Here is a 72,089-nt window from a genome sequence, read left to right on the forward strand (position 1 = left end):
TTCTGATCAGGTAATAAAGATTACTCACTGCTTACTTTAGTGCAACCCCACTGAGGTCAGTGGGAATACATTAATGCTCATGGCTAGGACGCTGGTTGCTATTCCAAGCAGATCACAGTGGGACTGAAAAAACAGACGTCTTAGGAGACTATTACATCTCAATGGCCATCAGTGGTGATAGCAAACACAAAAGAATGCAGTAATGAGGCACAGAATGTGCTCTTTACTTTAATATAGTATTATTGAGGTTTTTGAACAGAACATTATTACCAAAGATAGCTCTCTATTCCTCTTGTTCCTTTACAGAGTACCTGATTGCCAGCTTCCAGTGAACCTTCACCCCAGCTCCTGGTAATCTTTACCAGCAGAACCTTCAGGGAAAAAGAGATGCAGCACAAACAGAGGCTGGAAGTTTTCTCCACTTTTGTGGTTCAAAACATTTCCATTCTCCTTGCCATGAGACTCTTCTGCCCTGGGATAGACTTTGAGGCCAAAGAGACAAATCAACAAGGCCACTTTGGGTTCAAGTGCAGACAGCGATAACAGCTTAATTAATGGTGGTAATTCACAAAACAAGAAAGGACCTACCAATAAGATCCTCATCATTGTCTGGTCTGAACTTCATTTATTGGCCCTCATTCTATGCATTACCATACACAGGCTGTGGTTTAGCACCATCACTGCCTCACCTGAACTGGATGAAAAAGTTGGGTTTCATTTGCATTTTTTTTTTAAAAAAAGAACACTTGCCTCATGATTTATAGACCCAAGAGCCACTTGCAAAAGGTTCTCCAAATTGAAACACACTCAAATATAGTAACAGGAAGAGAAATTACCGTACATGGCATCCACACAGAACCAGGATTGTTCAAACTACATTTCCTGTCCTCATCTCTGTTCTTCTCAGCTGTTGGACTAGGCAGTAGCTCCCACCAAAGGAGCTCTGGGTCAAAGGAGTAGAACTGAGAAGCTGGATCTCAGTCCACAATGGAAGCAGTTGGCAGTTGGCGCTAAATGATATGGGGGACTTAAATTGAACCAGTAGAACTTGGTGAGAACTCATAGGACAATGGTCAGGGAGCTGAAAAACATCTCCCCACAAAGAAACAGCAACTCCTGGGGTGTCAAGAGGTTGTCTAATAGGAATGGAACCATCTTAACATGATATCTCCAGTGCCCAACCCAGAAGGAAAGTACAGTATTGGAGGCAGTGAATTTCAATTGCTGGGAATCTTAAGTGGGGAGAGTGCCGTTGTTCCAGTCCTGTTTGCAGGCTTCTCATAGGCATCGTTTGAGAACAAGATTCTGGACTAGATGGGCCATTGGCCTGATCCAGCAGGGCTTCTCTTACTCTTATGCTGATACAGATAGGTAGCCGTGTTGGTCTGCCATAGTCAAAACAAAAAAAATTCCTTCCAGTAGCACCTTAAAGACCAACTAAGTTAGTTCTTGGTATGAGCTTTCGTGTGCATGCACACTTCTTCAGATAACCATCTTATGCTGATGGCATTGAAAGCCTGAGGAATAAACATGGTCATATTCCCCCCTCTCTTTCCAGACATACATGTAGGTAATTCATCTTTATTGAGAACCATGAACAGTTCAAAGAGTTTTAAAACTGGATTAGCCAACACTCTCTTTGATGGATTCCCGGATTTAATTCGTGGAACAAGTTCCCAGCAGAGTGTTCCATTATTGCCATGTTGTAATCTTCTTCCATAACATGTGAAATTGGCCGTTGTCAGAAAAAAAAGTTAAGTGGTGCTTAAATTGTGATCTACCAGTGGACTCTGGTGCACGTTCAAGGGAACTCTCTGGAGGCTACCAGGAAAAGAAGGGAGAATGCTACCAAAATACAAGCAGCTTCTTGATATTTCCATTTCTTGCTGAATAAGCAAGCCACTTTAGATTCTGATTTATTACAACTGAAATGAAAAAAAAACAAAAAACCCCAACCTTTCTTTTCAGCAGACTGCCCACCTCACCCTGCCATTCTGATCTTTCTACTTCTATGGTCAAGTTGCACTCTTCCTGAAGGAGCAGGTTCACAATATGGCACAATATGCTGTCCCTGGAGGTTCAGGTAGCCTCTGTGTCTAGAAGTGTATTTTTCCAATTGCAATTGGTATGACAGTTATGATCTTTCCTGGGATGGGAAAGCGTGGCCATAGTTCATGCACTGCTTACTTCATGACTGGATTACTGCAATGTGCTGTATGCAGGCTTCCTTTGCACATGATCTGGAAGCTGCAGTAAGTGCACAATGCTGCAGCACATTTGCTGACAGCAGTGAGACCTTGTTAGCACATAACACCTGTGCTGAGGTTCCCAGCACATGAATGACAGTGGTCAAGCTATCGAAGCTCGAAGTTGGACAAAGGATTCCTGCATTGCAAGGGGTAGGACTAGATGACTCTTTTGGTCCATTCCAACTCTACAATTGTATAATTCTACGAAATTCAAGATGTGGATGTGAATCCTGCATCATGGTTTGGGCTTGAGGAAGACGAAATGCTACTCTAAGAAAACCTGCCGCAAGGGATACCAAAAGCATGAAGTGGTTATTCCCCTTGCACAGAATAGGATTTAAATTTAAGAAATGGCATGGTTCTTCTTCAGGAGTGGATTCAACTTAATAATATAACCACTTGGCAGCTAATAGGAATTTAATTGGATTCACGTGTATGTCTACAACATAGCCTATGGCATCAAGCCAATACAAGAGTGTGTGTATTGATTTGATTATCCTGTATGTCCACACAGATTTAATATTTTCAGTTGTTTTTCCCTGATCAAATGAAGTGTTTTCCACTGATTAATTAATTTTAATTTGTTTTCACTTCAAGCACAAGATTTGTTTTTTATTGATAGTAAAGTATCCATACTTGTGATATGCTGCAATTAACTTGCTCTCCCTTGCCGTTAAAACCTAAAGTGCTCCAGCTTCAATAAAATAATTTATGCCCATTGACCCATTGACTTGAATCTTTCTTATTAAAATGTTGGTTTGACTTGGAAAACAAAAACAAAAAATGCTGTATTAGCTTCATATCCTAAGTTATATACCATTATTTGGTTTCTAATTAAGAAACCCCTTGCCATATGCTTGCTTTTGCTCCCTGCACAAAGCATTTTCAAGAAACATCAGCTCCTATAAAGATAAAAGAAAGTGAAGCTTCCCCAAATATATCCCCCAGAGTCTTACAGCTGTGAATAATTGGTTCCCACAACTATGAATAATTGGTTCCTACTTATGGAGAACCATTTTGCTCTGTTGCACCCAAATGAAGATGTATTGCTTTGCAGCTCAGGACAATAGTCTGCAGCTAGTTTGGAAAATAGACTGTCCTTTCACTTCCCAGGAAAGCATATCAAGCTCTGACTGTATCATTAGTACAGCCACAGCTGTATTTAGTGTAACAATTGAGTGTTATCAAAAATTGATCTGAGTGAACTTGGAACCCCTGCTATACATCAAACTTAGTTGGGCCCACCAAACTTCTCACATCCAGTCTGGGTGTGTCTTATTAAATCAGGGCTGAGCCACAGTCACACTTTCCACCTCCTAGGGAATTTTATCCAAGTAGCATAGAACCAACCAGGTAAAGGTTTATGTGGATCTAAACCAACTTTACTTGCCAGAGTCAAATGGGGTGGGGTTTCCTTAAGCCATTTCCCCCCAAGAGGGACTACAAATGAACAAGCCATTTGCCCCTTTTACAGACTAGTTCACAACTGCACTATACATTTTAAACAATCCCATTCCACTTTAAGAGGTATGGCTTCCCACAAGGAATTCTGAGAACTGTAGTTTGTTAGGGGAGCGGAGAGTTGTTGGGAGACCGTCAACAAACTACAGCTTCCCAGGATTCTTTGCAGGAAGCCATAACTGAGACCTGGGAGACCAGGGTTCAATGTCCAATCAAGAGTGAAATTCACTGGGTGACCTTGGGCCAGGCGCTGTCTCTCAGCCTAACCTACCACACAGGCTTGTTATGAGGATATGATTTGGAGGGGAATAACAATGTATGCCCCTGTGGGCTTCTTGGAAGAAAGGTGGTCTATAATAAATGTAATCAACAAAAATTGCCAGGGGGATCTGCCAGAGCAAACAAGAACAGAGGCACTGTAGGGACAACAAACCATCCGTTTCTGAGGTCCAGTCATTAGGACATCAGAGGCTGGAGAAAATACAATTTCCCAGATTTGGAGGGCATTACAGTTTCATTTAGGGTTTTGGTCTTGATCCCTACCCTGAAACTAGTTAGACACATAACTCCTCAGGCCAGCTCTGAAAATATTCCTTAGCTCTTGCCAGAGTTTTTTCCTTTTTTTCTTTAATGACCTAGTTTTTTCTCTTCTTTGAGCACTAGATGTTGTATCCAAGGTGAGAAAGCACCATGTTACACACAAGAGGAAAGGCTCCCAATAATTCCAGGCACACCTTTTTAACGTGCTCATTTGAAGTTGTTTCATGAACTCCATCGCTTAGAGGTCACACTGATGCCATTTCGGAATAATCTTCAGAGAAGCGCCTCTCTCTGAACAAAGCCCCCTCAGATGGCTCTGCTTCCCACCAAGTCCTGCTTGCGGTGGAATCCAGCTATGGCCTTGCTCTGTGGTAAGCCCACATTGCCATAGCAACGCAGTGTTGCTCCACACCTTCAGAACAGACTACCGTGGCTTGCAAAGCACACTGAGATGAATGAAGCCTGTTTGAAAGAAGGGAAGAAGAGAAGGGCAGGGTAAGACACAAGTCAGATTAATGGCTGGAATACAATCAAAAACAAAAGTTAAAATGAAAATGTTAATCATTTAAAAGAGGGCCTTGGTGGAATTGCTTGCTTTATGGCTTAGAATAAAAAATAGAAGCAGGGAAAGAAGTAGAAGTCTCTATAAGAATAATTTAGTGTCTGGTGTAATGAGCTTCCTTCTTCTTTGGTAGTTCACTGTGCTGCCTTATCACTTACCAGTGATTGACTGAGTCCTCTCCTTGCTTGTTCCTGCTAAGCAGCAATTCACCATCTGGCAGTCATAATTTCTTTTTTATCCTATATTCTTTTGTAATTAGCAAATAAGTTACGTCCCACCCTGCTTGGGAAGGAAGAAACATGTCTGGCATATTATTTACAGATGACACTCTAAGAAGGTGGATCCATTTTGATAATGATGGGTGGCAGTGCTGTTTTTCTAGAAAAAGAGGTGCCAGAACTCACTCTGAACACCTCCCTTGTTCTCTTAGAATGGCAATGGTGACCACCTGAGAGGTGACAGAACCCATCTGAGAGGTACCGGAACTGAGTTTCTGCAAGTTCTAGCTGAAAAAAGCCCTGATTTGTGGGGAGTTTGAGCACTGTCCTGAGACACAATGACCTATACCCTAAAGAAACATATATTCCTATCTAGCTTCTAGGGAAAGTATTTAAATGTGATTTTTATTAACACCTAAGTTTTGATTAATTGTTACTGCTTTTTTTGAAAAGGGTGCAGTGTGGTTTTAATCTGTGCTTTTATATGGCATTATATTTTGCTGTTATTCTCTTACACACTGCCATGTGAGGGTGACATTCCATGAAGGGCAGTTTTGAAAGAGTTTAATAAATTAATTTATTTCTGCTTATTTAAAACAGTTATACGGGTCACCTTTAGGAGTGAAATTAACACAAAGGATGTCTTCTCAAGTGGCCCCCAAATTTACGAATTGCTGCTACTGCTACTTACTACAAGTATTTAACATTTAATAATAATAAAAAATGCATGCAGCTGAATAAAACATGGAAGCAGAAGAGGGCTATAACTCAGTGGCAGAGGACATCCTTTGCAGGCAACAGGCTTCAGTTTCAAATTCTGGCATCTCCAGGCATGGCAGAAGAAGAACTCTGGAGAGCCACTGCCAGTCAGTTTAGGCAGGGCCAGTCAAACGCATGTTGGCACCTGAGATGGACCCCAACATGGTGACCCCTTCCCCACGGGGTGAGGAAAGAATCACATCAGGAACAAGGGGGAAAGAATGTTTGACATTGGGATCTGCTGTCCTGGTGGATCGTGCCACCTGATGCAGCTGCCTCACCTGGCCTCATGGGTAGGCAACACTGTGTTAGATGGATCAAAGGTCTGACTCAGTCTAATACAGCTTCTTACATTCCTACTAATCATGGTCTCTGCTCCTTGTATGATTGTTATCAGAGGGTTCTTCACACATTATGGGAGATAAAAGCAATTTATTAAACATTACTTGTTTATTTATAAGATTTCTTACCTGCCCTTCACCATAATGTCCCAAGGTGGATTACAGTCATAAAATAGACAACTGGAAGAACCGATAAAGGTGTTAGCAATTATGAAACAAGTATAACGCCATTCGAAATGGAACAGAACAGTATGAATTTTACCAAAAGAAGTGGGTCCCACAAAATAAAAGACATTAACTGTCAACAGGGCTGTCTTAAGCATATGCGGCGCCGGGGTGCAAAGATCCACCCGGCGCACCCCCAAGTTGGCCAATCCCAGGCGCACAGGAGGGCGGAGCTGGCCGGCCACTTCAGCGTCTCACTGGCTTGGTCACCCCCGAACTCGCGGCGCAGAGCCGCCTGCTGTGGCACTCCAACCAATGGACAGGCATTTCCCCAGACACAACTCTCAGCCCTGGACTCTCGGCCTGGCGCCCCTGAGTGCCTGGCACCTGAGTGCCCCACACTCCAAGAGCCAGTGTGGTGTAGTGGTTAAGAGCGGTAGACTCGTAATCTGGGGAACCGGGTTCGCGTCCCTGCTCCTCCACATGCAGCTGCTGGGTGACCTTGGGCTAGTCACACTTCTCTGAAGTTTCTCAGCCACACTCACCTCACAGAATGTTTGTTGTGGGGGAGGAAGGGAAAGGAGAATGTTAGCTGCTTTGAGACTCCTTAGGGTAGTGATAAAGCGGGATATCAAATCCAAACTCTTCTTCTTCTTCTTCTATGGGTAAGATGGCCCTGACTGTCAAAGGCCAGCATGTGGTGAAAACTGTACAAGGAAGTTGCAAGGTGCAACTGTGTGGGTGGGGGGAGTTGCACAATTTAGCAGCTGCCACAGAGAAAGCCCTTTCCTGAGCCATTGTTCCCCACATTTGTGAGGGTGGCGGAATACCAAGAGAGCCCCTCTGCAGATCTTAACATCCAAGAAAGCCAGTAGGGATGGAGATGATCTTTCAGACATGTGAATGTGGCAGAACTAACTAGTGGACTCTTGAAGCACATGCAGAACTCATGTTCTACCATATATTCCTCCCCATCTAGAAATACCAATTGATGCACCTTTCTTCTGTCACCTCTTTTGCTGAAATTTGTCAGTGGCAGCACCCATGCTATGGGATTCCCTTCCCAGAGACATCTATTTGGCTCCTTCGCTTGCTATTTCACCAAGAATTAAAGATACTTTTTTCAGGTGGCCTTTTCTCCTGCCTAACAACTTTTTTTGTACATATTTTGAAATCTTGGCAGATGGTTTTTAATTGGTTTTAACTGCTGCAATGTTGCTTTTTGCACACTTTGTATCCCCCCCCCCGTGTTTTCAGCATTTCTCACTTGTTCTACCATGAGGTTTTACAGTTTTATTCTTGTTCAATCATATGTTGTCTTGAATATACTGTTGAAAAATATATCAATAGGTGAAATCAGTGTACTTGCACACATGTTTTCTTCCCTTTTATAGATGTGTAATGTGGAGGTGGAAGAAAAGATTTGAAAAAGGAACAGAGATGAATGGGTTAATTACAGCATGGTCAACTGTGCTGACAGGTACGGCTAAAGCAAAGTAAAAAAAAAAGAAGTGAGTGAAACTCAAGAAGGAAGATTTTAAAAGAGGTATCCTAAGGGATAAAGATGAGGAGGCCATTGTAGGCATAGAGAACAGTGGCAGAAGACAAAAATCAAAAGTAAAAGCAGGAAGCAAGGGAGATGGTGGCTAATTAATTCCTGGGCTTATCTTGGGCCCTAAAAGAAGCCAAACTCAGAACACCAGAAGCTCTTCTCTGGATATGTCCTGAATTATAATGCTGTGATTTGTGGCGCATATGTAATGCGGCTGAGAATCCATTTATTTGGGGTATGAGCTCAAGAGACTCACATTGAAGTTAAATTTCAGAGGCAATTCTCAACAAGTTAAGAACAAAACTATAAGTGACTTATTGGTAAATATGAGTAAATATTAGGAATGTTGGAAAATTACTATGAGAACAGAAACAGGAGTGGAAATTGCTGGTGTTCCCTTGTTCGTCCCATCTCCAAAATGGAAATCAGTCCAGTGAATACAACTGGCGTTTGTTGCTGCTGTTGCTTCTAGTGTACAAATGATACACAACTAATTATGTTTGCCTCCATTTGCCTTGCATTGGCTTTGCATGGAAATGAATGGTGCGGAATCACATAATGACCCAAGGTATGACATCAGTGTAAATTATGAAATAGATTACGTAAATTACATTATTTCGTCACGGTGGAAAGCAAGATGAATAACATAGCTTCTGAAGTAAGGCCCCTAGTAAATGTAAATGCAAAAGTCTTCACTGTTAAAAGCATACTGTGCATTAGCCTTACATAAAGGAACAGCAACAAGGTCAGGATATCTGCCTGGAGATACTCAGACTATTTTAGAATCAGAAGTGGTCCAAGGTGAAGCAGGCTAGCTCTGAGGCTTTGAAGCTGCTTTAGCACTTGGGAGGACTTTGGTACCTGTTCCCCCCAATCACCACCACTGTTTATATTTTTTGCAACATCCCCCCAATTCTCCATAAATAGAAATTTCCAGGCAGAAAGGAAAGGAGAATCCTGAAGAGGAATATGGTTCTTTGATGGACAACTCTAACAGACAGAATTACTTCATTAAGACTGCCCTTTTGTTTCAAATCACAGTGCTTTGGGGAGGATGTAGAAAGACTTTGACTTCAGTACAGACTGAGCAGAAAACAAAGTAAGTTTTTTTCAAAAGCTTCAATTACACTTTTTAAAATTTATCACTCCCTAAACTCTGCGTCTATCCTCCTGAAATTTTGCACAGAACCTACCTAAATGCAGCTCTGTATTGTATGTCCCTACTCATGCAAATTCTGAGACTCCCATGCAGAGCTACAATTCCCACAGTTCCTTGGGTAGAACAATTAATAGATAAAATACTTTGAGAAGTGTCGCTGTGTGAGGGGACTTGGAGTCTCCTAATAACTCTCAACACCCTTAACAAACTACAGTTCCAATGATTCTTTTGTCATGCATGACTGTTAGAGGTAGAATAGTGCTTTGAAGGTTTGGTGCAGTTGTAGCCTAAGAGTGCGGAATAAATTTGTGACCCACCACATTAGGATGTGAGTTTGGTGGGAACAGAGGACAGGCCTTTGTCTTTAGGAGTCCTGCCCTCCATTGCTGCCTACTTTTAGAACGGCAGTAAAAATGTTTGGCTCTGCATATCTTTCAATCGTTTCAACGATGCTTTGATTTTGCTCCTCCTGGTTCTAAGATATTTTCCGGTCTGTCCTTCATCTGGCTTATTGTTTAAAAATGGCTTTCTTCTTCAAGTATTTCAACTATTTATGTTCAACTTTTCATTGGGGGAAAAACCCACCCAAGTAGTTTACAAGCAAATCAAAAGTAAACACTGTGTAGAAAACAATAAAACTGATAGTGCATCAAAATCCATACAATGGGATTCTATTCTTCAATACCTGCACAAGTTCAACACCTACTAAGGCACCCATCCCTCAATCAGGCTACACCTGCGCACATTCATCCACTTAAACCCACCCACACCCATAAACACAATTTCCCTCACTCTTAACGGTTGCCTTTAATGTCTTCACTTTTACGCATTGCCTTGATGGGCTTTGTTAAGACCAAAAGATGGTTTATAAATATTTTTTATAAACGAATAAATGCATTTAAAAAACTAAAGCAAGGATGACAAGAAATGTAATACATTTAAGAACACACACACACCCGTTTTATGCTACCTTCTCTCAGAGAACAAAGCAACTCCCTAGAAATTCATGGCTTTTGTGACAGAAACTATAAGTAGGTGGCAGGGGAGGGGGAAAAAGAATTCTAAAGAGGGAAATAGCTTTGTCTTGTCTCTTCAGTTACTGCAGAAAGAAACATTTCAGAGTCGGATCTCTGTTACACGTAGCTCACAGAACCCAAATTCCTGGATAGCTGAAATTTCCTACGTGACCTCTACATCCTGCCATGATCAATGTTAGCCTATCTCGGCATCTGATTATCCAAATGTTTTGGCTCTCCCTAGGGCCGTTTAGTTAAATGAGGCAGCACAGTATTTAAAAATGTACAACAGTGGAAGGAAATGCCAAACTGGTTAAAAAAAGCTAATAAACACCCACTCAACCATCCCACATCATCATCTTCTGCTACACTTCACCTCCAGTCATAACAGTGTGTTTTATGCTTACGCCTACAGCTCCCAGTTGGGGACACCAGCTGTAGCTTGCTTGCGCTCCTCTAAGCCACAAAGCAGAGAGGCCCCGGCACAGCCGCACAGAGCGCATTCTCCATAGCCCCGAGAACTACGACTGCCAATCTGTGCGGCACGCTGACAGAACGGGGTTCGTGCGCCGTGAAGAATAAATGAAATAATTACGAGGCACCCACAGCATGGGAGGATTCCCAACTGTTAAGTCACTGTACAAACGAGCTGTTTGGGGCTCACTTCTTTCCAGCAATCCTTCAGTGTGTGGGGCAGGGATTATGTTCTTGTTGAAATCTCTGCAGTACAGTAGCGACCCCATGAGGTGTGTGGTGTATGGAGGCTCTAGGTAAAGGTAAAGGTAAAGGTACCCCTGCCCGTACGGGCCAGTCTTGACAGACTCTGGGGTTGTGCGCCCATCTCACTTAAGAGGCCAGGGGCCAGCGCTGTCCGGAGACACTTCCGGGTCACGTGGCCAGCGTGACAAAGCTGCATCTGGCGAGCCAGAGCCGCACACGGAAACGCCGTTTACCTTCCTGCTGGTAAGCGGTCCCTATTTATCTACTTGCACCTGGAGGTGCTTTCGAACTGCTAGGTTGGCAGGCGCTGGGACCGAGCAGCGGGAGCGCACCCCGCCGCAGGGATTCGAACCGCCGACCTTTCGATCGGCAAGTCCTAGGCGCTGAGGCTTTAACCCACAGCGCCACCTGCGTCCCTATGGAGGCTCTAGACCACCTGCCAAATCCGCAAGACCATCATATGCGATAATTTTGTCATGCATTCTGTTTTCTCTGACAGATATGTGCCATGTCTGAATTTCCCAGAGACATGCACTGACATAGTGTTATTGGTTTTGCATGTCCTATGCATCCTGACTTCCTGGAGTTTTTGAGTGCTTCTGGCTGCTTTGCCATGAAGAGCCCTCATCGCCAGTTGTAGACTTTCCTGTGCTAGCTACTGTTTGTTCTCTCTCACTCTCCCTCCCTCCCTCCGCACTTCAATTGTTTATGTTTAAGAGCAGAGTGGTAATGTGAAGGCTCTCCTACTGCTGGTGTGCACTTTTGGTTTATTACAGTTTCTCGAATGATTGCTCTCCAAAGTGGAACTTTGTGGATGTTTCCAGAAACACGGGCTTACCATATATAAATGTCACTGTTAGGAGAGCGGACCAAGGTGACAGATGGAATTGCTTTGCTTTTTGTGCGCTCCCTCTCGTCCACATCTGTTTGGGATATTCGCTGGATGTAAGATTTAAGTGGTAAGCTTACATAAGGAACTGCATCATATGGCATTATTACTAGCTTTTATTTATTTTTTATCTTGCTGCATTATGGCAGGTAATGTAAAAAAGCATGTGTGGGAGCAGGGCCACAAAGCATAAAAAGAAAGCAGAGACTGAAAGGCAAATGGCTAAACTGGGAAAGCCCCACAAAATGTATTTTGCACAAGGCCCTACAACGAAGAATGGCTGCCATTGCTGCATTGGGTGTTAACGGATCATTCAGGCACTCCTGTTGTAAGCCACATCTGAACCAGAAATTTAAAGCACTATTATACCACTTCAACAGTCATGGCTCCCTCCAATGAATCTTGGGAACTGTAGTTTGGGATGAGTGTTGAGATTTGTTAGGAGGCCCCTATTCCCCTCACAAAGCTGCAAAGCTGGGTTTCCTGTGAAAAGAGAGTTACTATTGAACCGCTGTGAGAGCTATATAGTGCGGATGTGGCCTTAGAAAGGAAGAGAAAGTATTTTCTCTCAGACAAGGCTGCTTGTTGTCCGGGGCCTTACTCTGAAGCACCTTAAACTTAGGTGATGGAGCGACGGTTGGAGCTGGTTGGAGCAGTGAGGAACAGCAGCTTGCACACAGAACTTGCACACAACGCCACCCGAGAAAGCGCACACACAGACATAGAGGTTGGGTTCTTGCATTGATAATTGTCATACTGTGTCACATAGGTGCCAACTCCCTGGGTAAGCACCCACAAAATTACCCATGAAGAGGCTGGGCACCCACAAATTTCAGAGACACGGCCCTAGGCACCCATGGTTGCGGGGACAAGTTGGCACTCCTGCTGTATTGAGGCATCTAATCATAAGCCTGAATTTTTATTAAAGCTTATATGTTTAATCAGGGCTTGTATTTTAAAAATGAGTTCAAATTCATAAATGTTTTATGCCAGGCAGAAGACCAGCTGCTTAGAAAAACCTTGGCAAGATGTTTTACTCCTAGACAAGGGCCCCCCCTGATTTATAGCAGAAAACAATTCTCAAAGTCGTAAAAAGGGAATTACAGGCTGACAGCCAAGGTTACACTGACCCTACAAATTAAGAGTGGATAAATAGTAAAATGAGCCATATCTTCTTCCTAAGGTTAAAAAGGTCAAGAGCAGTGAAAAAGCAACTGGTCTGGCTGGCAGAAACAGAACATTTTTGGGAAGTCTTTTCTAAAGCTGTTTCTTTCTTAAACTAAGATCCTTTTAAGATTTCTTTTCCTTTTAAAAGGTCATTTATGTATTAAATATATTAGCTTAAATATAATTATGCAAAGGATTTAAGAAATGCTAGATTCTTATTTCATATAGTTGTAAGAGTTGTAACTATCCTGAAATTAAGTCAGCCACCAGCCCAACCTCCTGTCAGACAGGAGACGCCATCAAGCACTCCTGATATATGGTTGTCAGGCCTTTTGTTTAGAAACCTTCAGATGAAGGAGATCTCTCAATGTTGATGTGAACTCAAAATCCTTGACATATGTTTAAGGTAAAAATTCAAGATTAATCATCTGTTTTGGAAGGCAATAGGGCAAGGAGGGCAAGAGGTGAGCTGGTAATTAAGATTCCTTGTTGAGACACATGTAAGATATATTACTACTTATTTGTCATTTATAGATAGAAGAATATATAGCTTTTTGATTCCCATAAAAGGGCAAGAAGGAAATGGGTGTATCTTTTGTGATTGGTTCTAGCAAACAGCCAATAGGAATTTTAACCAGGCTGATTGGACAGAGGCAGCCACAGGAGGAGCAAGGGGGCTGGATTAAGGAAATATAAGTGCTGGCCAGAATGGCAAGAGGCCAGGCCAGAGCTTGGTAACCATATACCACTGTGCCTCATATTTATTTGTCTGACAAATAAATTATTATTTTAATTTCTCTATTGCTGCGTTGAATATTTCATTCCAGCTAAGCGTTAACCACAAGCAGGGTGCTACAGTATCATTTTGTAATGGGTGGAGGTAAATACTTCCAGAGCTACTGTTTGGCCTAGAAGGGGAACTGCTAGTTATAGCCCTCCACAACTTCCCTCCTGAGGAAATAGCAGCTTTAGGGAGGGGAGGGGTGCTGGAAAAACAGTTTGAAGAGAAAAGTCAATCCCACTTCCCTGTGCTGTAGTCTCAAACTGGATAGGGAGCTCCTGGAATCCCCCCCCCCCCAAAAAAAAAAAATTAAATGAATCCAAATGTGATCATGCATTTCAAATGTTGCCCTTAAAGTAAATCATCTCAGATGTAGGAGTGAAGTGTGCCTCTGGGAAAGAAGTGTGCTTCACCCAACACTATCTCTGAACAAGGAAGACAGAAAGCTGTTAGCTAGAGTAACCAGAACGCCACTCTTTAATGTGGACAAATGCTCTTTTGCCTTTAATGGCTCCCTGGCCCAGGAGTATAGCCTTTTCTGTCCATTGATAAGTACAACCAGTGTGATGTCCAACCTGGACTGGCAGGAGAGAGAAGCCATGCCATGAAGCTCTGTAAGCAACCTTGGAGCAGAAACCACTTCATTTCCTAGCAGAGCATTCCCAAGTAAAGGAAGCTGGTCAAGTTTACACCAGTTTAAGTTGCAGTGATGTAAATTACCCTATTCCAAACTCCATTTGGGAGCAGTGTACTGCTTGCTGAGGAAACCTGAGCCTGGCAGGAGGAAAGCAAGGCTCTGAAACAGAATTTGACTTACACCACCCTTTTTTACTAGCATAAATTCCCCCGAGTTACCAGGTCATGTGCCTGAACTGAAATTGGTTTGGAATCGGTGTAAGTCTCCCACCTCCTGCATGCCCAGCTTTTGGACTTAAGTGAAAGTTCTTCTGGGTGAGCCAGCATAACCTAGTTGAGATAGCTACACTGGTCTAGCCCCAGCTGAACCAAGACAGCCCAAGACCTGCCTATTCCAAGCTCTCTCACCCCAGTGATTCTTTGGTTTGAATTGTGCTGTAACCTACTTCAAAAAAATACTGTTAAGATAACAGCATAATTTCCACATGTACCACCCAAGAACCTTGGATACAAATATGATAGATAAATAAAACATACACCTCTTTGTATTTATTCCATCAAATAACTAGTAGAAGAGAGTCTTTCCCACTTGGAACGATACAAAAAAAATGCCCCTGTGCAAAAATTGTGCATTTTCTTTTTCCTGCTTCTGCGTCCTGTTTCCAGATTAATCTTATGCAGAGTTAATTGAAATTAGCGGGCTTAGGTGCACCTAATTCTCCATAGGATGGCAGCCTTAATAGGGTATTTATGAGCATCAGTTCATCTGCACTTTCTGAAAGAGCAAATGAAAGAGTTATTTCTACATATAAATGTGTGCATATCATTTTTTTAATCTATGAAAGGACAAGAAGCATATCATAAGAAGCGGGGCATCTGCTTGATACAGTGACCAAATATGAATATGCAGAGACATAGAGGGAATTTATTACAGCGTTAAAATGAGAAAGTGTCAAAATAAAGAAAGGAAAGAAATCCATATTTTGAATCTGAGAACATTTGAGTTCTGACTGGGTTTGTTTTAGGTGGTGTGTGTGTTTTAACCATTGTGTGTAACACACGCACACACACCATAGCTGTCAACTTTTCCCTTTTCTTGTGAGGAATCCTATTCGGAATAAGGGAATTTCCCTTAAAAAAAGGGAAAAGTTGACAGCTATGACACACACCCCAGTCAACTTTTGAAAAATCAAATGCGTAAATTTTGAATTCTGCAATCTGATATGTTACTCTGACATGCTCTTCCTTGCCTCTTTGTACTCTAACAGGTAGCAGCCTATAGGACACCAGCCATTTTCCAGCAACTGAAGCAATGAGTAACGGATTCATAGGACTGATCAAATCATAATAACCCCATTACAGTTAAGAATCTAAGCGCCCTGCCGGATGAGACCAAAAGACTATCTAGTTCAGCATCCTATTTCCCATAGTGGCCTCTGAAAGAGCCAAGCAAGATAGGAAGGCAATAGCCCTTCTGCTGCTCTCATTTCCCAACAGATGGCATTGAGAGGTATGTGGCCCCTGATCCTGGCCATTGAGAGGTATATCCTGGGGAGAGGTGGTGTGATTGGCATATAGCCTGGGGAGAGTCTCAAAGGCCAGTCAAAGAGACCTGGAGGCCAATAGAGCCCCCCAGGTCTCTGAGGTTCCTCACCCCTGAATGATGTGGTGTATGAAGAAGTACTTCCTTCTCTCTGTCCTGAACCTCCCATCAATCATCTTTATTGGATGAGCTCAGCTTCCAGTACTATGAGAGAGGGAGAAAAACCTCTCTGGAGGAAATGAAATAGGTGCAATTGCACCATTAAGGGATATTTTCAAGCTGATGTCAAGTTGTAGACTAGCACAACTTTGGCAAAGTGTTATTTGAATTAGATTTGCATGATCTGGTATATTTATATTTTTAAATTAGTATTATATTACTTCATAGAAACAGTATATTGAACCATTTAGGTATACACAATCATTTATTTATATAAATAATAATAATAATTGATAATAATTTATTATTTATACCCCACCCATCTGGTTGAGTTTCCCATATAAATGCCTGTCCCATATCTGTTTCTACAGGCCCAGCAGGTGCTGTAACTCCCTAACGGTGAAAAACTCTGAAACTCTGTGACATCCCTAGTTGTTTTATTTCAAACGTTTATGAGCAGTTTTGTCAATAAAAATAATATACCAAGTGACATACCCAAAATAACAAATAAAGGTAGCAGGAACGAGAAATAATTACCAGCTCGTAAAATGTCATAAAATTTAAGAGCAGAAGTAAAACACATTTTAAAATAATAAAATACAATTAAATAGCGCTAAGACAATAAAATTAAAGAACTATTAAGAGCCATTTAAAGCATCAGTGAGCAAATCCATTTTATGAAAGTCTATGGAATGCTGAATGAGTTGGTGTCTCCCAGAACACTCTTCAAAGAGTGACAAGGTCTTCTCTTTGGTCACCACCTGCCTGGTTTCACCCGGCAAAGGAAACCTGAAGGATCTCTGGTGCATGAAGGATCTCTGTGCATGCACACTTCTTCAGATACACTGAAACAGAAGTCACCAGACCCTTCTATATAGTGAGAAGGTGGGGAGGGGTATTACTCAGAAGGGTGGTGGGATTGGGTGATTGGCAGATAGCTGTGATGAGCCTGTTGACGACTCTTAATGACTGCAATAGGTCTTACAGGAAAAAGCAAGGGGTGAGAAGGTGAAATCCCTTGCTTTTTCCTGTAAGACCTATTGCAGTCGTTAAGAGTCGTCAACAGGCTCATCACAGCTATCTGCCAATCACCCAATCCCACCACTTTTCTGAGTAATACCCTTCCCCACCTTCTCACTATATAGAAGGGTCTGGTGACTTCTGTTTCAGTGTATCTGAAGAAGTGTGCATGCACACGAAAGCTCATACCAAGAACTAACTTAGTTGGTCTTTAAGGTGCTACTGGAAGGAATTTTTTTATTTTGTTTTGACTATGGCAGACCAACACGGCTACCTATCTGTAACTTTGCTAATATATGCACAGCTTCAAATTTCTGATTATTGTATTTTGAAAGTGGATCTGTGTCATACAGTGGTACCTCAGGTTAAGTACTTAATTTGTTCTGGAGGTCCGTTCTTAACCTGAAACTGTTCATAACCCGAAGCACCACTTTAGTTAATGGGGCCTCCTGCTGATGCCACGCCGCTGGAACACAATTTCTGTTCTCATCCTGAAGCAAAGTTCTTAACCCGAGGTACTATTTCTGGGTTAGCGGAATCTGTAACTTGAAGCATATGTAACCTGAAGCATATGTAACCCGAGGTACCACTGTACTCTGCAAAATACCCAAGTGTGGGGCATTTGTGGAGGAGTTGGCTGGCCACCAAATCCTTTATAAACAGCTGGTCCCCCCTCTCCCTGCTTGCTTTCTGCACTATTCTGAGGAACTGATCTTTCATGAAGAAGCAAAGCACATGTCAAAGGTTGTGTAACTGTACACATAGGGCATCGTGATATTGTTTACGATTTAGCTGGCATCTTTATAGATCAGAAATATGGCTGGTCTTTCATACCCTTCATGAAGCAGAAGCCAGAAGATGTATGATGCTTTTAGAACGATGGCAATGAGAAGGCATCTGTAAGAAGATTCACAGACAGGAAAAACAGGCAACAGGCAACCAGCCCCAGCATGGAGTCTCTAGATAAGTAGTTTAATTGCCAGACTGCATTGCTTGGAAGGAGAAGGAAATCTAAGCTAAATTAAAAGATTAGAGAGAGACATTTTTTTATCAAGTGGCAACAAATAGAAGAAATGGTCGTCTGCTCAGGAGAAAATAAGAAGAAAGGAGCTGTGAATGTTGCAAAAATACATCCATTAGGCCTGTGTTATCAAAACGTGCCTGTGCCCCTGTTTCCAGCCGTACATTTCCATAGCAACAAGGCCTTGTCAACGGAGAAGAAAGTGTTTTTGTCAGGGATAGGCCCAAACGCATAAAAGCCATTTCTATCTGGGAGCAGTACAATCCTCTTAAATCAATACAGCACACGTAGTAATTGCACTCACCATTTCTCCCATAAATCTTCACTTTTACCCCTTTCATTTCCTGCAACTTGTCATCATATGAACTAGAGCTGGTTTTACCTGCTTTCTGCAGTTTTGATTGCCCCTTACCTTCTTCCATAGAAAACAGGTTCTACATTTGGAAGATAAGCCATTTCCTCCATGCCTAGATAGAAATGTTCTGCAGAATAGTTCCAAGCTGGAGTCCTCACTTTATTGTCTTCCTGGTGTTTCTTTCAAGACCAACATCACCAATTCTAGCTACTAAAAGTGCTAGTGGTGGAACTCTTCTCTAGGGAAATCAGTAACTGAAAATTCAAAAACAAGGAGAAACCTTCCCCAGTGTAGATGCAATGGATGATACTTGAAAACGTTTGCTCCTTTCATTGGACCACAAACTCAACCTGTACTGGAATGCAAGTACTGACTCGGATATGCCACAGGGGGACACCACAACGATGATTTAGAATAGAGCATGAGAGGCAGAGGGGTACTGAATTTTGGTGCCACACAGATTCCAAGGTCTGCCACAGTCCTCTGACCAAAAAGGTACAATTTAGTTTCCAATGAAGGTTTCATATGAAGGTTTCTTGAGAAACATATCCTATTGATATGAAAACCAGTAATAAGACACTTCTTACTTTGAGGGCCCTAATATATATATATAGGAAATTTTGATGTGTTGCAAATAACATAAATACCATAAGAACCAAACCTGGTTGCTTCCGCCGGGAGCTTAAAAAGTATGTTTTAAAGTATCTGATATTTAATCAGATTTCCCCTAGAATGGTGGCTGTTGTTTTGAGACTTGGATCAGTTATTATCAGCTTTTCAGCATTCAGTACCATTGGCAGCCTGTAAAGGGTAAGAATTAGAGGAGATATAATGATTATGACAGGAACACTAACAAGACAATATCTTGCATCTCAGAGAGCCCCACATTTTGACAGATGGAAATGAAAATGTTAATTTGGAAGTGAAGTAGAAAGAAATAATTCCTAACACACATACTCGGTGTGGTTCAAAGAGAATGAGATGCGGGGGAAGGACACATTGTTCTAACCGACAATGCTTCTTTGGGGGGGGGGACTGCTGACCCACAAATGTATCGTTCCCACCACTGACTTATTCCTGTGTCAGGGCAACCTCAGCATCAGATATTATGAAAATGCGGTGGAAGAGGAAGGATTAGAAGTATATACTGAGTGAAAGGCTGTAATTGATTAGTAGGACACATGCTTTGCATGTAAAAGTTCTAGTGCCTTCTACGTGTGCCCACTGTGGTAGTTAAATGCATCAGAAACACATAGCTCATTCCCTTTGGTGAGATGGCCTCAAGATTGCCTGCAGCTAATTAGCGTAGAGAAGGTACTAAAAAATGAGGGCCCTATCCTGCTGAACAAGGAGAATCCCATCCCTTGAAACATAACATGGAAATTACTGAGAGATTGAAGAATATAGCTGTATAAAATGCCACTGTAATGATAAGATCATCTCATTATTTTTCCCCATTTTGAAAGTTATATATACAGGGCTTCCCCCGCCCAGCAGGAACTCAGTTCCGGCACCTCATCTTTCCCTCGTTCCCATCCTTCAGCCACCTTTTGTTTCCTTGGGTCCTTATAGTGATATCACCCATCTGTTACTTGTCTTTTAGTTGACATGTTTGAAAGTTGTTGCATATAAAACAGAAGTTGCTCTTTATAGGTCTACAGAATTAAAGTGTACCTCTGTTCCCTTTAGGAAAACACAGAACTACTTGGAACATAACTTTCAATTATTGGCCCTAAAACGCACTGCATCTGGAGAAAGGTTACGGCAAGGTTATGATTTTCGGAGGAGAACCCAGCAGTCTTTTGTGGGAATGACAAAAACGCCCATCTGATTTGAAGCTCGCAGAAAGTTTGGTACATTGTTAATGGGTATTCTTTATTTGAATTTTATTTAGCAAAATGTGTGAACTGCATAATCAAAAGATAAAATAATTATCAATAATAATTATTATCAATTAACAACAAAAAACCCAAAACAAGTATGCATAGCTACTTGTTGTCTGGGTAGGCTTGCTGAAATGAAGCAGTTTTTCTTTTCTTTTTTAGCAGGCATCTAAAAAAATGGTGCCTGTCAAAGGGAGGGCAGGACATTCCAAAGCATAGGTGCTGCCACACTGAGAGATCAAGTCTTCACAGATGTGGAACAAACACGGCATTTGTAAAAGTGCAAATTCTATAGATCAAAGCAATTGAGTAGGTATGTATGGGGCAAAGTGATCATTCAAATAAACTGGTCTGAGGCCACAGGATACAGTGTTTGCATTAAAGTTTCACAGGGAAACTGTTGGACCCACTGATCACCAATTTAAACTATTGGAAACTTGAAAGCAAAACCAATATGCCTGTGATGAGATGATTATTTACCTGTTATTTGTTGTCCTCACTAGAAGGTTTTGCTCTGTGAATAAATAAAATAAATGAAAATATCAAAAGTTTGTTTTTTTTTTAAAAAAAAACTGGAACTCCTCTTAGAGGTTATATTAATATTTCTGTGTTTGATGGATATGTGAATTATTGATACTGTTCTGTTTTCATCAAACACCATAGCTAACCGAAACTAAACTTGCAAAACAAACCTGCAAATGGTCAATTATTAATCATTTGATTATTTGTAATTTCCCAACAAATTTTGCTATACGGTTTCGATGGGCTTTTCTTTGAGGAGCCAAATCTGGACACTATGGTATCAACATGGATTCACAAAAGCAACTGCATAGCGTAGAATTTGGGGGCATGTGGAAGGGCTGCAGGGAACTGTAGAGGAAGGAAAGGCCCTGTTGCACAAGCTGCAGTAGATAAAAACATAAGATGAGCCCTGCTGGATCAGATTAAAGGCCCATCCTGTTCTCACAGTGGCCAACCAGATACCTCTGAGAAGCCCACAAGACACTGATATTAGGTAAAACATGCCCACTGCTTTATTGATTATGGTCTTAATAAAGGTTAGTGCTACCACAGAGCATGGATTCTGCAGAGGGCAGCCTGTCTTTTGGCTGAAACTTCATGCTCAGCCTATTGGCTGGGCACTGGAAGTTGCTGGGTATTAGGGTTCCATCCCAGCATAGACCATTCCAGTGAAGCCTGCATAGAAACTGGGTCTGTGGTGACCAACTAAGCTGGAGCTGTGCCAGGGAGGCTAAATCTCCAGGGCCAAGCTGTCTTCGGCCCACTCAATATCTGTTGGGAGGGGGCCAGGCCTCTGGGCCATTACGGGTCTCCCTGTTTGACTATAGATCCTGTCCAATATTCCTGCTCTACCAACACCTAAAGTTGCAACAGAACAATAACTTGAGAACAGAACTTGACAGAACTGCTAACCAGTGACTCTGCAGTAAGGCCATTTTTAACTGAGGGTGAGTAGGTGAAGTAACCACAAACAATGATATGGTGCTGGGGAATGGTCCTTAATTTCTGCCCGTGGGATGGGATGGGCTGGAGAGAGAGAGAGAGAGAGAGAGAGAGAGAGTTAGTTCTCTCTCGGACCTACTCTGAAGTTGCACCCCTTTCACTCTGGCCAGAGCCTGGGATTGGCTCCACTTCTTGATCATGCAGTCCTCTTCCACCTGCCTTCCCTATTTCAGTGTTTAGCTTTGAGCTAATCTCAATGCAAGAGAATGATATCTTCACGTACATAAACGTGGGGATTAATTAGTGCATGCAAAGTGCTTTGGAGTTGTTGATTGAAGGGAGAGATATAAAAGCAAAGTAGTGTATCATGCTCAGTAGCCTTCACCAATTTGGGAAAAGGCACCTGGCCATTAATCAGACAGTTTTAAACCTGTACCCATAGCCGCTTATGAATAAATATATGCTTCATATTCACATCTCAGAGTGGCTAGAGACCCTGTCCCTCCCGTCCATCATTAACTCCCTATGTGCTTATCCTCCTCTGATGTATTCATGGTGTCAAGGGCACGGAGGTAACTTTATATCTTTGGTGTGCACATATAAAAGCTCAATGGTGGGTGGCATTATGAGTTTTATTGCCAAGCATGTAATGACTGCCTCTCTTTTGCATGAATGAATTCAGAGGGTGACAGGTATGTAATTCATAGCTTTGTAAAAAGCTTTGAGAGTAAGTGTAAGAAATGTACTATATAAATGTCAATATAATGCACATTTTAAAGACTATGGTTTGAATCACAGAGAGGTAAGTTTGTCGACTGGGGGGGGGACTGTGATGGTGGGTGGGAAGAGAGAGAAAAGAAACATAAATAGAAAAGGAACAGCAGGGTTTTTTTCTGGGTAATGATGACTGGGGATTTGTGCCGCAGTTCCATAAATGCATCTGCTCTGTCTAGAGCACTTCTATGGGCCTCATTACTGGGATATCTGAGTGACTCACAAACATGAAGAAATGTATATCTGCACAAAACAGTAGGGAAGTCTATTACCCTGATTTTACAGAAGAGACTCTGGGGCACAAAGAGATTAAAGAAGCTCTCTGTTGCATTCACAGACAGCAGGCCACAAAGGTGTGGTGTGAACTACATCCCCTGGTTTCGGGCCCAGCACCTTGATCAGAGCAAATGGCATGTATATGTTTGGTCCCCCAGGGAAGAGGAAAAAAGACTATGAAATTCATCCTGCTATGAGCCATTCATGGTCCAGCTCTTTCTCCCCTACCACACAAAATGACCTTTGCAGTCACTTGGCAATGGAATCTCTGTGGAGCTGTTGGCCAATTCACGTGACACCCTCCACCCCAAAATGAATTGTAATCATGGGCACCTTTAGGAAACAAGGCTTGTGAAATTCCAAATAACTGAAAATATTTTAGTGCACATCCCAATGTCCAAGATCCTCCAGTGATCCAGGGTTTGGTTTTCTTGAAATGAAGGTCAAGGGAGACTGTGGTGCCATTAGGATATATGACTTTATTTACACATACATGGAACCTGCACATAGGACTCACCATGAACGCCTCTCTTCTTCTCTTATAATGGCAATGGCACCTATCCGAGAGGTGCCAGAACAAAGTTCTGGTGAGTTCTGGCTGAAAAAAAGCCCTGTATAACAGTATCTAGGAAGGCATGTCAGCTCCAGGGAATTCTGGGCCATGCCTCCCTCCCCACCATGCTCCTGTGTCCCACACATCATTTGTGGTGTTGACTTAGATCAGGGGTAGGCAACCTAAGGCCCGGGGGCTGGATGTGGCTCAATCGCATTCTAAATCCAGCCCACAGACGGTCCTGGAATCAACATGTCTTTACATGAGTAGAATGTGTGCTTTTATTTCAGATGCATCTCTGGGTTATTTGTGGGGCATAGGAATTTGTTCATCCCCCCCCCCCAAAAAAAAGAGATATAGTTTGGCCCACTACATGGTCTGAGATACGGTGGACTGGCCCATGGCTGAAAAAGGTTCCTGACCCCTGACTTAGATAGTAGCAACTGTGTTATCATCAATTGTTCTGTGTATGTGAAGAAGCCTAATGATGCAACTCAGTGCTGTGCTGATCATTCACAGATACATATGGAACTTTCCAGAAGCATAGCTGTATAGGTCTGGGGTAGCAAACACAACTGAGCCTCAGAGACTAAGGATGAAATTCTTAGCTCGTCATGGCAGCAGTGGAGCTTAACAGAGCAGTGAAACTTAGGCCAGCTAGGGTGGAAGTGAGTGGGGAAAGAAAAATATATTTTATTTCTATTATGCCAGCTCAGTGGTCTGGGCCCTTCATCTCAACCTGCCAGCAGCAGGGCTGGCTTAGGATCAGTGGCGTAGCATGAGGGGTGCAGGGGGGGCCGGCCGCATCGGGCGCAACATCTGGGGGTTAGGGTTAGGGGGCGCAAATCCAAGGGTTAGGGGGCGCAAATTACTTGCCTTGCCCCGGGTGCTGACAACCCACACTACGCCACTGCTTAGGATCCAGACATTCCTTCACTAGCGCAGCTCTGCCCCTTTGTCACTCCAGAATGGCACATTTGGGGGATTATGCTAGCAACCACCAGCAGGGATACCATCAGTTGTAGCTTCCACCCACAGTTTTGGGCAGGGGCATGAAGGGGCAGAGACAGCCCCTCCCCTTGCCAGTGGCCACTGGGCAGAGCTGGGTGGAGGGACACCTCAGTCTCATCCAAACTCACTCTGCAATGGTAAGTCAGGGCTTGGAATTATTCTGTTAATATATTTATTATTATATAAGCTTTCATGAACCACACTTCACTTCATCAGGTGCATGAAGTGTAATCCTAGATTGGGTGAGGAATGCAGCAACGTGAGATCAGATACCCCTCTAAGCTCACTCCTCTATAACAACCAAAGAGCATCCTGAGGAAGTGGCTCCCATGTGGCCTGGTCTCTGTCAGAATTGCTGCTTCTTTTGCCCCACATTTAGTCCCCCTTCACACATACAGTTTTCATTAGCCACAGTTACACCACCTTTCCCCTGTGCTGACTGGCTTCTCTTCTGTTAAATGCCCTTTCCTTCCCAGTTTAACAGTTTTACTGCTTCTACTACTGGAAGAACAAAGTGATCAACAATACAAAGATGTCTCTATTAGATGTGTTGAAGAGCCACCTGTAATGCAAATATTTATAGCACTCAGACACCAGAGAAGGCTTCGCGGTGCTGACTGAGATCATGACATGCCAAAACCTGGGCAAATGACTGTAATTAAGTCTGGAGGAATCATGTTCTGCTTTTTATAAACAACTCAGCATGTGAGAAGGCAGTTCTTGTGTGTCTGTGGTGCGAATACAACAGAGTGGGAAGGAATGGGGGATTAGTTTGTCTAAGCAAGATAGGTTAGAGCTTCAGACTTTTCAAGGCACATGGAAACACAACCTATAAATAATGTGCAGCTCTGGGAACTAATTAAAAGGAGAGATTAAATCAGAGCCCAGCCAAGGAAAGCTTAGAGTAATTTGTGGGTGTCCTGTTGTTATTACTTAGTATAGGGATGGGAATCTAGAACTCATGAATCTCTTATCCAGTTTTTGTAATTCCATTTGTATTCTCAGCGTTTGGGTTTTATTTTTTAAAAGACACTTTGGGTTGAATCGGGTGAAGTTATCACATCATGAAAGGAACAACTTCTGCTCATGTGACTAAACTTCTCCTCCTTTTCCTCCACCCCCCCCCAAATCTGCTCTGGAGGGTTAGGAGAACCCGAAAATTTTTTTGGGGAAGGCTATTGGCCATGCAGGGAGAGGAGAGGGATGGAACGTTTAATTGTACATGAGATGTCCTTCTACCCACACATGGTTGTTTGAAACAATTTCCTGTTGGATACAGGTCCATAGTTTGGAAAATGATAAATCTCCCCTGCCAACACACATTTCTGATTGTGTGTGTGTGTGAACATGGTTGGTTTCTAAGAACACTGGAGGGCAGGGGTGCCAACCTCTCCTCAGGATTGTGGGTGCCTGTTGCTGCAAGATGGACGTCTCTGCAGCCAGGAAGGCACCCTTTTCCACAGGGAGGGGCTCAGACTCAAGGGCAGAGAGACTCTGCTTCTGTGTCTGAGCCCCACCCCCCAAAAAGGGGAAACCTAAAAATAATCTGGGCCCATCTTGCCTCACCTAGGTTTTTAGTTAATCAAGAGAAGTGCAGGCTTCAATACATTGCAGAGGCCTTGAATTAGCTTCAACCACTTAGGAAAGAGATGATACAGTGTGAAAAGGGTTGTGATTTTTTTTTTTTTACTGATTTCTTACAGATAATATTTATTTTTTTATTTTTGTAAACCACTTTGAGATTTTATTGCAATCAAGTGGCATATAAATGTTGTGAAACAAACAAATAAGTACAAATGGCATCTAAAAATAACCGATAACAACAAACTTAAATTGTTAGGGCAGGGTTGGAACAGCTTCCTGATGAAGACTGGCAGACATTTCCATTATTATCATTTATTATTATTATTATTATTATTATTATTATTATTATTATTGAAATGAGAGAAATGGTTCACATTTTACTGCAATCCTACCTAACCTATGCTTCCTGAAGCAATACCAACGTGATATGCAGGAAATATTTGCACTTCTCTGAATTTTGCGATGCAGTTCTACAACCCAAAAATATGTACAAAAATATGTATATGTCAGGGACTAGACAGAAGAGGAATGGTAGAGATTGCCTCCCCACCCTGACCCTTCCAGGGAGGAGGAAGAGGAAGACAGCATAGACTTACAACAGTGGTTTGCGGGAGATCACAGCTCAGAGGCAGATGAAGGGCAAAGTTGGGAAATAATAGGAGAGGAGGAGGAGGAAGCAAGGTGATAGCTGACGGACACAGTGTCATTGGAAAGCCTTCCAGACCTTCCCCCGAACCCGGCGAGCCTTGAAAGTAGGAGAGCAAAGAGCTAGAAGACAGAGGGCATATAACAGCACCCGTAGAAGTGATGAATGAGGAAGTGGGAGAGACGGGGGTGGAGATTCACTTGGGACAACACCATTATCCATGAGGCTGGGTTCTATAGCCTCTCTCTGTAATGATTGGATAAAAAGGGACAATAAGAAACCTTCCCTTATGTTTATACTTTCCTGGGAGCCGCTGACAGCATCCTGACAGTGTATTAGGTGGGAAGGTAAAAATAAATAAATGAACATATTAGTGAAAATAACATCTTGACTTTTGTGTGTGCCTACCTGTTGAACTCAGTGGCCATGAGATGCCAATCTCATCCAGAAGACAGTTTTGTATGTATGCATGCCATATATCTAAATAAGTTGTCCATGCCACCACCACAAATTCATTATACAGTAGCTGTTTCTTACAGAGCAGATTGCTAGTTTTTCACCAAAGAAGTAACATGCTCGGGGAGGGGATGCATTCTCTTGTTTTTGATGGGTTGAACACAGTTTCCATCTTTCAGCAGAAGGGATTTCTGCTAATGCAATGAGACTTCCCCCTTCCCCCTTCCCCCTCCCCCTGTATAAACCTAAATCTGCTCCAGAGGATTGAGGGGACCCTCCAGAGCAAAGCTGTGATCCTTAAGAGAGGAGAAGGGGAGAGGGAAGTCCCATTGCATGAGTAGAAGTTCACTCCCACAACGTTGGAGATTCCCTAGCAGCTTCTATCACCCCCCCCCATCATGGCCTGCACCTACTCTCTCTCTCAAATACCTAAAATGTTAGCAGACAAGACACATATAAATGGGACTTTTGTTGTTGTTTTTAAAGTTGAATGTGCTTTTCTTAACACTGTTTTTTCACCCTTCATTGAATTTAAACACTGGCAATTCCAGTAAAGCCATTGGAAGGGGAATTGTCGGTATCCATTAAGATGCTGAGATTTCTGCCCTTTCATATTGGCCCTATTTCTTAATTTCCAAAGTAAGAGGCGGTGGGGTTCAAGAGTTCTGGGTCATTTCCTGACAGTAGATGCATAGAGGGTGCTTTGTGATGACTCAGTCGTGAAGGAAAGCTACTTTTCAGATGCTCTGCAACACCCTCCTACGTTAGCTCTAGGAAGACTTGTCTCAAATGAAGTTCTGCCTCTGGGTAGAGGACTACACACTTTAGCTGGCAGCAGCAGACTTTAGTAATTACTATAAAATATTTTTGTTCTCTGCTCAGCTATATCTCTTTGAGGGGGAACAAATACTCGAGAAGCTTCGGTTTACCTGTGATGCAAAACCCTTCCACTTTATTTTCCTCCCTGCCTTCCTTTCTGAAATTCAGTTTTGTTTCCCCTTCTTTCCTCTCTCTCTCTCTCTCTCTCTCTCTCTCTCTCTGGCCACTGGATTTATGTCTTTTCTCTCTTGTTGCCCTCCCAGCGCTTCATTACTGTCATCTTTTTTCCCAGCCACTGAACCCTTGATGTTGTTCTAATTGACAGACGGGGTTTAAAAGCACATTTGAAAGCGCCTGTCTTTTTAAATAGACTCCTGTCTCATCAAAAGATGTACAGCAACATTCCATTAGAGCAAATCATTTGAAAATAGATTGGGCTTTTAGTAACTGTGGTTGTGTTTTTATAGTTGGGCTATTCAGCAAGGTTCTTCCGTTGCCCTCTATTCCTCATTCTCTTCCATTCTAGGGGGGGGGAAAGGAAGCAAGAAGAAGAGATACATTAAAGAAAGATTAGGGACTATTTCTGTTGTTTGGATTCTCCCCCACCCCACTCCCCTTTTCAACTTCTCAAGCAGCTTATTTCTACTATTCATTCTTCATTGCCGAGGCATGAAAGTTTTTGAAATGAAAGTGGTGATGAAAAATGCAAACATGCACACGTTGGAACAGAACAGGGAATAGAAGGGGAAAATAGCATTACTCTGCCCACCGTTCTGCCTGGCAAGACCAATTTCCATTGCCTTCACAATTTATCTATTGACAGCTAACCTTTGGCTTTGCTACAAGCGCCGTGTGTGGAGTGGTGCTTTGATGCACTGTCCCAGGAAGGCACTGAGCAACAGGCTGGTGCCCAAAAGAACCACAATAAAATCTTCTGGTTTGTTGATTTTATTTATTGAAAGGGTTTATTTCATCAAATAAATAAATGTTGAGGGAGCCTTACAGCAGGGGTCAGCAAACTTTTTCAGGAGGGGGCCAGTCCACTGTCCCTCAGACCTTGCGAGGGGGGGGGGCTGGACTATATTTTGAAGGGGGAAAAATGAACAAATTCCTATGCCCCACAAATAACCCAGAGGTGCATTTTAAATAAAAGGACACATTCTACTCATGTAAAAACACGCGATTCCCAGACTGTCCATGGGCCGGATTTAGAAGACGATTGGACCGGATCCGGCCCCCGGGCCTTAGTTTGCCTACCCATGCCTTACAGCTTCTAAGGAACAAGCCCAGAAGCAATCCTGTCACTACCTTGAGGCTGTTTTTAGGAAGGTCCTCAGGAAGCCATGGAGGTTACTGCTCCACTGGTGGGGAGGGAGGACTACTAGCAGGGCAACTCATATGCAACCAGTTTCCTCAGCACGTGGACAGAGAGCTTGGCTGCTGTGCATGTTCCATCAGTGCATGTTCCATCCATTTTCCAGCGATTGGAATGTTAAGTATGACTGTTTAATTGAAACTGAAATGAAAAATTGCTAAAGGTTTATTGCAGAAAGTTTAACATGCTGCTTTGCCATGGGGCTGTATTAAAGCCAAGTAGAGCACACTGAGCTCTTTCTAAGTTGATGATTAACTAACTGTTGTTCTCTGGTAGTTAACATGTGAGTGTTGTAACTTTAGATCACGTGATGAAGGTATTGAGTTGCAAATCTCCATTTTGAAAGGGACTTGCCTTTAGTCTTTGTCTCCCAAACTCAATCAAGTGAAACTCTCCTGAAGGGAGAGTAAGCAGCCTAAGGCCAATAAAGGCAGGAATGCAGGCTGTGGATAGAGAGACAGAGACCTTTCATACTTTCTAAGATGCTGAGCCTGTGCTGGACAGCACAAGTCACTGTACAGGTATTTTTATGTACATTTGATGTTTTCATTCTGTTATGAAGAAAGTTTTCTAGTAAAATTTAAATAATATCTTTATGGACCTGGAAAATGCTTTATTTCCAAAAGGAGTCCGGTCCTATGCTTCCAGTTGCTCCAAATTGCACAATATTAATATCTGCAACAGGTGACAGGTAAAACTGAGTGTGTTGAAGGAGTGTTATGGGTAGCCCTCCATGTTTCCATGACACATCCTCTGGAATGGCACAGAGATATATGCCAGCCTTGGGATGGTGCAGAGGCAGGAGGGAAGAAGGAATGGCTGCCCGCTCACCTCCCACCCTGGCTGCAGCAAACTGGTGGGGCAATGGATGTGGCTGTGGCTCTACCAGCAGCTCTTCCTTCACCACAGTGACTCTTAGGCACACTCTGCCCACCTAATAACCCATCTTTAAAATGCAGAGAAGAAACATGTCACAGAAGATAAAAGAGACTCAAATCAAGGGATTGGTAAAACATCTATGCTCAGCAGGTTGAAAGCCTAGCTGAAAAATAATGTCCTTGAGGAGGCTTTTAATCACATAAGCAAAGAGGGGGCACTTCTATATTCCCTGCCTATTGATGGCAGGCAGGCAGGCAGGCAGGCAGGCAGGCAGGCAGGCAGGCACCTAACTCTTTTCGGTGCCAACTCAAAACATCTTTGTTTAGGCAAGCCTATTCAGACATATAGAAGCTGCCAAATGCTTTCATCAGGTTTTGGCTTATTGCCGATTTTAATTATTGTTGATTATTTTAAATATTTGTTTTTGTATGTTTTTACTGATAATTTTATTTATTCATAATTCTATTTATTTACTGCATCTATATACCACTTCTCTCTCTCTCCAAAGGGGCTCAAGATGGCCTACATGGTCCTCCACCTCCTCATTTAATCCCCACAATAACCTTGTGAGGTAGGTTAGGCTGAGAAGCAATGACTGGTCCAAAGTCACCCAGTGAGCCTCAGGGCCAAGTGGGGATTTGAAGCCTGGTCTCCCAGGTCCTAGTCTGACACTGCGCCACACTTTCTGTAAGCTGCTCTGATGTTTTATGACCATCCAGGTTAGGGCTGGGAGGTGCCATATTGTGTGGAGACAGGGCCTTCATGTCATCTTTACCTTTTCTTGATTCACATTTAAGGGAAACATAGTAGCCCTTAGATAGTTTTCCCACTTCCTCTTGTTCCTGTACATATTGTAAGCATACAAGCAGAGGTCCCAATGAATTCTGTTATTTTTCCATGCGGATGTAAGATTGCTAGGATGATATGGGAAGGGGGTGCTATTCTATCTTTAATAATTACCTTAAAGGAACATTAAAATAGGTGTGGCTCTTTCACCCCTGCACTGTGATGGGAAAGCCATGCCTAATGTATTTCTCAATTCTATGCAACTCTGAAAAATACAGGATATCTAAAAGTTACAACATTGCAATTTGTCTCCATTTAAATCAAAATCAGGAGAGAAATTTATTTTTCCCCTTATAGTTGGCAGCAAAGCCTCCCAGGTGCATGCCAGATGTCCCTAATTTAATTGCTCCCCCCCCCAAAGAGTCTATCTCCACAGGAGGCTACTACAGCTTCCTATAAACTCTAGGACAATATACTATAGCTCTACAGTGTTTCTAACATTTGAATTCTTTTTCTAGAAAGCTGAGAGAAACCTGTCATATGTTTCTGAGAGCTGTCAGTGAAGATTTCGAGTCAAGTGACGCTACCACTAGTTTCCCGTTGAGGAGTTGATTGATCAAGTGGGAATCAGGGTTCACATTTGGAGAAGTGGGTACCTTGTGCTGAGAGTTAAGGTGAATCATTGGCACATGACAGCATAGGTATACTTAATTGGATGTCTTTCAGAAAGTGTGAAGAGATGAAGAAACTTTCAGTAGATGTTCTTCCTCAAGGTGGCTTAATGAGGATTTCTGTTGGCAGGCAGCAGGTTAGGGTATCTTATTAGTGTGAGGAAACGTGAGATGATTTCAATCTCAGAAGGAAAGGGTCAGCCATTTTCAGTTTTGTTCAGTCCACCCACTCAATGCCCCAGCACCCTTCCAAGGAGAGAGATAGCTGTCAGTTGGTCAAGTAGACAATCAAGTAGACATGTTCTGTCAAGTGATGTCAGAATTGGGAGTGCTCTCTCTGTCTTTTTTTTGTTGCAGCTTCCCTAGTTTTCTAGCTGTGGAAATGAGAACTGGTCCCAGAAACCTCATCACAAAATGACGCTGACATTGGTGTGGTAGATCCATGATGGTTTTCTTTCCTGGGGGTAGGGGGTAACAGAATGTTCATTTGAATGAATTATAAACAAGTAGCGGGCATCAAAAACGGGGCAAGACTCAACAGTATAGAATCACAGAATCATAGAAGTAGGATCATCTCATCTAACCCTATGCAGTTCAGGAATCACAGCTAAAGAATCACTGACAGATTTAGGGCAAGTCACATAACGCATAGATATTTTCTCCAACACCTTACCATTGATCCTCAGTGGCCCCACCCCCTGCAACTGCCACCTTATTCTGCTTTGCTTTGGTAGTGGCAAACATCAGGTGGAAGTACCTTCCAAGAGTAGAGACCTCCATGCATGGAGGGCCATTGCCTGTTTTGGAGCATTTATTGCAGCCTCTGTGCCCTATCCCATGCTGCTCTGGAGAAGCTTTGGGGTCATGGAAGGGACTGTCAGTGGTGGGGCTTGCAAGGAGAGGAGAGCATGGGGATGCTCCGCTTTGCCAAGTTTATTTCTGGTCACGGTTCCTTGTATCCAACTTGTCAACACTGTGGTGGTTATGCTTTTTGTAAAATGTTTTAATGGTGCCAGAGGACCCCACTATTTTTAAAAGAATGTAGGCTATACACAACAACCCTTTAAGATCTTTTTTTTAATTATCTGAATCCTCTTCACCCAAGATATGCAACCATTGTGTATGCTTATGTTCCTGTCATATAGCAGAACCAACTACATATATTTAACTCCCACAGATCACACATTTCAGAGCACAATGGTGACACAATAAGCAAGAGGGAAGCAACAGCAGATAACACAAGACATTGAGCCAACCTGAAGAGCACAAGTCGAATCACAGACATATAACATATCAGTGATGAATCAATACATTCCTGTACCCATTTCAACAAAGAAACAAACTCCTCAAAGAACCACATGCCAACAATCTGAAAACAGAAACTGAAACGGTATCTCTCGAATATGGCACAAAGGAGACAATTGAAGCAAGAGACAAATACACAGCATTTAAATGCTATTTAAATATTTAAAGATGGTTTTAAAAAATATTTACAGATTAATGTGAAAGTGGAGCCGAACAGAATGTGAAAAAACTTGCAAAAGTACTGTAAAAAATAGGCAGATCTGCTGATCCGAGTTTCATTTAGCTACTAAAGCTAAGACCCTTTGATAGAGCTGTGCTTCAAGAATGTGTTTCGCCCTTTTGTGAAACTATCTAGCTTGCTAGCTATCACTATCAGATCTTGGGGAAGTGGATTCCATAAACTGATTATGCATCGTGTGTCCTGAACTTGCTGCCACTCAATTTTATTTGGTGACCCTATATTCTAGCATTATGAGAGAAGGAGAACAAATGTAGAGGGGGCAGGAAGGTTGTTTTGACAGCTCTAGTGTCAATATGCATTTCATATCTTAGTATTTTATGGATGAAAGCAATGTCTTTCAACTTTGAGCAAGGAAATATCAAAGAAACAGAAGATTTGAGAGTTCCCAAGTGTGGAAGAAGCACAATTAGGAGCAGCATTAGAGTCTCTTACCTGCTAACAACTCTGGAAACTCTTACTTTTCCTCTTTCATTTGCCGATATTTTCTTCAGAAATACCATATCAATGTAATTATGACACTTCTAAAACCACCGAAGCTCAACTGCGACGTACCTAGTAATCATGTCATGAGAAGCTTTGCCTCTTCATTCTCCATAGCGTTACACAACAAAAGGTTTAGTCCAGCCAATTACCACTGAGAAAATCGGGTGAGACTTCTCCTAGATTTAAATGAAACCTTTATTCATACACTTGTGGTCAAATTTATTGTCCAAATGTTGATGGACTACAACTCCCATGACCCCCACTCACCTGGGGGGGGGGTTTGCCACATTTTAATGTGAAGCTACATAACCTTCACTTTCCATAAAAACACGTAAACCGAAAAGCAGCCATTCATTAATGTTCACACTGCTGTGAATTTTGCAACGCAGTTTCCCAACCAAAGAATGTGTGCAAAGGAGTATAAATGCATATTTTGGTGAAAACAACATGGAAAAATACATTCTATTAAGGAAAATTGCTTCTAAAATGAGTATATTAAGCAACACTGCATACAAAAAAAAAGGTGTGTATTAGGAGAAACATACACTAAAAGGGTTAGCAATATTGCAAAGCAATATAGAAATGTGGAGGACTGAACTTGGATAAATGACAAATTCATCCATTCCTAACCCCAATCAACATGGCCAGTGATCAGGGATGATGGGAGTTGGAGCCCAGCAACATATGGATGACACCAGGCTGGATGACACTAGTCTGGCATAATGTTATGATATTGCTATAATTTACTTTGATCTTCAGTCACAAATCAGGACCTTGTAAGTGGTGTGTGGATGTGTGTGTAGGTTACCAAGCTGTTGTGTTGTAACTTTCCCATTACTGTGACAGAAAGAAATGCTTTCCTTTCTGAAATCTTTAGCCATCAGGAATTGGGGAGAAATTATGCCCTCCCCAAAATCTTTATTTCCACTCCCTCGGTGTTGCAATTAAGTCTGAGAAAGAGGCCAAGGCAGCACACTCAGACCTTCCCAAGAGAACCTCTCTGTGCTCTTTTCTTGCTTTCCGTGTCCTGGCTCCTTGTGTCGTAGTGATAATCTCTGTCGTTTTGTTGAATCTTCACAATAAATGGCCTTTGAGATTGATTAAAAACCCTCTGCTCAGTTCTGGCTCAGCATCGATTTCAACCGTTGCTGCTTCTAGCTTTATGTGCTGTACATCATAGAAATCAGAGATGGAAAAGACCTATTAGGTCCCATCTGGTTCGCCTCCCCTCCCTCCTCCTCTCTGCATGGGCCAGCAGTTTCTCCTTGCCCTGCCTGATAAATTCAACCCATCTCTCTCTAGTCTATCCTGAGCTGCCGTTTGTGGACATTATTCCAAACCCGTAAGGAAATGTCTGCATTGGTGGGCAGATTTGCTTTTGTGCTGCTATTTCTGGTGTCTTTGTTTATTTATATTTTGTTCCTCACAGGAAAGTTGAGCGCTTCCTTGTTGCCAAGCTGACTCCAGCTACAGATATGAAAGGTGCCTTCCCCCACTTCTTGCAAAGTGTTGAAGGATGCAAGGGAGGGGCATTTCTGTTCATGAGTGCGAATAAATCCTTGACCTACTACCACATCTGCTAAAACAGATTTTTGCAGGTTCATGCTGTGATTCAAAAACCTGCCAACACTGTTGGGTCAGAGATGACAGTGTTACCCAGAAGCATAAAAGGAAAGTATCCAAACTGGGGATCGGAAGATGGCTGAAGGTCCCGGTCCAAAGTTGCTTGTGCTGGTAGTAGGGCTTTCACTTCAACAGCATCCAGCCATCATGTTGGCTTCCCCAAAATGGGGTCCATGGGGTGGCTACTTGCACATCCTGAGAAGCAATTAAGCAGTAAATAACAAGTTAAAATTTAATTAAAAAGAGGACACAGATTTGTGTATCCTGATTTTTATGCATGAATCCAAATTCAGATAAATATAGGTTACGCTTCACTTTTTTCCATTCTGACGTCTTAAATAGCCCTACACAAGATTATCCAAAATATAGGAAATTCTTCTAAAAGTTAGGGACTAGCATCACCCTGGGCAGCAGATCCTTACCTTAATGAATTTACTTAAATTCACTCTTACATGGACATCTGCTTGGCTGACTTCAGTCATTTTAATAGCTTGTTCACAGATGCCAGAGCCAGAGGTTACTCATCTCTTGGGGAGCAAATTTGACCCCCCCAATCCTATGCCTCTTTACTTGGATGTAAGTACTACTTGGTCCAGTGGGGCTTACTCCCTGGTAAGCATGCATAAGATTTCAGTGTTAATGTGTGAGTATAGAATATAGTTAGTTCTCATTCTGGGACAAATTTGGTTTTGCGTGCATCAGCTGTGTGGATTTCAAAATAACTAATGCTGATTTATACGAATCTTGTCAAGATGGGCATCCATTCTGTAGCACGGGAAATTAGCAGGAGCAAATATAAAATGCTGCATGGGGTAAGTTTTATAACTGAGCTCAGAGGAAAGGATGCAAAAACTCAGCACCGGGTGGCAAGAATTCAGCATTCAATAACCCAAATTGGAAACAGACTGATATCTTCCAACATTTGATAGAAGGAAATTGGTGCACTTGGTTGTTAAATGAGCAAACCGTTTGTACATTAGTGAGAGAGCAAAGCGAACAAACAGGTTTTCCCCCAGGTGTTGAAGGCAAGGGAAAGAAACATCCGCAAGACAGAGGATTATTAAAATGTCAGCCTAAAAGTACAAATAGGATCCCTCTGACACATGATCTTTAAGATCAACCAAGTGCGGCTTAATAATGTACGTACTGTCAACTCACCATGCTTCTTGGAGGTGTAAGATGTAATCTTTACATGCAGGATGGTGATCAAATTGTTTAATTGAGAACAAACTCTAACACAGAAAAGCCCAAGCGAAAACTGCAGCTGCTCCCCACCCACACACCTAGGCTCCTGAGCTCCCAAGTTTGTGTAAATCCTGGCCTGGAACTACTCTGTTTAAAATATGGAGCAGAATCCCTAATGTTATAATATCTACAGGAAATATGTACGCCCTTTCTGTTAGTTCTGATATTTGTTGGATGACTATGGGTATATAAAATGGTCACTTTAAGCTTAGCACATTTTATAGCATAGATGCATTATGTTAAATCTCTGTTTCCCCATCCTGCAATAGTTTGGAGCATACATCTAAAATAATTAAATAGATGTTGTTACATCCAAGATGCAAGCAGGTTGTTTTATGCAAACTGCTTAAAGATGTTAACAATTAAGCAGTATACAAATCATGTGAAGTGAAAACAAAAATAAAGTAAATGAATTCCTTAAAGAGAAGGAACATGGGATTGGCGGAAATGACCGGCAGAATCCAAGACCAGGGGAAAGAGTCGGCGGAAGAAGATTGGAGGAAATTTAAAGATTATCTACAGAAATATTGCAAAATTAATGAAAGTTAGAATGATGTTGGACAGAAATTAAATGGTTACCAGCTGTAATGTAAAGGTGGAATAATAAGTTAAAATAAGTTACATCAATGTGGCAAGAAGGATTTTGCTGAATTAAGAATTTGAACTGGAATACAAAAGGGGGAGGTGAGAGGAGGTCCGGGATATAAGGTAATGGAAATAAGAATTGGGAATTATATTTGTTTTGTTTTCTCTTAAAATGTGTATTTTTGCTTTTTGTTTTGTTAATTGTGTTTCTTTGTGTATAAAATTGGAAAATCTTAATAAATATTAAAAAAAAATAAAGAGAAGGAACAGATTTAGGATCAGAACTTCAGCATTTAATTATTGGCTGGGTCTTTTGAGCTGTTTTGAATTTGAGGCTGGTAGGCGAAGGACTGTGGTTCAGTGGCAGAGCTCTGCTTTGCATGCAAAAGGTCACAGGTTCAATCCCTGGCAACTCCCTGTAGAGCAGGGAGAGATTCCTGTCTGAAATGCCGTAGGGCTGCTGCCAGTCAGTGCAGAGACCATACTGAGGCAGATCGATCAGTGGTCTGGCTCAGTCTAATACAACTTCCTGTGTTCTAGGGACTAAGTGAGGACTTCCAATCAATACAACAACAAAAGTGATTCTTTTTGTTAATGCTTAGTATTGTCTACACTGACTGGCAGGGGTCTTTTCAAGCCCTTCCTAGTGATGCTGGAGATTTAACCTGGAACCTTAATAATAATAATAATAATGATAATAATAATAATAATAATAATAATAATAATAATAATAATTTATTTATACCCCGCCCATCTGTGTTTCCCCAGCCACTCAGCTCCCAACAGAATATTAAAAACATGATAAAACATAATGATATTGGGAATAAACAACAGAGAAAAATGCATGAACAAGAATAAAATATTTCCTCCCTCTGGCCAGAACATGGGAAGTCCTCTTTAAATTATTTAATTTGAAATGTATAATTGGCTTTATTATTGGTGTTATGCTGTGGTATGATTTGGTATGTTATTAACTGGAATATTATTAATGAAAAATTAATAAAAATAATTAAAAAAACATGATAAAACATCAGATATTAAAAACTTCCCTAAACAGGGCTGCCTTCAGATGTCTTTTAAAAGTCAGTTGTTTGTTTCCTTGACATCTGATGGGAGGGCGTTCCACAGAGCGGGTGGCACTACCAAGAAGGCCCTCTGCCTGGTTCCCTGTAGCTTTGCTTCTAGCAGTGAGGGTGTTGAAATTGCAGTAGCCCGTGCACAGCGGAATGATGAGGAGTACGTGCCACATACTCTATATTACTTTATTTACACTTCAAAGCTGGTAGATTACAGAAAAACATCTTGCCTCTGCCGGAGCAGAGAAAGCATCCTCTCTCCTCTAAAGCACGGAGAGAACTCTGTGAGAACAGTGAAAAACAGGAAACCAGTGGACGTCACATCCAGTCTCCTTTCCCGTGAGAAACTCCAACAGCACAGACTGTGGAATGTAAACACCTGTCTCGTGACAAGCACTTCGCTGCACAGTGAAGAGAGCAGAAACCAACAGAGGGAACCATCAGAAGGCCCTCGGTGCTGGACCTCAGTGTCTGGGCAGAATGATGGGGGTGGAGATGCTCCTTCAGGTACACTGGGCCAAGGCCGTTTAGGGCTTTAAAGGTCAGCACCAACACTTTGAATTGTGCTCGGAAATGTACTGGGAGCCAATGTAGGTCTTTCAGGGCCAGTGTTATGTGGTCTCAGCGGCCACTCCCAGTCACCAGTCTAGCTGCCGCATTCTGGATTAGTTGTAGTTTCTGGGGCATCTTCAAAGGTAGCCCCATGTATAGCGCATTGCAGAAGTCCAAGCAGGAGATAACCAGAGCATGCACCACTCTGGCGAGACAGTCTGCAAGCTGGTAGGGTCTCAGCTGGCAGAAAGCAGATGCTCTGCCATTGGGCACAAGAATATCTTAGATCCATAATATGCATTATCAAGTTGGCTTGTTTTGCAGTGTTTCATTCATGTGTCCATGCACATCCAGAAACAAAGGGGGGTGGGGGGTGGGAATGATCTGAAGGAATGGACAGCTGCAGCATGCTATTCTACTGGTATAATTAAATCAAGGAAGTTGTTGCTGTTGTTAAATTTCTACCCTGCCCATCTGACCGGGTTGCCCCAGCCACTCTGGGTGTCTTCCAACAAATATAGTTAAAACTGGAATGCAGGAGGAATGGCTGGAGGAACAGAATGGGAAAAATCTGCTCATCCCTGATTATTGGCTTTCATTTTCACATGGAGTTATGAGGAGAACCTTGTTTCAGGCTAACATATTGGCTGAAGATCCAATGCTGTTTTTATTAGCAGCCTGTGAAATGCTTTCCAGAATTACCAAGTCTGGATGTGACATTTTTCTTCTTCTTCATTTACATGGCATTATAACAGATTCAACTTAATAAATTAAATTTGACAGATGATTAGTCCATAATGTGGTGCAATCACTTCTGGTATTTGAAAGAAAAATGGAAAATGGACAGGGTATTTAACTCTGACAGATCTGCTGTGTTTATGATGGGCAATGCCTTTAGCCTCAAAGACATTAGGACATCAGGAAGGATGCACAGAATAATTATATCTCCATTCCCAGATAAGGGTCTAGTGAACAAAGCTGGTGGCTGGAACGATAAAAAAGAGACCTGGAGCAGAATGAAAGAAGATTCTTCTGAAAGAATATTCTTATGAGGGTGTGGTTGTGGGTTGATCCTGATGTTCCTAATCAAGTCCTGATTCCCAACATCTTGTGAATAATATTAATTTTCAAAGGACTTTTTACTTTACAGGAATGTACATTTGTTCTAAGATTTATATATGCATTTTTTAAAAAAGCTACCCAAGCAGCATATATCATTCTACTTTGGGATGAGAACCAGACTATTATACTAATAACTAGTCTTAAGCTAAAACACCGCAATGTTGTCTGGAACACACTAGAAACAGAAATGGAAGAATCAAAAATTTACATGGGTTTAACCATTGTGGTGTAGTGGTTAGAATGTAGGGTTAGGACCTTGGAGACCAGAGTTCAAATACCTGCTCAGCCATGAAGCTACCTGGATGACCTTGGGCCTGTCACCATATCTCGAGTTCCTTGGAGGAAAAGGTGGCATAGAAATGTAACAATAAATAAATAAAATTGCGGTAAATTACTGTGTAGCAGGTGCAGTACTGTCACTGTGGCTATGGGAGAAGTACTACTTAATGATGTGAAGCCCTCCATCACAGGCTCAGGTGTGTGTGTGTATGTAAATAAACCATATATCCTAAAGACACCACAGTCTCCACTCTGCCTCATTCCAAAAGGAACCGTGAACCCTGGGCAAGCGCCTGGAACCCCTGGAATCTTGCGCAGCTTGGAGATTGGGGCAGTGCGCAAAATTATTTTATTGGTTTTTTTATGACATTGGTTGCAAATCATTTTATGAACCGAAAGAACATAAGAAGAGTCCTGTTGGATCAGGTCACTGGCCCATCTAGTCCAGTAGTGGCCCATGGGAAGTCTGCCAGCAGAACCTGAGTGCAACAGCACTCGGTCCACCTGCAGTCCCCAGCAGCTGGTTTTCAGAGGTATACTGGCTCCAGCCATGGGTGCAGAATACAACCGTCATGGCTGGTAGCTATTGAAAGCCTTATCCTCTATGAATTTGTCTAATCCTCTTTTAAAGCCATCCAAGTTGGTGACCATCACTAGCTCTTGTGGGGGCAAATTCCATAGTTTAACTATGAGCCCATTGGGTGTCTCTTGATCCAATTTCCCCATGCCATTCTGAATGTTATGCTTGTCTATCGTGTCCCCTCTTACTTGATTTTTTTTTCTCAACTAAAAAGTCCCAAATGTTCTAACCTTTCTTCATAGGGCAATGGCCCCATCCCCTTGATCATTTCGGGTTCCGTGCCCTTTTCCAAACCTTTCAAAAACAATCCATCTCTATTTGGATGTAATATGTGGGGTATGAGTACTTCTTATAAACTATAAATAAACACTCTGTCTCTCAGCTACCCACCTCCCTAAGCAATTGCCTAGTCACTTCCATGGAAACATTCCTTCTCCATATATCCATGCATGCATGGTGGCATGCATTCAAAATCTGGATGAATACAAACTGTAAACTCGCAAATAGCTCCTAATAATAATAATAAAATACTTATTCGATTCCTCTCCCCTTTAGATGAGTCTAGTTTTAGAAGAAACAATACAGACCATTTCTTTCCCAAATCAACCGAGTAAGGTTATTGTGTTAAGGCACGACCGGACACATCACCCATTGGTGCACCATGGTTATTTATGAACCCATCGATCAGTATGTTGAAAGCACAGTCTTGGAATAGTAGGAACTTTGAGCTTATGACTCCCAAGGAACATCAGTATTGAACTTCTTTTTCAGGGTTCGGGGAAAGGTTGGTGGTTGTGACAGCTGCTTTTGGGTTGGCAGGGAGAGTAAAAACAAGTGAAAGAACTTAGGTTTCTTTAGTTTCAAGTTGTTATTTAATGACTATTTCCAGCCTACTTGATCAGGATGCTGTCTATGAACATTTAATAATGAAACATTCAGTTTTGCTGCCAGAATGTATATTGATTTGTAGAAAAATCCAAGAAACTGAATAAATAAGAAAAGGTTGATCAACCTAAACTTTGCTGATTCCCAGTCTCTTCTCCAGAGAGTAAAGAACATCTAAATTTAAAGCATCAGATCTTTGTATATGTTGTACAAATTCCTTCCTTAACCTTACACTAAACACTTTGGCCGACAGAAGACTCTTGTAAGAATTCTGAGAGTCAACACTTGTTTATCAGATATGCTTAAAACACAAACCAAAGCATGGCAAAACTAAGAAAGAAAATGGCAAAAACAATGTAGAGATTTGATCCCATACTCCTGAGGATTACGGCTGAATCCGAACTCCCTTCGAGTCGGGCTGGATCAGTCAGAGGTGTCCCTCCCCCTGACCTGCTGTCCTCCACCTGTGGAGTGCTGTCAGTGCCACTCCACAAGTGTAATACTCCCCATTCTGCCAGCCAAACATGTGGGCAGAAGTACTGCCGACAGTAGGCTGCGGAAAGCCTCCAAATCAGGTGTTCCTGGTGTGGGGAGAGAGAGGGGTGAGCTAGCCTGGGATTCACTGGACTCTGAGCCAGCCACACTGCTGTCATTTAACATCATCAGACTCAACTGGGACTTGAACACTGCACCAGCTCCAGGCTGGCATAGTGACTTGCCTGCACCCACCTTCCACTCATAGCATGAGCAACATGGGATAACTCCACCACGCCCATCATACCACACCAATGCCCAGCAACTTGTCTAAGCAGAGGCATGCTACACTGGCCCTTAAGGGACTGCACTGACTGTCAATACATTTCCTGTCTGAATTGCAGGTCTTGCTGATAACTTACAATGCCCTAAATTTCTTACAGCTTAAATACTGGAAGGAGTGCCTGGGAGTTGAGATCTGTCAGGGAGACCCTTCTTAGCATGTCACCATGGACTGGTCATTCTCTCCAATAGCAAAAAGATAAGTTAGAGGGAATTAGGTAGAGGGCCTTCTCGGTAGTGGTGCCCACCCTGTGGAACACTCTCACATCAAATGTATCTATACAACCTTTAGAAGAAATCTGAAGGCAGCCCTCTATAGGGAAGTTATTTTAATGTTTAATGTTTTATTATGTTTTTATATACGTTGGGAGCCGCCCAGAATGGCTGGGCAACCCAGTCAGATGAGAGGGGTAAAAATAAAATAAAATAAAATAAAATAAAATAAAATAAATAAAATAAAATAAAATAAAATAAAATAAAATAAAATAAAATAAAATACCTTATTATCTTGGCTATAAACACCCTCCCCTCAGAAATTCTGCTGCCACCTGTGTTTTTCTGTTTGCCTCAAAAAACAACTTGGGGGTTTGCAAGCATTCGTTGTGAGTGATGACAAAACAGTAAGAAGACAAAACAGTTTGCAAAGAACATTTGAAACCCACACCACCTGCAAGAATTTTGCCCCTTCTCAGGCAAAGGAAAAACACAAAAGCCCACCCCTGACCTTTGTTTGCAAGGAAAGAGATGGCTAGAAATGGGAAAGAGCTCAGTTCTCTAACAGGCAGGCCTGTTAGCCTAGGCACTAGACATTATGGTGACTTCACTTTCACCTCAGCAGCCAAGAAGCAGGCAGCATGGAGAGCTCCCTAGACAGAGAGCTGCAGCTCATTATCACAGCACATGCTTTGCATAGAAAAGGTTCCATGTTCAGTCCTTGGCATCTTCAGCTAGGGAAAGACCCATTCCTGACACCTTGGAAAGCCACTGCCAGTCACTGCTGATAATATTGAGCTAGACTGACCCATGGTCTGACCTGGTGTAAGGTAACTTCCTATGTTTACATTCGCTGATGGTCGCTCCCCTCCTTTTTTTGAGCTTGTGAAGAGGGTTGGGGGAGCAGTCCAACTTGGACTCAAGAGCCTTGGGCTTAAAATTTGGTGCAAATGTGCAGGGGTGTATATGTCACAAGCCTGCCCCCCTACCACCGCTTTTGGCACACTCAGTGCATACTCAGGCGACTCAACATCCTCACAGGGCAACGTCACATGCAGAGGCATTTGCAGCTTGTGAACACCCCATCTGCAAATAACACCACACCCTTTTACAAAGGGATGTAAGGAAGCATCGTTTTCCATTCTGCCCTGTGTTCACACTGCTTGCCGCACTGTTTCCATTCCACTGCGATTCATTTGCCAGCAAAGACTATGTAATTTGTCTCACTGTCCGCTGTGTCAAAATTGCATAACTTATGTAATTTACGTAACTAATTACATAGGCTACATAAAGGACCTTATCATTCCGTTATTCCACTCCATTCATTTCAATAGAAAGGGACCACAATGCTGATGTGGGGAACCTTAATCAATTACATATTGACTGAAAGCAACAGCAGCAGCAGAAAATACTAACCATATTCACTGGATTGATTTCTGTCTCAGATGTGGGACAAAAAAGCAAACATGGAAAATTTCCGCTCCTGTTTCCATTTTTTTCAGAATTCTCTGACATCCCTCCTTATAACTTTCTCCTTTCCAAAAAAGAGAAAGTGTTCAGGTAAATACTGTGGCCCTTCATCATCATCATAATAATAATAATAATAATAATAATAATAATAATTTATTTATGCCCCACCCATCTGGCTGGGTTTCCCCAGCCACTCTGGGCAGCTTCCAACAAAGTATTAAAATACAGTAATCTGTTAAACATTAAAAGCTTCCCTAAAGAGGGCTGCCTTAAATGATCAACAGCCCAGACCTTCTTTTCAGGAAAGAAAGTTGGAGCAAGGCCGGGCTTCCTACCTTCTCTCCACCCCAGCTATTCATGAAAGCAAAGCTGCTCCTATCTCTGAGTTCCCTGGCTCTCTCCACTATCTCCCGGCCTGTCGTCGCTCTTAGATTCCTTGCACGTAAAGGTTTTGCTTGAAGAGTTTGAAGGAGAGAGAGAGACAGAGAGACAGAGAAGAGAAACCACATTGCACAGTCCTTGTTGATAAGGTTCAAAGCAGCCGGAGATGCCTCAGAAGCACATATGGCCGCTCTCTCTTCCCCCTCCTCCCTACCCCCCAGAAAGCATGCCGTTCTGTGGCAGAGTAGATTGCACACCCTCTTGCCACTGTTATCTGCTCCCTCCACATGAGCTAGAGGCAGGAGGAGGACCAAAAAATGCCCTGTGTTGTTTAAGCATTTCTAACTCTCCTCAAAATGTCAGCTGTAATCTCCCTTTACTCACACCCAAATTCCAAAACGTGTGGTAGATTGTTCTTATTAAAGCCATCAAAAACTGCAAGGAAACTAGCAGATGGAGGACCTTACTCCATATTTCTGCTATGACTCCCCCACTCGCCACACTGTGTAAAGCTCACCTTTCAACACCCCTTAATACACATTTCCCATTATTCTTTTTCATTCTTTCTTAGCCTCATGCTGGAATGACAAATGAATGATGCTAAGAAACCTTGGACGTTTCATGAAAATCAATGAAATTTATTTTCATGGAAGTATTAGGATCAGGGTACAATTACAGCACCATTTTATTTTGACAAGAAATCTCGCTCAGATTGGCTTAGCGCACCGAGAAGAAACCAAAGTAAAATACAGAGCTAGCAACACAACTGTTTCCCAGAGAGCTAAGGGAGGAAATACATCACAATAGAAGAGTGAAATAGTCAAGGAATGCTATCAGCAATGTCTCTCTGCCTTTTTTATTTCATTTCATAAAAATCAGCGTTTTTAATTAATAGCAAGTGCAGCATATACAAACAGCATATGCAGCTTTATACACAGATGAATATCTGTGTGCATGTTTTTGATAATATAATATAATGTGTGTGTGTGTGTGTGTGTGTGTGTGTGTGTGTGTGAGTGAGTGAAGTGATGTAAGTTGAGCAGTTAATGGCCATTGTGAGCATTCGCCAAATCTCACCAAGAATGTACACATAATCTATGGAGGGAATTGGGCATGGTTCTCAGTCAATATACATAATCCCCAGAAGGCATTGGATTCAGCTCCCAGGATTCTTTGGGGGAAGCCACAACTGTTTTAATCCACATCATAGTGCTTTAAATAGATGTGTCCTTTGTTTAATACAGCTAGCCTCTGGTTCCCTGCAACAAATTGTCACAGATTTTATTCATGCTTCAGATTTATGCAGTTTAAGGAGGAGGATGTTCATAAGTGAGGCTGTGCATGAATCAGCACACTAGGTGGAAAGAGTGGGAAGCCAGAGCCTCAAAGGGAGCAGCAGGGTTTTCTGTAGGAATCAGTTCTGAAACATTTAAGATTTTGCCTAGTACCTATTTGGGGCAGGAGCACTGTTTTTCACCAAACCAGTTTCTGACAAGAGGAAGTCCATGTGTGTTCTCACATCTTAAATAATGGTGGGAGGGAAAGACAATGGTGAGCTCTTTCCCCGACAATTACTTTTATTAAGGTAAAGGTAAAGGTACCCCTGCCCGTACGGGCCAGTCTTGACAGACTCTGGGGTTGTGCGCCCATCTCACTTAAGAGGCCAGGGGCCAGCGCTGTCCGGAGACACTTCCGGGTCACGTGGCCAGCGTGACATCGCTGCTCTGGCGAGCCAGAGCCGCACACGGAAACGCCGTTTACCTTCCCGCTGGTAAGCGGTCCCTATTTATCTACTTGCACCCGGAGGTGCTTTCGAACTGCTAGGTTGGCAGGCGCTGGGACCGAGCAGCGGGAGCGCACCCCGCCGCAGGGATTCGAACCGCCGACCTTTCGATCGGCATGCCCTAGGCGCTGAGGCTTTAACCCACACCGCCACTTTTAATTAATTTTTGGAGGCTCAAACTGTTCTTATCTTGGTCTGGGAAGGTTCACACTGCTGGACTGTGAGAATCATTGTGTTATGAAGATCATAAAGATACGAGCTCCCCTTTAATATAGCAGTCCTTTGCTAACGGCTTTTCATTTTAATTAATGTGAAGACGTGTTCTTCAGGTGTGGATAGAGGCACACTATAAATTCTCCAAGGTAACCAACTTATAAAATGAATTCATATTAATCCATGGTGCTCATAAAGCCTCATTTGTAAGGACCCCTATAATTTGGAAACAAAGTGTAAAATTCTTTACAGTTTTTTATCTTGTTCACTGAGATACTTCCTATTCAAGTTTTATAGATGGTGGCAACAAAGTTACCCCGAAAGATGATCAATTTGCAATTGGAGTCACAGAGAGCTGGGTGTGAGGAAGAGAATGTCCCAACCCTTCAGTATTAGGGAATGCCTCCATGCTCACAGAGCATCTTCTGAGATGTGAGTCAGATGCCCCCTTCTCACAAAATTTTCAATGCATGATGTGTCAGAGTCTCGCATTGAACTGTGGCTGACCAGTTACTCAAGGCCAGCCAGTGTGGGTGCTTCTCAGAGAAAGGATATGAATCCATACCTCAAAGAATAAAATTCCACCCAGGAGACCACATTGACTATGTAACACGTCTTGTGTACTGCAAATGCATCCAGAATATAAGAAATGTTTCTGCATTTGATTGATGATGGCATTTTATGACTCAATATTTGCAAGACATACTCTATAACTTTATTTTGTTTGTGTATTTTAGCAAAAATATATAGAATCTAGTGTTGCAATCTTGATACTTTTGAGTTCATAAATACCACTGTGTCAATGGGATTTATGGGCTTGTAAGTAAGTTCCACAATTGCATCCAAAATCTAAAAACTCACCCCCATCCCCACTGCCCATTCTTCATCTCCAGGATCTGAAATCCATCTTTCATCACCAGAAACAATGTTTGATTCATAAATAAGCTTGGCTTCTAATAACTTACAACATGTAGCAGAATTGAACACACAGGAAACTGTGATTAATATTACTTAGCACCTTAGATGTTGCTACCTCTCCCTCCCCTTTCCACCAGTGTGAAACTTAAAACAAATGTGTTAATGAATTATACATAATTCTTCACATCTTATGAAAGAGATGGAGGGGGAACAAAACAAGCTACAAATCCACATAACAGTAACTTTGTCAAGCTTACATTTTACCAGCTTCTCTGCAAGAATATCACGGGGGACTTTGTCAAAAACCTTACTGAACTCAAGATACACTACATTCGTAGCATTCCCCTGATCCACCAAGCTTGTAACTCTATCAAAAAGTGAGATTCATCTGGCATGGGCTTTGAGAAACCCATGCTAGGTCTTAGTAATCACAGCATCCTTTTCAAAGTGCTCACCGGCCAACTGCTTAATTATTTGTTCTAGACCTTTCCAGGTATTGTTGCCAAGTTGATTGATCAGTAGATACCTGTGTCTTCTTTCCCATTTTGGAGATGGAGATAACATTTGCTTGCCTCCAGTGTGCAGAGACCTCACATGTTCTCCAAGAATTCCCAAAGATTATAGATAGAGGCTCTGAGATTACACCTGCAATTTCCTTTAGTACCCATGAGTACAGCTCATCAGGCCCTAGAGATTTGAATTCATAGGTGTTCCCTTACCACCTCTTTTCCTTTCTTGATCTACATCTCCCTCCTTGCATCATTTATTCTGTTTTCACCAGGTTGGGCCCTGCTTTCCTTTTAGGTGATACAACAAAGAAATCTCATGACTTTGTACAAGAATAAGAATATCCAAGGAACAGGGTAGGAGAAGAAGCATGGGGATAGATCATTTTGTCTGCTAAAGGTTCACTTACCCACCCTATCAAGCCTCTAGATTTGTTTTCTGTAGCTCCAGAGGACTAGAACTGATGGGTGGAAATTGCAAGCAAGCAGATTTCATTTAACACAGGAGAAACTTCCTAATGGTAAGGGATGTTTGACAGTGGGACAAACTGCTCAGGGAGATGGTGGACTCTCCTTCACTGTCATGGATGCTGTAGTTGCATCTTGCATCATAGATTCCTCATTGAGCAAAGTGTGGGACTCCAAATTCCCTTCCAACCCTAAAATCCCACAATTCACCAATAGATTGTCTCCATTTTTTAAAGGATGCATCAAGCAATAGGGCCCTCTCCTTTTTTTTAAGATAGTCAACTTCTGGCCCATACAGTGTGTCGTGTTAAAATTTCTGGAGAGACTAGCCATCTGCCCCCACCCTTTAAGTCTTATTTACTTAGGCTAGGATGGGCCATTGATCTAACTCTGTTTGAGATAGCCTTCTATGTTCTATGAGCAACAATGCAAAGAAAGAAAGAAACTTGCAATGAATCCAACTGAATGTGTGTCAGAGTTTGTCACAGAGGATTATTTGCAACGGTGATGGCTCTACCACCACCATTGCATCTGCACAGTGCCTTCCAGGAGGAATGAGTGACTCTTTCAGTTTTGGTATTTAAACACACACACACACACACTTCCTTATTTTTCCACTCAGAAATATAACTCTCCATATTTCCACACCATTTAACTTTTTTTTTAGTCCTCATGAAAATTCATCAGCATTTTAGTGTGAATTTCTTCTATTACACACATTTATGAAAAGCAATTTCCATTAATATAGGTATTTTTTTGCAAAGCAATCTCCCCTAATATCATTTTTTGAATTCTTTTTTAAAAAAGAATTTTTTTTAAATGTGTGGTGTACACTGTGTACAATGTAAAAAACAATATCCATTAAAACAAAAATACAACCTAAGGCCAATGAAAGAATATAAAAATACACAAAAGGCTAAGCAGGTAAAACAGAGATTTTGTAAATAATGCATTTTTAAATGCTATTTTCACTAACATATCCATTATTCATGCACTTTGCCCCAGCCTAGTACATGCATTGTATACACATTATTTGGCTGGTGAACTACATTACAAAATGTGGAGAAGTGTGGATTTTGAAGGATGACTGTGACATAGGTAGGTTCCCCTTCCAATGCAAACTGAAATGAATTTCTCCTCCACCCCTCCTCTAACCTCTGTCCATGCAATTATTATTTTTTTTTGGTATATAATTTTTTATTAAATTTCCTGTTTTACACTTTAGAATATTCATTTAAACAACCTTAAAATGTTAATGACTTCCCTTCTTCTCTTTCCATGGTTCATTTTGCACAGCCTAAATCCCTGCATATTTTACATAAACTAAACCATTCAGTATTCCATTATTACATCCATCAAAGCTTGTTTACACTGTTGAATTTATCTTACTGCTGCCAACATTTTCAAGTGTACACCCCCCCTATATAGTCAATAAACATTTTCCAATCTTCTTTAAACATATGTTCTTCTTGTTCTCTTATTCTATATGTTAGGTCTGCAAGCTGCACATATTCTGTCAGTTTAAGTTGCCATTCTTCTTTAGTTGGGACCTCACTTGTTTTCCATTTTTGGTCTAACAAAACATGGGCTGCAGTGGTGGTATACATAAATAACCTTTTTTGACACCTGGGAATTTCTGTCTGACTTATCCCCCCCCCCAAAAAAAAGTACTTTTAAACATTTTCCCCAATTCATTATGAATTATTTCCCAATTCTCTTTTACAGGGCCAACATATATGAAAGAATGAACATATGAAAGAACGAAGCAAATATTTTAATGCTGACTTAGTTAGGTTTCTCTTATCTGAGAGCTAGTTGTTGACATCAGATGTCATGTAACTGAGCAACTAGCATGGCAAATGTGTGTCTTCTTCCTCCATTGCACTTTAAAAAGTATGCACATGTATACATATACACAATGCCCCTCTAGAATGACATTTCCATATGTGAAATAAAAGTTTAGAAGTTTCACTGCGGATTTACAAATATTATGATAAGACATTTTATGCTTTAGATGCATGGATTCAAGCTTACAAGAAAGGAGATTCTGACTAAGCATCTGGAAGAACTTTCCAACAGTAAGTATGGTTTGGCAGTGGAATGGGTTCCCTCTGGAGGTGGTGGACTCTCCTTCATTGGAGATTTTCAAGCAGAGGCTGGATGGCCATCTGTCATAGATGCTTTAGTTGAGATTCCTGCCTTGCAGGCAGTTGGACTAGATGATCCTAGGTATCTGAAGAAGTGTGCATGCACACGAAAGCTCATACCAAGAACTAACTTAGTTGGTCTTTAAGGTGCTACTGGAAGGAATTTTTTTATTTTGTTTTGACTATGGCAGACCAACACGGCTACCTATCTGTATCTGAATTTTGTGACGCAGATCTTCAACTTAACAATGTGTGCCAAAATGTGCATGTTAGGCAAAAGTCTGCACAAGCTGCATATATTAGTGGAAATAATTTACGGAGATCATTTGTATTAGGGAAAGCAGCTGCAGAAATGCGCACAACACACAACATTGCATACAGATGTTTTATATTAGGAGAAATACATATTAAGATGCGGCTGAAGTTACACGAGGCCTTTAAAAAATTGCAAACTGATGCAAAAATGTGAGGAACTGAACTTAATATTTTATTTTAAAAAATGAGATTCTGAGATTGACAGATTCCTCTGTCCCTCTTCTTGACATACGTTAAAACTCTTCTAGCGTTATGGCCTACTCACATCAATCCACAAGTCAGTGCTCCCTTTGTTCACACAAATGTAAAATGTTCTTATTTATGAGAAATTTAATCCTTGCTCTTCACGGGTAGAGAATATATTAGGACTGACCGGTATTTTGAATTATCATACTTGGTGCTTATCTGAGCTTACAGAAAACTATTGAAATTCCCGCCGTTTCTGGGGACATATGCAAAAAATACGTTGTATGTATGTATTTATCTTTCTTCCCCCGCTTGCCATTCTTCACTCAATAAAAGAGAAAGTGTTGCTCTTGGGAGCACCCCTCACTCATATGTTCGTGGTTAAGTAAAGTAGGTCAAATACTTAATTAGCCTGACTCTTCAAAGTGTTTTGAATAAAACATTCTGCATACTTTTCACTACGAGCTGTGTTCTATACATATCCCCAATCAGGAGTATTTAAAACCCCTTGATTTCAAGGAGACATGGACTGACTGATTGCTAGACAGGCAGATACTTAAATGTGCATACAAATAAATGCTGGGTCCTTGGGGCTTTTGCTGCTTCCAAGGCCAGCTTGCGATTCCTCTGGCTTCATGTACTTAACAATAAATTGAGTTGTTGTTGGGTGAGAAGCAGAGGCAAGCAGGATTATTGAGAGTTATGCAATTAATTAGAAAAGGGGCTATAAAAACTGTTTGGTCTTTTTCAATCATTAGTCCTTTAGTGACTAAGATTATATGTTATTAGCAGGGCTGCCTAAACATCCTGTACCTAAATGGAACATGGACCTAAACCTCACACTCTAATGTTTGGGTGCCTGTCTCCACATTGATCTGCATGCTGTTAAAACAAAACAAAACTGGCACCCCCTCTTAATCTGCCCAGTTTTGTCTTATTTGTGTATCACATGTGAAGCAAGCTCCACAAAGTAGACACCACAACCAAACAAGACATTTCCTTCAGAGTCAGCTGGTGTAGTGCTCTGGAGAAAGATCTTACTTTACGGTCCCAGGGTGTTGTTCAGAGGCAGAGGAGCCTGCCATCTTGCTGCAGTTAAGCTGGTCTAAGTCCAGTCAGTACCTGGATGGGAAATCTCCTGGGAACACCGTGCAGGCCCGCCTTACCCATAGAGGCTAGTGGTGTGGGGTGCCAGGGTGCCAAGTTCTGGAGGGCGCCAGGCGGAAGTCCGGGGAACACCGAACGAGCGCGTTGAGTGAGCAAGGGTGCGTGCGTTACTCCTGCCGAGTGTTAGCTCGGTTTTCCCCCCTTTAGCCTGCAGGCGCCGAATTCTGCAGGCTAAAAGGGAAAAAACCGAGCCAACACTCAGAGGGAGCGGCACATATGCCCTCGCTCGCCCAGCGCAGGCCCGCTCGCTCGGTGCGCTGCCTGCTGTGGCCACCGTAGCACAAAGTGGCCAACTGAGCCGGGAGACACCACGTCCAGCCTCCGCCTCTTCCCTGCCAGAGGTGCCGCCCTCCAGCCGCTGCCCGCCTCCTCCAGCCCTAAAAATAGTTCAACAACTCTGGGAAGGGGGGAGGGCTCCAGAGGGATCTTTGCACCACAGCACTGGATATGCTTAAGATGGCCCTGACCCCATGTATGCTACTTTGGGTTCTGTGATGGGAAAGAAAAAGATACTGTCTCAAGTTCTTAGGCCCCAAGCTAGTTAAGGTGTTAAACTTTTGAATTTTGCTCAGAAGTGGGCCAGAAGCCTGTGGAGTTCCTTTAGGCACGGCTGAGAAGTGATATCAGTGACTGGTCCCAGTTTGCAGTGTAGTGGCCAGCTGCAATTTTTGGGCAGCAGTCTTCAAAGGCAGCCACATAGGAGATGCAAGGTTGTAGTCCTTTTCCGTCTCCTTCACTATCAGACAACTTTCTTAATTTAAAACAAATTGTTTCCATGCTGGGTTAGGGCTCACAGCATGCTAGTGGTGGTGTTGGGGAGGCGGGGCAGAATTACTCCAAATAAATTGGCCTCTGTATAAAAATGTGTGAATAGCTTATACTGGTGAATGACTTTCCGCTCTGTCCAGTCATGCAATATTTTTATGGTGCCGCCATTACAATGTGAGCAAAGCGCACACCTGGAAAGGCCATTTAATTTGTGTTACTATGTTCTTCCTTTCATATATATATATATATATATATATATGCACTGTTCAAGAACAGATTGACTCCAGTAGTAATTTGTCATGTCACCTTCAATAAAATTTCAAACGAAAACATGGAAGATTAATGGGGAAGCAAGCGCGCCACATCTTTTATGCATTTTAGATGGCAAAATATAAATCAAAATCGTGACCTGTTTGTAGGGTGATGCCAAAAAAAGAGAAGTAACACACAACTGCTGTAATAAAGTTGGATGTGCCCCTGTCAGTTCCGCTGGCAGTACTTGTAGAGTTTAACTCTCTCTCACGTTTTAATTGTGCAGTGATTTATCTCATTTATATCTACAGTAACCGCAGTGGATTGAAAAATGAAGAAGAAGAAGACGAAGACAACAACTTTTTCTGATACAAAGGCAGCAGCAGCCTGCTGATCAGAAGTATCTATTTCCCACAGTAATTGGTTTAAGCCAGCAAGGACATCCTTGCATTGTCACTCATTCGCTGTGCTAAAGCTGGTTTTTCTAAGCAGATGCAATAGGTTCTTTTAAAACTCATGACGAAGCAGCGCAAATTGTCTGGCAATGCTTCAGTAAAGCCCCACGGACATCAGTGTCAGTATTTTCTACCTCCTCTCTCCTTAAATGGCCTGGAATAAGAGTTAGCTGGAACTAATTTGAGTAGCCTAGCCTCATTGGCCACAACCTCCCAGCAATCTTTGAAAAATGTTCCCAAAACGAATCCATACAGCAAGGACAAGATAGCATAAATGTACTGGACATGTTGTGTGTTGAAACACGGGGTCCTTGCTACATGTTTTCTATGCATAGGATCAATCTAACTGAAAGAAAATATTTGTTTAGGGGGTCATTAAACAATCATGTAGAAACCATCTTGTGTGTGGGAATGTCTTACTATTTTCTAGGTGGGCTTTTCTTGTGGGAAATCTGCCCACATTTTCTCATGCTGGGCTTGAAGGTCAGCCATTGTTCTACACTTCTTTAAATCGAGAAGAGTTTGATGAGATCATGCAGTCACAGGAGAACTCATTTGTACAACAAATCCAGCCATGACCTCCTTTCTAATGTTTTCCTCTCTCTCTCTCTCTCTCTCTCTCTCTCTCTCTCTCTCTCTCTCTCTCTGTGTGTGTGTGTGTGTGTGTGTGTGAACTGTTGGTTTTGTGTTTGTTTTGAAGAACCAAAGTGCTTTTCTATCAATATTCAAGGACAACCTCAGCTGTTTGGGCAAATCTGTTAAACTCAGACAAGAATACACACACACAAACACACACACACACACACACACACACAGTGTGTATCTCTGAACCACTGAACCTGCTGTAACTCCTTATAAGACTTCAAAACATTTGCTTTTGGACTACGTCTTGTGCTTTGTGTCTCTGGGCAAGATGTTGCATTTTTCTCATGCATTTTTTGCAAATGTTGGCACAGAATACAGACCCAAGTGACTAAATTCTGATCCCAATCCAAAGCTAAGTGTGAAATAATTTCAACTTCTTTCTGCCATGCATTCAATTTGAATATGTGTGCGATCTTTGTTACATAATTTGCTCTGTTTGTCATATAATATTTGCTTTATGATTTGGCGTGATTTTTTTTAATGCTGAGTCTTTAATTAATTAATTTTAATGAAGAGGAAGCTATAATAATACTAAATAAATATTGCACAATTGGTCCGTGCATCTGGCTGTTTACAAGGGACAGTTGTGCGCAGGATTCTGACATTGCAGGGGGTTGGTCTAGATAACTATTGGGATCCCTTCCAACACTAGAATTCTAAGATTCTCTATCATGTCAACAAAACTCAGGGGGATGCACATGGCCTCTCCATCTTTGATGACCATACCAACCCTATGAGCACAAGGAAAGCTTTTGTCAGCTGTGTCCCATTGCTGACAGAGGGGAAGAGCTTGGAGAGACAGGAGGAGGTAATTAGGCAGGAATGCGGAACGAGGGAGGAGCAGCCAAGTTGCAGTAGAAGCCTGAGTTCTGAGAACAAGGAGAAGGAAGGAGGGAGTTCCAAGGAGAAGACACAGACTGATAGTTTAAGATTGGACTCAGTGGGAGGGCCACCGGAAATAGCCTATCCCAAGACTCGTAGGCACGCAAGAATTAATGAGCGGTGTGAACAGGAAAGGAAGTGTAAGTGGGACTTTATTTTTTTAAATTTTTTTTTAAAGAAGACACCAGAGGCCTTTCTCCTGGGCATGGTTGGCCAATTGGTGCCAAAGAAAGATAGAACTTTTTTATGTATGCTACAGCAGCAGCAAGAATACTGATTGCAAAATATTGGAAGACACAAGATTTACCCACTCTGGAAGAATGGCAGATGAAGATGATCGACTTTATGGGACTGGCAGAAATGACCGGCAGAATCCGAGACCAGGGAAAAGAGTCGGCGGAAGAAGAATGGAAGAAATTTAAAGATTATTTACAGAAATATTGTCAAATTAATGAATGTTAGAATGATGTTGGATAGAAATTAAGTGGTTTCCAGCTGTAATGTTTAAAAGATATGAAAATAAGGTATAGAAATAAGTAATAATTAATGGTGAGGATTTGCTGAACTAACATTTTGAATTGGAATACAAGAAAGGAAGGTATGAGGAGGTCTGGAAAATAGGCTAAAAGAAAATAAGTAATGAAAATGTTATTTGGTTTTTAACTATTTTTGTATTTTTTGTATTTTTGTTGTTTTTTATATTCTTCTTTTCTGTTTTGTCTTGCATTGTGCTGTTTCTTTTTTGGAAAACTTTAATAAATATTCTTTTTTTAAAAAAGGAAGTGTAAGTGGGACTTTAAAAGTGGGAAGAGGAAGGGGCGGAATTCAGACTCGGCAACAGCTGATTTGGAAGCAGAAACTGAGTGACTGAGCTCTAGAGTGATTTGTGTGTTTTGAGCAATTGTATGAAATAAATACATACATAAAATAGCACTAGTCCTACTCTAGCACCTATGCCACCTTGCTCTGGCTTAAAAAGGATAAGAGAGAACTGACCTAGCTAGTCATTTCTCTGCTTGGTATGCAGCCTTGCTGCTATTTCACCCAAAGATTTATTTAGCACTACATGTCAGTTAGTAGTGGCCTGCTGAAGTGGCTTCCCAGCGCCAACAAACTGAACCACACATGGGTCCATACTGTACTCACAAGCTTGTCTAAGGTGTTATAAGAAAAACTGCTCTTCTGTCCTTTATAGGGTATCCAGGAGTCCATATAGAGTCCTTCTAAGGTTCCCTACTGGTAGAAGAAAGTAACAGAGGTCAATCAGATTAAATTGAGAAGTAAAGTGGCTAGTAAGCCTGATCTTTATTCAAGGTACAGGGTCAGGTACAAGGTAGCTGATCTTTATTCAGTTGCAACAGGGTCCCCACTCACCACACGCAGGAGGGAGGAGAACCCTGAACAATGGTGTGCAAGCCCTTATATAGACTTTTGAAATTGCCAACCCTGTAGTCCAAGACCACCCCCCTAAAACATCATACATACATCACAGAAGGAGGCAGTCTACAGCAGAAATCCTGTCTGCCAGGATACCTCATAATGGTCATTGATTGCATTACCTGGACAGTCTGGCCATTCTTTTGCAATGTTTCATACTTTAGTACCTGAAACCAGGTCACAGGCTCACCCTATTCATACACAAATGCACCCTTAAGACAGGATTTGCAGGCAAAAAGGCAATGGGAAGGCTTTCCCCATTTGCCTCCCTTACTGCAGAGGAATATTTGAAGAAGGAAGAAGAAGAGAAGAGTTTGGATTTGATATCCCGCCTTTCACTCCCTTTAAGGAGTCTCAAAGCGGCTAACATTCTCCTTTCCCTTCCTCCCCCACAACAAACACTCTGTGAGGTGAGTGGGGCTGAGAGACTTCAGAGAAGTGTGACTGGCCCAAGGTCACCCAGCAGCTGCATGTGGAGGAGCGGAGACGCGAACCCGGTTCCCCAGATCACGAGACTACCGCTCTTAACCACCACACCACACTGGCTCTCCCTCATTTGCCTCCCTTACTGCAGAGGAATATTTGAAGTCATTGGGAGAGTCAAAATGGCTTCAGGGTTGCTTTCCCATACTATTTCAGACACATGGTTCATATATTTAGATATGTGTGCGTTTATGAATATTTATTTTATATTTGAGACCTTAACATTCTTATAACAAAGGGATGCCTCTTTCTTCATTCCAACATTTTAAGCTAGGACAGCTCCATGAGCACAATATCAAAGAATCTGTTATGTACTGAAGTTCTCACCCTGGGCCAGCAGGGGGATACTGTAGATAGTTCAGGTCCACATATGCAAATAAGGGACCGAAAGTGACCTTCAGTGATTGGATAGTTACAGAAAATGGTTACTGTTGCGTTCTAGTGGAGCTCTATATAAGCAGGCTGGCTGAACCCTTCAGTTCAGTTCTGTTCTGGCCTGTGAATAAACAAGAGCTGTTTGAAGAATCGCTGTGTCGTCTGATATGTTCACCCACAACTTAACAGAATTTCTCTTTAAATGCTCCTTGGAAGGGGGCTGCACGTCATGACCTGTACATCTTCCTTTCCTTGGTTGTCTCTCCCATTGTTAAATTTCAGATTGTAAGTTCCTGGGGACATCGCCTTGTCTTTTCTGCTGTGGTTGTTTGCTTTGTAAAGCAGCAAACACATTGATACTGCTACATCATTATCAATTGTTGCTGTTGTTGCTATTTTTATTGGGAAGAGGGAGATTTTTTTTGGTTAGGAAAAGGACTTCCTAATTACAATGAGGTAATTAAAAAAAATAATCCTCCCTCCTGCATTCTCTGCCTGAATTTGATTAGTTTCTTTTCAAAAGAACTTTTTTTCTTTTGGTGGGGGGTTATTTAATCTTTGATCATAAAAAGATCAATCCGCAAATGTACAAACACTCTTAAAAGAAGCATTTGCCAACTGTTACAAACAACATGATGCGCTGTGTTCTTTAAAGGCTTCCAGAAGAAGGCAGAAATGGGGCTGTGAAAAGATAGATGGGTCTAGCTAGGAAATTTTAAGGAGAGATTTGAAAAGAGCAGCTGCTGCTTTCCCCTGATTAGTTCTATAGCTCACCATCAAACTGGTTTCAAAAGAAGATAAGAACTAGGATTTTATAAAAAAATTTTTTTTTGAAAAAAATAGAGGTGTCTAATGAGAAACAGACAAACAGCTGCTGCTAGTAACATCATTGCTTTCACTTCTGCCCTGATTATGCAGAGAGAATGATAGGGACTTGTGCCTTCCTCCCTGTTCCACAAGACTTTTCTGAGCTCTTTCTAATTTTGCAGGTTTGGAAATAGATGTTTTCCCTGTACTAGCTAATGCTTCCAAAGCTGCTAAGTAGGAGATGCTTACTGCTTGATATACTTAGCACCATCCTGCTCATCCTTTTACGGTGTACTGCAAATATTTAGCGGAGAGAGAAAATAAAGCAAAAGCTAAGTTGTATAAACTTTTGTAAAACTCCATGGACATTGAAGGTGGCTTAGAGCATTTGATTCTTGCAATGTTATGGCTGAGCAAGGGGCATCTTAAAAAGCAATAACAAGTTACTGTGCATCAAAGATTCAGGGACATTCAAAGTATGGTAGGGCTGCTATTAAATGACTGATAGCACACAACACCACCGTCATAATCTCTTTCTGTTTTCAAATAGGCTTATACTGTGTAGAATGAACCAGTTTGGCCCCATAAGCAAGTGGGACCCCTTGACTGACAAAAAGAACTCACTGTACAACTCAAGTGAAGAAAATAGCCAGACACATCTGTGTCTGTCTGGAGTGGGGGGGTGTGTTTCAGCAGAAATATCCAGCTCATCTTGGACCCCACACATGACGTAATTACAGTCTATCCTGCTCCAATGCAATTGCAAGGGAAGATATTGTTAGGAATCTCAGGTGAGATATCCATGCAGTGGAAGTTTTTCCCAGTACCAGTCACCATACAGAAGCAGAGAAAGGTTCACATAGTTTACTGTTGCAGAAGATAAGGCTCAGAAAACAGTTTGGGGCATAGAGATATATTGCTTGTAGGCTTTTGCAGTTACAGGTTTATATAGATACCTACAAATACAAAGTATCTCCGTTGCTCTAAATAAGTTCAGCAATTTAAGACGTAACCCTGGACAAGTAACACTGACTGGCAAACAGACTAACAGACTGGCATTACTGAGCTGACATGCATTAATTACAGATATAGTGTGGGCACTGGACCGTTACCATAGCAACTGGCTTGGCTGACCCTACACCTGTGATTAGCTCATCCTTGAGGTGATTTAAATTCATGAAGGAAATTAACTCCTTCTCATGTCCAGTTACTCTAACAGAAATCCAGAGAAATGGGTGTGTGGGTGTGGGTGTTTGAGCACAAAAAAATACATTAAGTATTTTGAACATATGTATAGTACTTTTTCCTGCCAACCTAGCAGTTCAAAAGCACGTCAAAGTGCAAGTAGATAAATAGGTACCGCTCCGGCGGGAAGGTAAACGGTGTTTCCATGCGCTGCTCTGGTTTGCCAGAAGTGGCTTAGTCATGCTGGCCACATGACCCGGAAGCTGTACGCCGGCTCCCTTGGCCTATAGAGTGAGATGAGCGCCGCAACCCCAGAGTCAGCCACAACTGGACCTAACGGTCAGGGGGTACCTTTACCTTTATAGTACTTTTTTTTAAAAAAACACACAAAACCACTTATGAGGTAGTCTGAATTCTGAACTTGCAGATATATGTTGACATCGATCAAGAAGTACCCAAATAATTATTGGTCCCTGCTTCACCCTGCCTCTGGCATTCTAAAATCTGGATGAGATGGGTTAAGGATCCTATTCACTTACCCAGGGTTAATCATGATAGAAGCTAATGGGGCTTGCTTCTGATATGTTTGATAGGACTGCACTTCAAGCCATTCAAATACATGTGGTGGTAGAGGATCCTGGCTCAAAACATGGATGCACTGACATTCAGATCTCCTTGAACTGTACTGTTCTATGATTCTGTGACAACGGCCATTTTGCATCCTCTGCAGATAATGAGCAAAGTTTCTCATTGATGTTAACGGTGGGACATTTCATCTTGCCATCTGCTACAGCTGCTATGCATGTGTCTGTGATCATGATATCATTAACTATTCCATCACACATTGGCACCATGTCCTGGCATGCATCACTGGAAGCTGGCTGGATGCTGCTGTAGATCAGCACTGCTGGTCCCACCCTTATTCACAACAGCTCAGCAGCCTAGTGTCAAATGAAACTGTGGATGAGAAAGTAGGGAGCTCTGCTTATACACAGACACAGTATCTTTGAAACACTTGCCTATGGTCTGTGTTATTGGGAGAAATTCAAAATGTATGGTCCTGCTAGATAACTTGTCCAAAAATGTTTATTTGGAGCTGGTGGAAGTGGAATACTTTCTACTTAAGTGCCCTATAATACAGATTTAGTAATGGAGGAAGAATGTATTTAGACTGCATTTTGATATGAACCAACCTAATTCACCAGTTCCAGACTTATATGTGGATCGAAACAGTTAGATTATGCACTTCTCCAAGTCTTGTAATGCAGATATAGTGGGTCTACCTGGGGCATCTGATGCGCTGATTGGCTGCTGCAGTTTGTGTTGCTACAAATGCCATGTACTGTGTCCATCTCCCATTTGCTGGCATTCTTGTGTTGTCAGTTGTGTGCTACTCCCCATGGACCTTTTCCTATGTGGTGTTGCAGTTCATACACACCTGATAAGGGCACTGGGAACTCTCCCCTGCATCTCAGCTGGTGGGCTTAGTTCCCAGAGTGATGCAGACTGAGCTGGCTCTATGTGTTTTGATGACTTATTTCCACTAGGACCAGTTCTGCCAGTGTTTTCCTATCTCAGAACGTCCTGAACCAGCTCTGGATCTAAACTATCACAATTTAATCTTGCTTCTTGTTCTTAGCATGACAGACCAATCCAGTCCCTCAGTGACAAGGCTTTGGGGTTTTCCCCTCACTTTTTCCTGGAGAGCACATTCTAATTTGCAGCTCTGCTGCTTACCAGATTAGGTGTGTCAGCCATGACTGTATGATGCTGTTCCTGTTCATTGGATGGGGGCACATTTGCCTCACTCTACCCACTTGGGGCAGATGTCTCAAGGGGCAGCCCCTGGAGGGAGATGGGAGGAGAACAAGATTTCCATTGTCCCAAGGGGCCAATCAGATAGGGGAGGTTTGTTCCTGACCTCTTCCTCCTTCCTGCTGGTTTTAATCGGCCATGATGGTGAAGGGTCGAGGGCACAGGTGGTCACCTGGAATGAACCAAATACCTTGTCCACATCCTTTGGGCCAGAGTGTGAAAGCCCCTGTCATGCCTAGAAAAAGCTCTGCTGGACAGCACAGTGAGGATGCAATGGAGGCAGCAAAGTATGGCTTCTTTGTCACCTTCAATGGCACTGAGTAGGCCCAATAATGAGCACTCACCAGTATTTGATTGTGTTTGTCTGGTCTTTCCCTCCATTTGTGTTCAAGCCACATCTCAACTTGTTTTATTGCCTGGGGCTCTGACATACACCAAAGAGTCAGGTGTGGTGTAGTGGTTAAGAGTGGTAGACTTGTAATCTGGTGAACCAGGTTCGCATCTCCGTTCCTCCACATGCAGCTGCTGGGTGACCTTGGGCCAGTCACACTTCTTTGATGTTTCTCAGCCTCACTCACCTCACAGAGTGTTTGTTGTGGGGGAGGAAGGGAAAGGAGAATGTTAGTCGCTTTGAGACTTCTTCGGGTAGTGATAAAGCGGGATATCAAATCCAATCTCCTCCTCCTCCTCCTCTTCTTCTTCTAGCAGGCTGTAGGGAGAGTGTGAAGCAGTCAATTAATCACTCTATGTATCCATCATAGACTCACAAAATTGTAGAGTTGGAAGGGACCCCTAGTGTCATCTACTCCAACCCACTACAACACAGGTATAATGAGTCAATATTGTTTTGTTTTAAATAAGGAGTCCTCGGTTTTTCCTTTCACAGGGGAAGGATGGGATGTGGTGCTACATAAATAAAATCATGAGTTACTGAGTATTTTTGAGACCCAAACCGAACATTCACATATGCTGATGCTTTAAGCTGATAACTTTTCATCTCCCCTTGCCTGGATATAAATCAAGAACAATGCCAGTAAAGTTGCAGAACATGTCAAATTGGTGCTTGCCATGTTTTATCTACAGACTGTACAGGAGCATCTGCTAGCAGACGTTCACTTGCATCCTTGTTTTGGCGTTATTGCCTTTTTCTCTCACCTCTTTCTTTATTTCCCTGGCACTCAAACAACATATCCTGTGATTCTGAAGATTTGGTAGGCTGCCTAGGTGATGACCTACTGCAAGAAAAAAGTTGGGCACCTTATCAGTGAAAGGTGCCTCATTTCCTATGTAAGGAGCAGCACGATATTTATGTATAAAGTAAAAACAATGGGAAACACAGACCAGCCAATTCTGGCAGTGGTTTTACAGCTGAGATGGTGGCAGTGGACGGGAGCAGAGGTAACAGTTGGCTGTTCTATTATTTATTCCATATAACACTCTCTGTGGAATATCCTAACAGTATACCCAGGATTGGAGAAAGATATTATCGCTTGGAGAGACAGTGGAAATGGCCATATCATTTTGAGAACTCTTTCTTTTCCCTCTCCCTCTTCACCATCTTATTATTGCTAAGTAATAATATCTCTATTGCACTGCTGCTTCTCTGGCATTATGTTCTTCCGCAAAATGGGATATTCTGCGAAGAGCAAGAGTGGCTTTAAAAAAATAATAATAATCTCATTTGGGGGGTTAAAAATAAGTTGGTGCTATGTACATCAGTGGGGGGGGGGGGCAAAGGGGTGTATGATGCATGAAAACCTGCTGCCTTCTTATCTTCATGTGCATTCTTGGCAGAAGTGATGTTCCACATAATCAGGACAAGTGGGGGGGGGGGGCTGGAAACAATATAAACACCGCAAAGCCAACCAAGGAACAGTGTCAAGGCTAGACAAAAGCCTTTCTGCTAGCAGGATCCATCTACGTTGATAGTACTCATGTAGCAGGGGAGCCAAGGGACAAGATGCCGAAGGAGGAAGTAGTTGGTTCCAATTGCATCTCTGCAAAGAACTTTAGGCATAATGATATATTGCAAGCAAGGGCTTGAACTGAATTATCTATACGTGTGTGTGTGTGTGTGTGTGAGAGAGAGAGAGAGAGAGAGAGAGAGAGTAAAGATGAAAAATAGCTTTCCAGCAATTTCTGCAGCCCAACGGGTGCCAAATGTATCGCTCTGCTTTCCTTTGGACCACCTCTGTGAGGCTGGGTTGTGGGATGTCTTGTCGTCTGGGTAGCCCAGGACCTTCACACACACTGCCCAGGCTTGCACCCCAGGGAGTTCAGTTCGGTGCTGCTAATGCAGCAAAAACAACATGGGAGGAAGCAGTTATGAGTTACCAGTTTCTGCAGCCACAGCAGGCCCTGCGATTCCCCAGCAGTTTGGCTTCATCCCCGGAGACGCACTCCATTTTCTCTTGAGACAGGCAGATGCCAACAATATTTTTTTTCATCATTGTAAGTTTTTAAACTGTTTATAAAATTGTACTTTAAATTGTTGTAACCTACCCTGGGCTCTGTGGGTGAAGGGCAGGTAATTAAAACAAACAACAACATAGACTGCTCCAACCCACGGCAGCTAACAATGTGGAGCAGAAGAGGGAGGATGCAGAATGCAATGTTGTCATGATGACAAAACTGAGTGTTGCTTCATGCTACAGGAAATAAGGAAAAATCTCAATCAGAGTTTGCAGCTCTCAGCAACCTCCTAAGAAGCAGCAGAGGGAGAAGTAGAACAGGGATTGGAAGGCAGAAAGTTTTTGTAGATAAGCTAGTGATACAACAGAGAACAGAGAACAGAGGCCAGCTTTACAAATCCCTTTGTAGAGGACCGTAAGAATCTACTCTTCGAGCGCCTACTATTCTTTATTATGTCTGCAACGAGAAATCTATTATCACAATATTGCAAAACACCTACTAATGTAACTTTGGAGGCGTGGTGGGACAAACTAAGGAGAGAAGCCCTTATGGAGAAACAAATCAAACATGATAGAGCACTAAGGGACACAAAGGCCAAAAATTATTTTGAAACTATGGTACATGTTTATCCAATACATTAGAAAGGACAACATTGTCTCGTCACTATCAGCTGTCCATGGCTCACTTCAGGACAATCTATTACAATGGAAATTAGAAGACATTTAACTGATACAATAAGCTCTAAACTATGGTTGTTGTTGTTGTTGTTGTTGTCCCATCCCCCCCCCCAGACCAGGACTAAAGGCGGCTTACACAGATTAAAAGCAACACAGATAAAATACAGAAAGCTAAAAACATATAAAAGATAATGGTTTAAATGCAATTAAACATTATACAAACCTGCTTAATATTTGACTGCATCATTTGCATTGTGAATACACAGAATGTTTCTCAGGGGCGGAGAATTGGTTATTATAACTATTTTTAGAAACTGAAAAATAATGTTTTAAAAAACAGGGAAGAGTGACAATCAGGGGCAGGTGAAAAAACAAAACTGTGTGCATTGCCTTACTAGTTGTTCTTCTTCTATCAAGGGTACCCACCTGCTTTGTTAATAAGCAAGGGCTCCAGTTTTTCAAAGTGGGGAAAGGAGCACCATTAGGTTTTGTTTGTTTCAGTTAAATGGGAGCGTGGACCATTCGGATTGCTTGGATGTCACAAGTATTCTGTAGACTTGGAGCTATTCTTCAGTGAATGCCAAACAAGATGCAGGCGATAACTTGTGAGGGCACCTGCAGAATTTGCCTCCCCTAATCTGCACACAGGGAGACACAGTAGACAAGGGCTGCCATGATCCAGGGCAAATGTCTCTGTCAGACTTCAGGTATTTTGAGTGGAGGAGAGATTCGTGTTTTACTTCGTATACATTTGTCATCCCGGTTGTCATATTGAGAATATAGAAAAGAAATCATATCCTTTGGGATGCAGAAAGCAAGGTGGTCCGCTGTCTGTCATTGATAATGGAGGCGCCTTCTCCGGTCCAGACGTGTTTCTGAATATTTCTCACATAAAAATGATGTCTTTTACTCTGTTTCTTGCACTGCTTGATTGATGGGACCCATTTCCTGCATTCTCAGCCTTCCTCTTCCAGATATGAATGACATGGGTAAACGGAGCAGAAATAATGTTGCACATATTGCTATATTAACAGGACCTCAGAGCCAGTGTCTGCACACAGTGGCATTTGGATCCCCGGAATGTGTTTATCCTTATGAGTTCATGCTCTTCAATTATATGCCCATCCTTAAGGTATCTGTCCATTGCCACCTGCTTTTCTAATTTTTCTCTGCTGCAGGGACTGCCATTTGCCTGTACTCTCATCACCCAGAGTTGCAATATTTCCCTATTTCCAGCTCACACTGTGATTTGAGCTCCATTACTGAACCTACCGATAGAGATCTATTGGTATGGCTGCAAAAGTTCACAATTTGGTCAACGGGGACAATGAAGCTGTGGAGTGCTTGGAAAATAAGGCCTAGTTCTCAGAGACAGGGCTCAGAGAGGTATCTGGGCTGCAGAAGGGGCCCCAATGAACAAACAGGCCATGTAGCTGCATCGTAATGTCTGCTATGGCTTCAGAGAAGCCACCCTAAGCTACAGGACCATTTAAAGAGTGCAATCTGGAAATTTGGGGATGTTCCACTGCTGCAGATGAACACCCAGGATGTTATAGGTGTACCAAATCTCGTCAGAAAAGCACCAAATAAATTGGAGCAGGTGAAACTGTGTGAAGCCTTGCAGAAGCCAGATGTGGCTGGAAAAGGGGTAAACTGGCACCAAATGGTAAAGTTGCAATACTAAGAGTAATCCTATCCATTCTGCTAAGAATAGGAGCCCCACCTGCTGCCAACCACAATGTTAAAGGGAAACTCATTGTTGGAGTGGGATTTGCAGGGTGCTGTGAGCACAACCCAAGTTCAGATTCATGGGGTGTGCAGTTCAAGAGATGGAGCAGTGCCCAACATAGTATTCAATCCAAATCAATGTCTACAGTAGCAACCCATCAAACAAGCATTGGATTGTGCTGACCAGGGAGTGCTGGAGTAGATGGCGTAAACCAGGCTTCCTCAATCTCGGCCCTCCAGATGTTTTGAGACTACAATTCCCATCACCCCTGACCACTGGTCCTGCTCGCTAGGGATCATGGGAGTTGCAGGCCAAAAACATCTGGAAGGCTGAGTTTGAGGAAGCCTGACGTAAACAGACAGGAAGCTTGTGGAGGCATTAAGTTGTCCCATGTTCAAGTTTTTTTTGGGGGGGAATACATTCATTATTTGTATTTCATTTTGTAATTCAAATCCCACAAAAGTCTCAAAATGGCATACAAGAATTTAAAAAATCCAATACAGAGAACAATGTTTTCTTTAAAAAACCCTGATACAATACAGATGAAGACTGGTGTTCTACTTCAAGTCTGCGGTTTTGAGCTCATTCCCCTCCCTCATCAATCCTTCCCCATATCTCTTTTCATGGTTTTGCTCCTCTAAGCACCCCTGTAACACAAATGGAAGAGAGAGGGTGGGATACATAATTTGTAATGGGGGGGGGGTCTTTTTTTTTTTTTTTTTAAGGAGATGTGCAGGTTTCATCCTACAAACACTTTAAAAAAGAAAGTGTCCTACAGTACAGGTAGTAGAATACATGCACACACAAATGCACCTGTTAGCTATCAAATGCCCATTTAGCAGGGGAGAGGACCATCTATTTTGTGCTTGCTCTATTGCTTCCATTGCCACAGTAAATGATGCACTCAACAGCTGTTTCTAAATGGAGTGAAAGTGAGACCTGCCCAACTATTCAAAAGTTAAAGTGAATGAAATAGTGCCTACCTGGGACAGGATGAAAGGAGTACAATGGAACTTTTGAAGGAAGCTGGAGAAATGAATATAGAAATTGATCTCTCTCATTCTGATGTTCTCTCTTGTGGTGTTTGTGTGTGTGTGTGTGTTTGTTTTAATGGGTTGCTGCCACCTGGATTCAAATAGCCGAGAAGCTTCTTATATTGTTCTACCCAATAGTAATTACAAATTTCCTCTCTGAGGAAACACAGAGAAGCATCTTGACAGATGCTGAAAGATGCTTACTCTTAAAATCAAGGTTGGTTTTTTGTTGTTTTTTTAATTGTAGATGCTCTCTGAGTCAGGGGGTGGAGCCAATTGCTTCTTGATTTTGTGGGGTGTGGAAGTAAAGCCAAACAGGATTTGGCCACTGTAGGGGAAGAGCATGAAATGAAAGCTGTCTATTAATTGAAGATTAACAGCTTAAAAATAGGGGGCAAGGGGAAATATCCTTACCACAGTTTTTCAATGAAGAGGGGGCAGTGGGGATGACGACCCAAAATGGCCAGGGTAGCGTGTGTATGTTTTTGCCCTGTTTGGTTGGCAATTATATGGATGCTTATCAAGATTCTCTTGAAGATTTTCCCAATGCCTAAAACCCTTTCAGAAGTATGCAAGACCTTACTCTAATTTTTGAAAGGTATTTGGCTGTGCATTTTTACCTGCTTACTCATAGTATTATTATTTCAAAAAACATATTTCACAGTGTACCTTTTAGATCCATCAAGTATTTGAGCAATTATGAACAGCAAACTTTGAGGGCTGTTCTTCGGTAGCCTAAAAGGCTAGGGCAGGAAGCATGCCAGACTTCAGAATTGAGCACAACATGGCTGCTCCAAATATCTTTCTGTTTCAGCTTGTTTGTTTCTCTGGATTTTGATATTTGTAAATGGAGGTATCTGCAGCCTTGAGGACTGAGCATGCTCAGTCGTCAAGGAATGCTGAGGATGGGGTGGGGTGTGGGGTAATGGTGTTGTTGATGATGATGATGATTTATTTATACTCTGCCCATCTGGCTGGATTTCCCCAGGCACTCTGGGCGGCTTCCAACAAAATATTAAAAATACAGTAAAACACCAGACATTAAAAACTTCCCTAAACAGGGCTGTCTTCAGATGTTTTCTAAATGTCAGGTAGTTATTTATTTCCTTGACATCTGATGGGAGGGCGTACCACAGGGCAGGCACCACTATCAAGAAGGCCCTCTGCCTGGTTCCCTGTAAACTCACTTCTCGCAGTGATGGAACCACCAGAGGGCCCTCTGCGCTGGACCTCAGTTTCCGGGCTGAATGATGGCGGTGGAGACACTCATTCAGGTATACTGGGCTGAGGCCATTTAGGGCTTTAAAGGTCAGCACAAACACTATGAATTGTGCTTGGAAATGTACTGGGAGCCAATGTAGGCCAATAGACAATATAATGTAGACAATAGAAAACCACCATGACGGAGGAATGTGTATAATGGAAGGTGCATGATTAGCTTCCTGGAACCCTGAAGAGGAGCACTCCATGCTTCAACTTTTTGTTGCAGGCCCCACTTGATTATGATTTTTTTTTTAAGTATTTAATTTATTTTCCTTGCTGGCAGCTCTGGCTCTTCTCATTAAGCTAAGGAATGGTGAGTATTCTCACTTCAAAACAAATGAACAGACCTGGCTTGCCTCTCTTCTTGCACATAGGTATCTACCATTTCTCACTTGTAGTGCCTTAATTGCTTTTAATCCATGTCTGGTTTGAAAAATACCTGGAAATTGTCAAGGCAAGACTGTGGGGCTTTGCAGATCTGTGAAGAAAATGTGACAATAGCCGCAATTGTTCTTTCTTCTCCCTTGCCACAGCTTTCTAAAAGCCCCTTGATGGTGTGGATGGAAAGAAATATTTTAAGCATGAGGCTGTCTTCCGACTCTTTATCAGATCTCAGATCATGCAAGGAAGAAGAAAGGCCCTCTTCCTTTCTCTGCGAACCCTCTGTAGCTAGATGGCTTCCAACCCAGGATTTTGGGCTCCGTTCCAGAGGTCTCTGACCTTATTACTGCACTAGCTGCTATTGAAGTTGGCAATATCAGTCAATGTGGCAGCTCAGAGGGGGGTTCCCGCCAATGTCTTCTCAGAGTTTTGTGTGGAAAACTTTCTACAGGACTCCTGAGATCAATTCTGTTAGTAGAAAAGCATTGCAGACTCCTAACAGTGATAAGAAGGCGGACCTTCAGGCGAAGAGTGGGCGAGTCGTTCTGTATCTGGAGGCCAGGTTTTGTAAAAACAATTTTATTTCAGCAAAGGGGCGAGGGGCAAAATCTATAGATTCCCCTTCCTTTGGCCTCATGCAGCTCTGTTGAAATTTTACCTAGCTCAAGACGTTTTTCTGTAGCTGCATTCCATGCACCTGAAAGAATTCAAACTTATTCAGTGAGGTGTTTTTCTGAAGTATCTCTGCTGCTATGGAGTTTGCATAATTTTGAGGGTGGCAGGGGGAAAGAGCAGAGTGCTCATGAGGTGTCCTTAAGTACTGCTTTTTAGCTAGTGATATTCTTTTCTCCTTTGCTCTCGAGAACCAAGAAGCACCAAAAAAAAAGAATCTGTGTGTTGAGAGGAGAGAGGCTCTATAGTTATGTACTCATTCCCATTTGTTCTGCATCCAGGGTGCTCCACTGGTTTGCCACACGTACTGGAAAATTTGGCCATATGTCAATCCATATCAGAAGTGGTGGGGTGTTGTTGTTTTTTTAATTTCATAAAAAAAATCTCAAAAACTTCTTTTTGAGGGGAGATTTTGTAAATGAAAGCTCAACCACTTTGCCAAAAAAAGCACAACAACTTTTGTGCCAAAATTTTCACCGTTTGAAATATGGAAACCCTAGCCACACAGTACATTGGCCACAAGCCACATCTATCCCGTATCTGCCCTGTTGTTGTTTTTTTTTAATGAAATGTTGTCTTTAAATGTGCCCTTCCCCAGTGCTATTCTTCTAGAAAATAAGGTGCCGGTACTCACCACAAAATTGTTACAGTAAGTGCCACACTTTTAACCAGTGCTTTTCTTCCAGAAAAAAGGTGTCAGTACTTGGTACCCCTTAGTACCCCCAGGGAAAAAGCCATGGCCTTCCCTAAAACAGTTTCAATCCAAATTGAGGATAAAAGAACAACTTAAGCTGGTAACGTGTGCATAGAGTTGCCACCTTTGTTCTGGAAAAATACAGGATAGGGCAAGGGGGTGATTCCCCCCCCCCCCGTCCAGCCTGGTGCTGATATAACTTCAAAACAATCCATTGCAGCCTATCAGGATGGCTCCTCTGGAATTTCTCTCTCTCTCTCTCTCTCTCTCTCTCTCTCTCTCACACACACACACACACACACACAAAACACACAAATTTGTAAACCTATCTGTGCTTTGCTACCCAGAGCGTAAACCTTTCACGCAGATGCAGTCCTGTACAGCAATACATGCAGTCCGGGGCAACAAAATAAATAAAAAGGGCAGGCATATTCTGATGTGGGGAGGAGTTTTGTTCCACATTTTAAATTTCTGAAAGAGAAAGAAAAATATTAGGGGGTAGTGTGGGAGGGCCATCCTTGTGGGGAGCTGCTTTTCTGCCACCCTCCCCTCTCAAATATCATGCAGGTAACTATGTTCAGAACTGGGGCTTTGGGGCTACACTGACAGAAAACCACTTCTTTCTAGCACCCCAGAACCTGTTGCTCTGAAATAAGGGACTTGCTCCTGTGTAGGTGTGTGCAGGATTACAATCACTGAGCCTAGGGCTTGCTGTTCGGAAGGTTGCGGTTTGAATCCCCATGATGGGATTCCCGTTGTTCGGTCCCAGCTCCTGCCCACCTAGCAGTTCGAAAGCACATCAAAGTGCAAGTAGATAAATAGGTACCACTCTGGCGGGAAGGCAAACGGCATTTCCGTGCGCTGCTCTGGTTTCGCCAGAAGCGGCTTAGTCATGCTGGACAAACACCGGTTCCCTCAGCCAGTAAAGCGAGATGAGTGCCGCAACCCCAGAGTCGTTCGTGACTGGACTTAACTGTCAGGGGTCCTTTACTTTTACCTTTTTAAGATGAATACAAGAAAGGAGGACACAAGAGAAGACAAAAGGGTGCTTCTATCTGAAGTGGTGCATTTTGGAAAGGGAACTTTCAGGCAGTAAATTTGACTTTACTTTACAAAGTAGAGCACATTCTCTTATCTAGAAACTACTACACAGGGGACAGTGAGAAACTGGGGAAAATGCCAGATAATTTAGAATGGAGATTATTTGGCACAATGCCTAAGAAACTTGTGCCTTTTTACATAGAGGATGAGAGAAAATGGATTATTACTATTATTATCAATTATAATAATAACTCCTAAGTTTTACTTTGGTATTCCTTTAAATCTTCTGAACTTGGAATTATGTCTCAGAAAAAAGGAATACAACAACAACAAAAATCATCTCTATGTAAATAGAGCTTTTTTTATATATACAAAAGATCGGAGGATGGGGATTTTAATAAGCAACCTTTTATCCTGCAAAAATATGCATTACTTCCTATTATGATAAACAGTTGGTATATTTGAGAAGAAAATGGCTATACATATACATTACAATTACATATTCATTTGACTTTATATTACATAAACACAACTCAATTTGGATAAATGTCTGAAGCCAGAGGAATAAATTAGGATGGGAGCCTCAGCGCCTTCTTTGCCCTTCCCTATTGTGCTGGCAAGATTTGCATTTTATAGTTGCACATTACAAATATGCATATTTCATTATGGTTTTGGATTAAAAGGTTATCATCTCCATTACCCTAGTAGTAAACAAACACAGGCTTTCAGGATGAATTTTTCTAGGGCTCAGCTGCCTGCTTATTAGGCTCCCATCAGTGGGTTTCCTTGCTTTCTCCTTGTAGAGAGCATCCCCAAAAGACATCGTGAAGTGCTGGCGTCCTCTGAGAATGAGAACCAGGGTTAGGCGGCAGGCAAGTCAGAGCCAAAAAGGCAGTACTGTGGTTAAAGGAGAAAGGAAAATCTGGCATGGCAGGTTCATTCTAAGTCGAAGGCCCCAGTATGGGATCTGGAATGAAACAGCAGCTCAGCCTGAGTTGCCTGGGGTTAGGCTGCCTCTGGCCGCTACTCTGAG

General features: G+C 42.2%; 2 long non-coding RNA genes across 2 annotated transcripts; one reads left to right on the plus strand and one right to left on the minus strand.

Moving 5' to 3' along the window:
- The first annotated feature begins 4,588 nt into the window (after positions 1 to 4,588).
- On the plus strand, positions 4,589 to 20,738 carry LOC307209484. The gene is made up of 5 exons (XR_013835600.1): positions 4,589 to 4,745; positions 8,889 to 8,946; positions 11,519 to 11,701; positions 15,484 to 15,725; positions 20,003 to 20,738. It is a non-coding gene; the product is annotated as an uncharacterized lncRNA (long non-coding RNA).
- Positions 20,676 to 36,522, minus strand: LOC307209492. Its single transcript, XR_013835610.1, has 3 exons — positions 36,301 to 36,522; positions 33,589 to 33,695; positions 20,676 to 20,710 (listed from the first exon to the last, which is right to left on the minus strand). It is a non-coding gene; the product is annotated as an uncharacterized lncRNA (long non-coding RNA).
- Positions 36,523 to 72,089: the final 35,567 nt, after the last annotated feature.

Source organism: Podarcis cretensis (genome assembly GCF_951804945.1).
Source record: "Podarcis cretensis genome assembly, chromosome: 2".
NCBI classification, from domain to species: domain Eukaryota; kingdom Metazoa; phylum Chordata; class Lepidosauria; order Squamata; family Lacertidae; genus Podarcis; species Podarcis cretensis.